Genomic DNA, 72089 nt, shown 5'->3' with positions numbered 1-72089 from the left:
CACAGTATACCCTTTAGTCCATACACCTTTGCCTATGTTCATTGCAGTGAGTCACTGGTCTGGTCTGTGGCCTCTAGCTTCTGCTACACCCTCAATACTGGGCCCTCACTGGGACTCCTCTTGGATCTCCTGCTGTTGCCTTGTGTCATGGAGATCCTGCAACTGTAGGTCTAGCCCCTTCACATGCTCCAGTAGTTCAAAGATGAGGTACATGTTGGGGTGCGCCAATCCATATCCCTGGGTTCTGGGCCTGGGTGATAGCTGCGTTGGTCAGCCTGCCAGTTTTTCTTTCCTCTTTGACACCACCAGGGCGAGCTCTCCAGCATTGCCAGGCTAACTCACCCACTGCAGCAGGCAGCAAAGAGCAGGGCCAGATCTGCTCTCCTGCCCTAGGGGCTGGCTCACCCACACCCACATGACCAGGGCCAGCTGCTCTACTGTTTTGCCCAGGCAAGATGCAGGGCCCATTCACTGCAGTCAATGAGGGGCAAGTCCAGATGTCTCACTCTCGTCCACCCACCACCGGCAGTGAGGGGTAGGGGATAGGGGAGGGCATCTCTCCCTTGCCCACTCCACCATATGACAAGCAATGGGGCCAGATCTCTCATGCACATTTGCAGGGCCAGATTACCTGAGCCCTCCCCTCCTCCCGGCTCTCCTCCACCCCAACCCCATCAACAGAGTAAGCTCTATTGTTCAAGGAGGCCTGCTGGTGAGGGGCAGGGTCAGCTCTCCCAGGACCAGCTTTCCTGCCTGCAATAGGTGGCGAAGGGTGAGGAGGGCATCTCTCCCTCATCCATGCCACCAAGTGACAGCAGTGGGGCTAGCTCTCTCATTACCAAGCTTTCAGGGCCAGCTCACCACATCCCTGCTGACAGAGTCAGCTCTACTGTGCTGCCCAGGCAAGGCATGAGCTCTCTCTCCCAAGTGCTGAAGTTGGTGGGGGGTGGGGAGAAAGCAGGGCCAGTTCTCTCTAGTGCTGCAGCCAGTGAGGGGCAGGGCCAACTCTGTGCGGCCCTATCCTCCCTGTCTCTGGTGGTAACAGGAGTCATGGACATCAACACAGACCGAGGCTGAGGCAGGACCAGGGACCTCGACACGGCCCTTGTCAATAGCCTGGATCCAGACAATGCCGCGGCCCCAGGTAGGTGGCAGTGTAAGCCACTCAGATCTGTATGGCCCTGGCAGTATCACAACCCTCAAAGACTAACATGGCCCTAGATAGTAGCCCAGACCTAGGTCATAAAAGTGGCCATTGGTGGCAACATGGGCCATGGATATCAACACATAGCCCAACTTCAGTTGGTCCATGGACCTAGACATGGTCCTTGTCAGCATCCCAGGCCAGGATGTTACCATGACCCTAGTCGGCAGTGCAGGTCACTTAGATCAGCATGGACCAGTGGCTATGTAGTCCTCGGATGCCAACATGGCCTCAGGTGGCAGCCCAGATCCCAGGCATCCTCACAGCCCTCAATGGCAACAGGAACCTCAGACATCATCATTGACCCTGGCTGGGGCTGAGCCACAGACCAGGCATGGCTCCAGTCACAGCTCAGCCCACATGACACCATGGCCCTGGTTAGCAGAGAATGTCACTCAGGTCTGTATGGCCCCAGCAGGAGCACAGCCCTAGGACACCAACCTTGCCAGAGATGGCACACCAGATCCTGGGCAGCCATGTGTCCTTTGGTGGCAACATGGGTCATAGACATCAACACAGACCCAGGCTGCAGTAGGACCATGGATCCAGACATGGTCCCTGGCAGCAGCCCAGGGCACCCAATGTCATCATGGCCCTAGCTGGAATCACAGGTCACCCAGATTGGCATGACCCCAAAACTTTTCTTTATAATGGTTGATTATCACTAGTGCTTGCTTGTTGTAGTGAGATGAAATTGATGAAGGAAGAATGGGTCAGGGTGTGGCTTCTAGAGCCTGGTTGGTTTGCATGGATGTTCTCCCAGCTGATCTTTTCACTGTCTCAAAAGACTGGGTGGTCCTGAGAGCGGAAACCTCTCAGATATCAGCTGTCAAGATACCAAACTACCATACAACTTGGAAAACTAAAAAATCACAGAATAAAGACACATAGAAGTACAGTGGGAAGCTTACCATTTGAGATGAAACTCTGTGGTTAAGAAATATTATATATTGTGGAGGTATCTTTGTGGATTTCTGGGGACCTCTCTAGCACTTTGCTTCTTCCTATTCCCATGGGGTCTTGATTTATCATGGTCTCTCTTTCCTTGTTCTCCTTCTCTGTTCTTGATCCAGCTGGGATCTCCCACTCCCCTAAGATCTCTTTCCCCCAACCCTTGCCCTTCATTAACCCCTCTCACGTCCAGTTTGCTCATGCAGATTTCATCCATTTCTCTGTCGTTGGGCGATCCCTGTGTCTTTCTTAGGGGAGTCCTTGCCCTGGAGGAGATGGGAATGGGGCATGGGTTGGGGGGAGGGTGGGCAGGAGGAAGGAGGACAGGGGAATCTGTGGCTGATATGTAAAATTAAATTAATTATAAAATTTTTAAAAAATAAAATATAATATAATAAATTTTAAAAAATTATATGATGCTGGGAAGCAGTAGCAAGCTTATCATGTGACAACTATTGCCATCTCAGTAAATATCTTCTTCCTAATTTTACTTAGATTATACATTATATTACATGGCATATATTATATGGTATTAATTATAAACTCAGAATATCAATCAACTCTGAAAACATAATGAAAATGTTCTGTATCCTACAATATCAAATATTCAGCCAAGATTGAATTCTTTATGTAAAAATAAGCAAGCACATCTACCTCCTTAGTGTGCAAATCCTCTTTGGTCTTTAATAAAGGATAAAATTATATGCATATTGTACTCTGAAAGATTGTTTTAAAATGCATATTTCCATGTTTTATTGTTAGCAAATGTGTGATTGGTATTCCTATTTTACATACCTGCATATTTAGGGTAGTGTGACTGCATCATATGAAAAAGTGGGTCATAAGCCAAGAATAAGTAAGAAGCCATCCTCTGTATTTATCATCCTTCTCTGAAGAATTACTGATCCACTAAGAAGTGTGTTTGAGTTTTACATTATGATGTGCTGGATATTAATATCTTGAACTCGACATTAAAAAACTGAAGTGAAATGCTAACACAATTATGTTTCAGACATTTAAGCCAAAGAGACACAGATGAACAAGGCAAAAGTTAAATTATGCAAATATACATTAAAAATGTATTTTATAACAGAAATTTGATTTTTTTTTATTAATACGTGAGGAGAGAGAGAGTTCAGGATATGCTAAGTGACCTAGGAGATCATGGTGGCCCTATAACTTTGAGTCATTTACTTAGTGGCCCTGAGCTAACCTCTCACTCTGCTCTAAGCAAGTGAGCAGATTCCTGCATAAGGAGCTAAGCAGGGAGCCTGCTATCCCTGAACACACTGGCGACTTCCAGGCAAACATTCTTGCGATTCAGGTTTAGGGCTGGTTCATTCACAATCCGAAATCTAGTGGAAATGATGAAGCCAAGAAAATATTGCATAGGACAAAATCAACCCCAATGCCCAGTAAACAAAATAAAAATGGCTGTAAATAAATGCGCGTCAAGAAACAAGTTAATGGCATTATTAGAGTTTCAAGTTGAGTCAAGAAGAGTGAGGTGAGCCAAGCTGCTCGAGTGTCCCTCAGAGGAGGGGGTAAGGACAGTGTGGTCACAGCAGCCAGGAGTTCTTTTTGCAAGACCGTCAAAATCTCTACTGAAAGTATTTAAATCCTGTTGTAATTAATAATTTCAGAATTATCTAACAGCTACCACTCTGATATCTAACACCTTTTGAGGTCAAGCCTTTGCTTTCAATTCTGCTTTCGGACACAGCTCCTTAGTCACTGGGAATGTTGTGACATGTCAACTTGGGTCGCAGGATCTGTAATTTCTGAGTTTTTCCTTTAAAGCACACTAAACAATGCAACACAAAAACACTTTCCCCGCATCAGATCATGAACTTCAAGGGTCATAAACTCCAATGGCTGCAGGGGACCCATGGGGAACATAAAGCGTGATTAGTCCGGCAGGTGCAGACCTGTGAGTGTAGCCGCACTTAGCTTTTCTGCACAGAGCCCATCAGTGATCTCCCAGGCAATTTGCCATTGCTGTTCTACAGCATCGCCTCGCTGCACAGAGACACAAGAAGGTTCCTGCCAACGAGCAATCCCTCAACTCTGAGCAGCTGGCTCCCTGGAACTGTCAGTTGTGAGGCTTCTCACATCCAGGATGTGACATGCCACATAAAGCAAGAGCGAGGGAATGTGTGAGGACGGTCACACGGATTTTACTTCAATGGTTTCTTCAGTCATATTTGATAAGAATCTTTAATTAGCCTTTTCTAACCTCTGTCTTCCCCAGCAGCAGGGAGTGAGCGAAAGGTCCTGCCCTCTCAGTAGATTTGCCTTTAAACAAGGAAAAGCAGGATTCAGCAGGGAAACTACTGAGGGAAGAGCTTTCATGAGTGAAGCTAGTGGGATCTTAAACATTTTGCAGCAATGGGAAGAAAGCATCACTATTCTCCAATAAGCAACCATGAATTCATCCAACCAATAGTGACTGTCTGCTATGCCAGATACTTGTAGGGTCTCAGAAATCAGAACTGAGTAAAACTTCACTGAGAAGCTCATTGAATGAGTCTATAAACTCAATTATTTGTATTTTATATCATAAATATTGGAATGCACACTTAAGAGGTCAAGTTATTTAAGTATTATAAAAGCAACTAACTGGCTTTTCCAGAGTCTCTCACAAACCATTTATGTAAGCTTGGGTCAGCCCACAACCTCTTTTCATTAGATTAGGGATATTTAAAGGCGACAACAGTCCCATCCTGGATGCTTTCTAAGTTTTGTTGTACAAACGATGTGAGGCAGTGAATTTTAAAAAATATATTTGGAAGCTTATAAATTAGCTTTCCTCATGGATTTTTCAAACATCCTCAGTGTTGGCAATTCCCTCTCCCACCCTTTTCTCTGTTCTACCATCCCATGACTTTTTCAAGAAGCTGAAGAAGTCTTGGAAAGTACCAGGAAAAATAAAATAGCAGTATTTAAGTTATACTTGCATGCCCAGACAGCACAGATTTTACCTTTCTTTCTCTGTTTTCTACTCTAGTATTCCTGGTCTGGTGGAACTCTGCCCAGTCAGTTTGTTGCTGCAATTTTCTCCCCTGAGTTTTGGGAATGTCTTAAGATAACTGGTTTTCTCTTTTAATTTAAAGAGTATTTTAATTTCCTATTATAGTGTGTAGGATGCTTGTGTGTGCGCGTGCACATATATCAGAGTGTGTGGAGGTCAGAGAACAACTTGCCGTTGTTTCTCTCCTTCCACCGTGAGCTCTGGAGACTGTCCAGAATGTACTTTCACCTTCTGAGCTGCTGTGGATATTGCTCTATATAAATATAACACTGATGGCCAGTGACCAGACAGGAAGTATAGGCAGGACAAGGAGAGAGGAAAATTGGGAAAACAAGAAGAAGGAGAGAGAGACACTGCAGCCACTGGAGGACAAGCAACATGTAAAGATGCTGGTAAGTCACCAACCACATGGCAAGGTATAGATTTATAGAAATGGGTTAATTTAAGATAAAAGAACAGTTAGCAAGAAGCCTGCCACGGCCATACACTTTATAAGTAATATAAGCATCTGAGTGATTATTTTATACGTGGATTGTGGGACTGCAGGGCTTGGTAGAACCTGGAGAGAAGCCCTCCAACAACATGAGCACCACTGAGATGCAATGTACACAGAGGCACCCATATCGAAGCATGCAGCTTAGTAAACTGTCACACCCATATAAACAGAATCTGGATCTGGAACCTTGTGTTTCAAATGCCATTAATCCCTTGTTCCATAGCTCAGTCACTATTCACACACAAATGCATACTTCACTCTAATGTCTAATGTTTATTTCTGATTATGAGCCTTTAATAAATTGGCTCATTTAATTTGTAGTCTTCTGAGTCTAACTTCTTTTTCTCAGTATTATAGTCACAGCATGCATCCCTGTGGTTGAATGTAGTAATAGTCTGATCAATTCTCTTCTCTATAGATTTACATTGTATTAATATATTACAACTTGTCTGAACTGCTGTTGATAGGCATTTGTGTCCAGTTTGGGGATACTAGAAGATAATATTATGATATGTTATGCATGTCTTTTGATGAACTATAATTAAATTATTAAAAAGATGTAGTATATTTAAATCATGTATTTGTATGTGGGTGTGTGCATGTTAGTGTATTTGGTTGTGGAGGCCTAGAGGCAAGTGCCACATTCCCTAGAAGTGGAGTTACAGGCTGTTGTGAGCCATCTGACATGGGTGTTGGAGATTGAACTTGGGTCTTCTGCAAGAGCAGTGCACATTCCTAACTGTTGAACCATCTCTCCAGCCATATGATTAAATTTACTGAACATCTATGAGGTAGTAGAAATATTACATACTGTGGGCCATTTTCCAAATTCATTCTTTATACAGTCATGTCAGAGAGTCCTGGTTGTTCAAAATTGTCATCTATCTTGATATTACTGTGTTAAATTTATAAGACAGGGTCTCACGGGTTAGGCTTGTTTTCTACATTTGTACTACTCCTACATTGCCTAGGATGGTCTTCAACTCTGTCAGACTTCAGTCTCCTAAGTGTTGGGATTACAAGTATGTGCCATCATACCCAGCTATTATTTAATTGTCAATCTGTTACTTTTATACCCACTCATTTTAGCAACCAAGCAAATACCCTGATAAATTTCAAAACTCCCTTTAGGGATGGTGCTGATTATGCTGAGCGTAGTAGTGTGACAGGGCAAAACAGTACAGAGGTTCCTCCATCTTGTATTCTTGCTGGGGCCATGTTAGGTTTGACTAGAATTTGATCTCTTTTACATAGCCTGAACTGGCCATCTCCTGTAACCATATTGGTGCCCAACCCAATCGTCATCAGAGAGACATCATTCAGCAGTAGATGGAAGCAGAGGCAGATCTACAACCAAACATTAGGCAGAGTTCAGGGGATCCTGCAGAAGAGGGGGAGAAAGGATTGTAGAAGCCCAGGACAGTTAATTCTGTGAATTTCTTTGTGATGTTCTTGACCCCTCACAGAATCAACTGACCTGGGTGTGATAGGGGCTCACAGAGACTGAACCAACAACCAGGGAGTGCATGCATGAGACTAACCTAGGCACTAAACATATATGTTACAGTTGTGTAGCTTGGTCCTCTTATGTGGACTCCTGACTGTGGGTGCAGGGGCTGTCTCCTACTCTTTTACTGACTTTTGGGACCCTACTCCTCATACTGGGTTGCTTTGCCCAGCCTTAATACATGGGAAAGTGTTTAGCCTTTACGGCAACTTGACACTCATGGGAGACCTGCCGTTTCCTAAACAGAAACGGAGGAGGAGTGGATAAGAGGATGGGAACAGAGTGGAGATGAGGGACTGGGAAGAAGAGGAAGGGAAACTGTGGTCAGGATGTAAGATAGATAGATAGATAGATAGATAGATAGATAGATAGATAGATAGATAGATATAGATAGGAGGTAGATAGGTAGATAGATAGATAGATAGATAGATAGATAGATAGATAGATAGATAGATACCCAAGGTCAAGATGCACCAGCCAGCTTATCCTAGCTTCTGTTAAAACATTTGCTTGTGCAAATTTCCCCCTCTAGATAACTGCTTAGCTTAGCTTCTGATAAAATATAGCTATTTTTTTTTTTTTTTTTTTTTTTTTTTTTTTTTTTTGCTTTTGTCATAAAACTCCCCTTACAGCTGCTGAGTGAGATTCCAGGATGTGACTTTTGCCTTTAAAAACCCCTTACTCTAAACTTGGCACTACAGTTGGATCTCAAATACCTGAGTATAGTCCAAGCCAGATGGAATAAAGACTTCCAGTGGCTATAAACTGTGTCTGAGTGGTCATCCCTGGTGGGCTCCCTGTAACATTAGGTCAACTGTGAATTTCCTTTAATAGAACATTAAATGTTTCTCTATTCAAAAATAAGGATTATCATATTTAGCATATCATAAGCCTTCTAACAGAATTTGATGATGAAATGAAAAAACTGGGACATGCCCATCACAAGAATCACAAATATAAGAAAGCGGCTCAAAGAATCAGACTCTTGCGTTTTGAAGATGGTAGGCTCTAAATCCAGCCTTGCATACTCGGTTCTGGAAGTTTAACTTGTTGTGGAGCCTTGAAAAAACACTTGTTCGCTGTTAGATTCCTTACCTCTGACATGGCTGTGGTGGTATTTCCCACTTCAAATAACTGCTTTGAAGGAGTTATAGACGTTACTTATGCCCTAATCCTTGTGTTATAGAGCTTGAGACTACTGAAAAAGAACAGATTTAATCTGAATTGTATTCAGTCTTATTTATTAAAAATTGCTAGCCGGGTGGCAGCCTTAAAGCCAAGGTGTGTCATTCAGAAGGGGCTATGAGGAGGGTCTGTAAAGGTGGAGACCACAATTGCTTCACTTCTGTGGAATGTTCAGCTGTGTGAGGAATGGCTTTTCTCCCCTCAGCTACGTGAGGCTCTGTGTCTCTCTCCCTGCACACAGTGAGAAAGGAGCTGTCTCACTCCCCGGTACACACACACACACACACACACACACACACACACACACACACACACACACGGCGACCAGTGGTTTATGGAAGCCAGGGCAAGCTGTAATCAGCTCACCCCAGGTGCACCATCCTGGTGACGTGAGAAAAATATATTTGCTAAATTCTGACCTGACCTCAGGCTAGAACAGGGCTCACCCTTGGGCCTGTAAGGTACTTACGGGAACTATTGCTGGCCTGCATTATTTTGCTCCTATAACCACAAGGCTTTCTGTTTTCTGATCAAAGAGAAACACCATGGTGACACAACTGTGCTCTCTTCTTATTAAAAGTTCATATTCCATCATCCTTGCTAACAGCCGTCACAGCTAAGTCAAGAGGAGGTACCGAACTTGGGGTTTTAATCGTTATAAACCCACGGCTCTTTGGGCTCGGGGCTGCCTCTAGACTTGTAGTCACAAAAGCACATGCCCTGGGATGGGTCTCTGTGTCTCAATAAAAGCTTCTAATTCGCAAAGAGCTCATCCGGATCTCCTTCTCTTGGATGAGAACATTTGGGAGCTCATCCAGGATCTATTATCTCCCTAAGAAGGATACCCTAATTCGGCCATCTGAGCCTTCTGTATTCTCTGGTCTTCTGAATTCTGGTGAGTGCACTCTTCTGGGTAACTTCTAGGTGATCAGACATGATAACTTCTGGGTGATCAACCCAAGATTACATGCCATCAGAGGACACCCTGTTGACATTCATGGGATGCCCTCAGCTGTTAGTCTGCCATGCTGAGTGAAGGAGAGCATGGTAGCCGGCCATTGTTTGTCTGATTATTATCACTATTGTAATAGTTTTTGTTGCAGTTCTGTCTCCAGCTTTCTCCTAGAGCCTGCTCAGTCTCTACCCCTCCAGCTGACTCCATGAAGCCTTCTGATTCAGCCCACAAAGTCTCTTATCTCTGAGTTTTCTTTGTCCTTAGTTTGCTCTGGTCGACTTGACTCAGCTTTGCAGGGATTTGGGTGTCTTTTGGGTCTGGCTTATAGTTTTATGCTGTTCTACTTTGTAAAAAGCTGGCTCTGGCGTTATGGCCCACCTCTCCAGACCCAAGTTTACTTATTTAAAAATTTCCTCAAATCTCTGCCCTAGGTCAAAAGCCTGTCTGACTTTGGATAGAGAGAGAGAAAAGCAGAACAGTCCAGGAAAAGACACTATGTGCCTTAAAACAGGGAAAAGGAGATGGTTCCCAACAGAAGTGACTGTTGTTCATTTCATACAACTTTCTTGGTTTTATTTAACTCTCTAAAACTTTTACTAAAATATAAACTTATCTCAAGATTAGATTTGTGAGACTATCATATAAACTTTCTGTGCCTTAAAATTTGTAAGTTTACTGGATGTGGCTAAAAATCTGTAAAAAAAAAAAAAAAGAAAAAAAAAAAAAAAAAAAAAAAAAAAAAAGAAAAAAAGAAAAGAAAGAAAAAAAGAAAAGAAAAAAAAAAAGAAAAGAAAAAGAAAAAAAGAAAAGAAAAGAAAGAAAAAGGAAAGAAAACAACTAAGAATAAAGAGGAATCCTATGCAGCAATGGGAAAACTGTTAAAACTATAAATTCCTAATCTTGTAAAAGCTGCAAACTTGCTATAAACTGGTAAAGATAATTAGGTCATGCAAGTTAATGTTCAGGCACCTTAAAAATTATCAAATCCTTTTTTATTTCTAGACAGATTTTCTCTGTGTAGCCCTGGCCATCCTGGAACTTGCTCTGTAGACCAGGCTGTCCTCAAACTTAGAGATCCACCTGCCTCTGTCCCCCAAGTGCTGGGATTAAAGATGTGCACCATCACCACCTGGCTGATCAAATTCTTTAATATGTTTAAAACTATGTTTGTAGTCATGGTAAGCACAAATGGAATTCATTTACAGGGACAAGCTTTATTTACTTTCTGTATTTGTTTAAGGCTAAGCATAAAACAAGTAAAGAAGTAACTAAAAATGTGTAAAGTTTGTTTAAAATCAGATATACTTAATAGATGCCCTCAAACTCTTCAGAGAGCTACTGAATATGACATTTAAAATCTTCAGTGGAAAAAAAGCTTTTCATGATAGACAACAATGTCAACTCCTAATAGCAGCCCTAAGATCTACTCAAAAACAAAAAACAAATTCCATCTTGGTAATGCTAACCAATGGTCAAAACTGCCCCATGCCTTGACTGCTGCTAGGCCCTCCCCAAATTGTTAAAAAGCAGGACACTTGTCATACATCTTTACCTTGCCAAGGTAGGCCTGTCTTTTTAAGTTCCTCACCCTTAGGAAAGTCTCTTGGATCTTCTGGATCTGGGAACTAAAGGTCAGTGCTGTCCTGGGTGGTAATCAAAGAGTTAATGCTGTCTTGTGAAATGGCCAAAGACTGAAGCTGCCTTGGCTGCTCTGACACAACCCTGGGAATTCTGCCCCCAACAAAACCATCAATATCTCCATGGAGAAACCTAGGGTCACTGTCCAGAAGGTGGGTAATTCTGTAATTTTAATAGCTATTGAGGCTGTTTATATTATACTTCCTGCTCTAACTGATCCTTCTCGGGTCTCTGATGATGCTGATGACTAACTACAGCTCTATCAATTTAGTAGCAGCTGCCCTGTCAGTCTATTTCACATGTGAAAAATCAGGCCTTGCTTTTTCTAGAACTACTAGGTCTCCAGGTAAGAAAGGCAATTCACAGACTGGTTGGCCTTGCTGACAGGTGTCACATTTAAAAAGACAATGCATGATATTAAGACTTCAAAGGTTCAGTGTTTAAACACAGTAATCAATGGAGTTCTAATAAGCTATTAAGCTAGCCTTGGTAAAACACTGGCTACTATTGTCATAGTCACAGGCTTGAAAATTTAAATTTCCTTTGGCTGTTTTTCAAATATAGATCCAGCCCTCTGAACAGAAGAAAGAGTGTTCCTGTTTTTAACCCAGAATCACTTTGGGGGTCCCCAAGCTTTTGCTGTGGCTCAAAGGCATGAATGAGTCTTTTCCAGCTGTTTGCCAACACTTGTCAACTGTTTTTCCTACAACGTAGATTTCAATGAAAATTACAGACTGCGATCGTGATAATATATGTAAAACTTTCATCCTTTTGTAAACTTTGGGAAATGCATGTAAAGGTCAGAAAGTCATGCCTTGGATCCACCTGTCACAGGTCAAAGGGACTTCCAGGTCAGCCCTCCTGTCATGTCAGTCAACACCTTAAGCTTCCCTGCCTACTGTCTGTCCCTGAAGGTAAACTTTTTTTCCTCCTGATCTTACCAGGACCACAGGCCTGAAGGTTTCAAATATAAAGCTTTTCCCTAAGCTCCTTAACTTTAACTTCTGTCCCAAGTTTATATCTGTCCCAGCAGATTTCTACTTGGCTAACAGACACTGTCCAGGAATCAGCTATGGATGACAAACTGCTTTAAAGTGATCTATACCACTCCAGTCCTAGGTGGTCCTCCAAAACTGGAGAGCCCAGAGACTTGATGAAAGCAGAGATAAAGCAGTCCCGCCAATGTGATTGTTCCTTGTCTCTTTAGGCCAGGCCAGCAAAACAGATGCTTCTGACTAAAGCCGCCCACCACCACCACCATTGCATGAATCCTCTCCTGGCCTTTGAGGAGCCTTCCTGGGCCCTGACAATGTCTTATTTTCAGCTAAGAAGCAGATACAGAAAAGAGTACATTGCCTCTTACTCTCACCAAAAGGCTGGAATGGTAGGTCCAAAGGAAACTAGTTCCTTTCTACCAAAATAAGTCGCTTTCCTTCTCTCTGGTGGGGTGACAAAAGACTACCCATGGCATCTACTGACATACCAGGGCCATATTGGCCTCCAGACTTCTTTAGTATCATAAGTACCTGTTACAAAAAGGAAAAAAAAATTAAAAGAGAGGGCTATTTAAGATAGAGACTGGGATCTGATTAAGTGCTTTACTTCATGGTTCCCAAATTTTACTTGGGGAAAGCAGGTGCTTATTTTTCTGTCTTGCTGTTTCATTCATCTTAATGCTCATTTATAAATGTCAGTATCTACCCCTTTGTAACCCTGATCCCACTGAGGCCAATCAAAAATATAAACAAACAAATAAATAAGTAATAAAATCCTAGTGATTCCTAGTGCCAAAGTAGAGAAAGACCTTAAAAATTTGGGATGTTCTGTTAGTACTCTCGAAGAGGAGTGTGACTGTAGCTGAGATAGCCCTCCAAAACAGAAGGAGGTTGGACCCACTCTTCTTCAGGCGTGGAGGGCTTTTTATGGCCTTGGGAGAAACATGCTCTTTTTACACTAGCAAATCTGGTGTAATTAGACAGTCTCTGGCAGAGAACAGGGACATCAGGCCAGCCTAGGGCTGGTTTGAATCCTGGCTGAATTGGTCCCCTTCCGTAACTACCCTTGTCTCCAGTCTCACTGGCCCTCTCCAAATTCTGCTTATACTACTAGTCCTAGTTGGACCTTGCCTCCTAAGTGCCCTCATCTGATTTATTAAATCGAGACTAGAATCTGTTAAACTCCTGGTCCTCAGGACCCAATATCAATACTTAAACCATTAAGAAACAGAAGACAAACACTAGTTCAGGTATGCTGGCATGCCCAAGACAAGGGGGAAATGAAGTGAGAAAAAACATATCTGCTAAATCCTGACATGACCTCAGGCTAAAACTGAGCCAGGCACACAAGGTACTTATTGGAATGTTTGCTACCCTGCATTGTTCTGCTTCTGTAACCACTAGGCTTTCTGCTCCACGATCAAACAGAAATATCAGAATAACACAACTGCACCCTATTCTTATTAAAACTTCATATCCTGTCATGCATACAACAGCTAATACAGCTAAGACAACGGGAGGTGCTAACTAAACTTGAGGTCTTTACCTTTATAATAAATCCCCTGCTCCCTCAGCTCAGAGATGCCTCTAGGCTTGTAGTTACAAGAGTGTGTGTCCCAGGCTGGGGCTGTGTGGCTTAATAAAAACATCAAATGCATAGAAAGCTCCATCTGATCTCCTACTCTTGGGTGAGAACATGGGGGTTACAACACCAAGGAGGGCGCAGGCTGCCGGAAGCTCATCTTTCAGGAATTTAGGGCCGAGGCCAATGGCTGCTAAGGAGAGCACCAGGTACAGGATGGAGTTTCCTTAGCCATCACATTTGTAGTGAAGAAAACACAGGCTTCTGGATTTAATCGTGTTTCAGCTACTTTGCTAAACTTCAATGTTATCTGCTTTCCTCTTGCAAAATAGAATGTTGATAAAATTTACCTCATATGTTTGTTGGAAGGATAAATATATCAATAAACATATATACATGGAAGATCCTAACATATTTGCAATGGATATTTTATGGCTACGTTAACATTTCTAACATGTTTCCATTAAATGAAGCACGCTTGCAGTATTTAGAAAGAAAATTCCATTACATAAGACCATTAGGTCCTGATTTTTATAACTAAAATGTCGTTTGGAAGACAGATAATTTAGAACTCTGTGACAGTCAAGTCGTGGTCTGCAAATAGTCATTTTCCTCTAGTTTTCTGTAGCATTTGAAAGGTGCTTGTAAGCATGATAACCATGGCCAGCACCCCAGGCCTTGAGAACACCTGAAGTCCATTGGACTCTTTGGTTTCCAGGGTTGTTAGCATTCCAATTGCAACACACAAGACTAAAAATTATACAGAAAATAAAAATGAAGTTATATATTAAAAAAGCAAAAGCTTCCCTTACCTGAAGGTTGATTTGCAAATTAAACAAAGCTCTTTTCCAGACTCCCTTTATTCACTTGTAACTAATCCCTCTCATTTGTTATTCTAACTTTCAGAGACATCCTTGCTTTGCCTATTAGTATGCTAATAAGAAAACTCCAGGGACCATAGGAGAAAGTCTCTGCCCTTCAAAGTGTTTCCACAAGAACAAAGAACTTTTGCAGGCATGGAAACCCACCCTCTACAAATAAAAAACCCTGAAAATGGGGGCTGGAGAGATGGCTCAGAGGTTAAGAGCACCGACTATTCTTCCAGAGGTCCTGAGTTCAATTCCCAGCACCCTCATGGTGGCTTACAACCATCTGTAATGAGTTCTGGCACCTAAAAACACAAAAAACCCTGAAAAACAACTCTTCCCCTTACAAGATGGGGGACCCCTTCTCTGTGAGATATGTAGTCTCAATCCAGTTTCCAAAAGCTAAACTTGAATAAAACTATCTCCTCTATCAAGTACTGTCTCTTGGTTGGTTCAGATGGAGGCAGCTGGCAGTTGGACCTTGAGCGAGGCATCAGTAAAAGACCTTCTTTTACTTTACTAAACATTGCATTTCCACATTCCCTAGCACTTCTGCCCACAAGATCAACTCCTCTCTGCAAGGTTTCTTGCCACTTTCAAACTATTGAAAGTTCTCAAGTGTGAGTTCAAAGACACTGGGCTGGATTGTTTGGAGTACTGAGTTCATTAGAGGAGTTATTAACATCGTGGGCAAATAGACTTAGAGACAAAAGCTTGGCATGGGAGATTAAGGAGTGTACAAGTCCCCAACCATAGACAGACAGAATGGTGGTGCTCTGAACAGAGGAAAATCAAGGCTTACAGGCAGAAAAAGGATTCTCTTATCCTTTTTTAGGTGAAAGTTGGTAGATTTATTGAGGCAGTATGAAGAGACAGAATGCAGAAAGAAGCCAGACTGCCCTTCACTAGATGGGTCTGTTTATTGGCGCACAATGTGGGACACTTCAGGAACCCGAAGGGCCTGCCAGGGAAAAAGCTGGCTGTGACCCTCTATCGAGGTGGAGTGAGGGGCTTCAGGAGGAGGAAATTGTTGCAGCTGTTGGCTCACTTAAAAGTGTTTGCCCAACGTGAGACAGCATCTTGGAAGGCCAGCTGGTTCACTATGCATTCCTTTCTATGCTGGCCCACAAGACTGAGCAAGGTTATCTGCAGTCTCATAGAAATCCTGCTTTTCAACTCTTTCAGGCATGGTTTTCCAGTGTGACCATCTAAGGTTCTTTTTAGGATTTGTTTTCTCTTCCAGTTAAAGAATTAAAAGGCAGGGAAAACCTTGAGCATGACAAGTAGCAATGGAGAAATCTCCCATACCTCAAACAGGAACACTCAGAATCAGCAGTTGAAGGAAGGCATTTACTTGGGATGAGGAAACACACACGTGTAGTAGACACAGAGAAAGACCCTCCATAAAGCAAAGGGGAGATTTGAGAAGCTGAAAAGCCATTTTCATTTCAAGGACTGGCTTTTGTAAGTCTCTGCAAGGTCTTCTTCCCATAATTTAGGCTTGGTCAACTTAAAGAAAGACAGGACAGCTCATTGGCCCACAAATGTTGTATAACATGTCTTGATCTGGCTTGAACTTGAGCCAGTCTATCATCAGAGGACCTGAAGGTAGAAAAAGGCCACAAAACCTTTGTTTTAACATGACAGGCTTTTGTCAATATCCTGTTTGATGTTTTCCAGGTCCCAGATAAGAGAGCCTAGTCCCTGAAAGACTGTTGGGTTATCAGACAATGTCTCAGTAGAGCACCTGGTAGTATCTGTGAGAGGGGAATCACTGAAGGTATTGTGGATTCTAACTCTACTCTCTCCCTGTTGTAACTTATAGTCAGGGGCAATCACAGTTAAGTCTGTGTTTTATGATCTCACTTAAGCAAAATACCTTACATAATTGATAAGGTAAATCCTGACGAATTTTGAGTTATTATACTACCTTTAGGAGTTGTGGTGGATTATTGAGGGGAGAAAAAGTAATAAAGAGTTAATGACCTAAGGGCCTCAGATAGGCTGAGAAACTGAACAGGAAAGTTGACTTGACTAAGTATACCAATGGGCTGTCAGAATCTAGGAAGCTCCTGAGAAAGGAGTCCAAAACTTTGTGTGACCTCTTAAACTAAGGAATCCCCCATACAGCCCTCAAAGCTAACATAACAAACCTCTGTGGGTATTTACCATCCGAGAGAGCAGACGAACTGACCAGCAGATGGAATCTCCCATCCTGAAAGGTTACTTCCACAAGGTCCCAAGATAGACATGGTTGTTTGTCACTTAAGATACTCGGGTTGTTACTGCTTTGTGTGTGTGTGTGGTTTTTTTTTTGGTTGTTGTGTGTGTTTGTTTGTTTGTTTGTTTGTTTGAGACAGGGTTTCTCTGGGTATCCCTGGCAGTCCTGGAGCTCACTTTGTAGACCAGGCTGGCCTCAAACTCAGAGAGATCCACCTGCCTCTGCCTCCAGAGCATTGGGATTAAAGGTGTTCCCCACCATATTGGGCTTGGTTTTGCTTTTTTAATTTGGTTTTTATCATGAAATCTGGGGCCAGGGTTTCACTGTAGTTTGTCAAGTGGTTACAAACAGGAACAGGGCTTGGGCTGTCTTCTAGAATTGACCTCTCATATTTCCTCTGCTCATGCCTATCTTCTATTTAGCAATGTGCATTAACCTTGCACCCTGACCCTGTGTTTGCGGCTGTTGTTGCTGTCGATGTTGTTGTGTGTGTGTGCTGGGGATGGAAGCCAAGGGCTTTCTGTGTGTCTCAGACGGCCACACCACCAGTCCTTGATTCTTTTCTAATAAGGATGATTTTCTATGCTTTTTCAAATACAGCATTGCTAAGTTTTGTTGGCCTTTAATGAGATGTAGTGTGGTCACACTGTTTACTTCTGCACTCATTTATGGCTCCCTGTGACACTAATTGGGTCTCTTCCAGAACACATTAGGCCATTTATGCTGTTGTCTTAAAACACGGCATTTTCCAAGTATCTCTTCAAATTTGCTTCAGAGTCTGCTTCTGTTTATACTCATTAAAGATACTTTAGCATTTTAATTTTTTCAGCAAATTAGAGGGTCTCTCTTTTGTTATAAAATTGGCCAACTGAAAGTGGCTTGATAAAATTTGTAAAAACCAAAAAAATTGAATGTAAGTGAACCTATAATTTCCTTTCTGGTAACAAGGGGAAACTCATATGGCTCTAGAGATGGCCATTCTGAGGATACAAATATGTGGTGGCAGCATGGAGGAACTGAAGTGGGAAAGAGTTTTAAACAGTTTTTCAGTATCTTGAAAATTGAATGGCGTGAGGACATACATGACCATTCCTAGGTTGAGGAGAAGGGTTTTATTGTAGATATGAGGGAGAGCTCAGCCAGAGACATCTGGAAGGGTCCAGACCGAACTGGGTCATGTGATTGGGGGAGGGGGTAAGCAAACCAAGAGAAAAACCAAGGACCAAGAGACCGAGAGAGAACACTTAGCGATTAGGGGAGGAGAGATGGATGGATAGAGCAGGTAGAGGGAAGGAGAGGCTGAAAGGGAGGACTCTAGAATTTGGGAATCAAATAAGAGGGTGGCTGAAGCCACCAGAAACAAACGATCCATACACACCTTAGGAGAGTCAAATCAGCAGCTTTGTTCAGTTAGGAGAGAGGCTGAGCTCCTTGGAAGGAGGCTCATACATGCCCCTCCTACAACCTGCTCCAAAACTGCCTGCAACGTGCCAGCCCCCGGTATTTCTCTGGGACTTGACATAAACACAGTGTTTTTCCTTGTTATTTTGATGCAATACACCAATTTTGAAGTGGCATCAGTATCTGAGTATTGAACTCACCTACCATTTGTGGTTGAATATTATTTTCACTGTGATATGTACATATGATAGAAACTCTGAACAAGGTGTGTTCTCTTCAGCATTTTGGCACATCGTTTCACACACAATCAGAAACCAATTTAAGTAATAGAATGCATTTTTAAAAAAACTATATATACAACATGTATTCTTAGAAACAGACTGAAATTTGTATTCTAATCTTCTATTATTTAAATAGATATCACTAGGTAAATAGGTGCATGCCATTGGTGATTTTGTCTTCATAGACAATCTTTAGTCATGCCCATTAACTCCATAGTCTTAGCTGTTAGAAGATACAACTCTTGGTCCCCAAATCTACATGTCAATACATGTCTCTTGGACACACTGTAAGGCATACAGCAGAAGAATATCGGATTGCTACCTACGGTCAGCATCAGAATTTTCACCTTTGTGAAAGAGCATTATAGGAGACCATCTAGGTACAGAACTGCAGGAAAGATGAAGTGTAGTTTCAATATTCACATGGGATCTCCTTACCTATTAATACTTTTCCTGAAGAACCTACCAGTTCTAAAGATTGACTGGATCTCCCCTTTGGTTCAGTGCCTACTCCTGGTTTCATCTACTTACCACAGTATTTCTTTAAAAAAGTGTGGTCATATGCTACAATCCACAGCCACAGAGAGGCTAAGTAACAAAGAGGGCTCAAGGGGGGATACATGGATCTCCCCGGAAAGGGGAATAGAAGAGACCTCCTGAGTGGACTGGGGGTATAAGGGGATGCAAACTTGAATCAGGTTGGGGGTTTGGTGGAGGGGAAGAGTACTGACAAAGATGACTGGAAGGGACCTGTTTCCAGGTCAGGTAGAAACTTGATGCTAGGGAAACTCCCACAATCTATAAGGATGACCTCAGCTAAGACTCCTAACAATAGTGAATAGGTAGCCTGAATTGGCCAGCTCTTGTGATCAGTGATCTGTCATCAGAGAGCCTTCATCCAGTAACTGATAGAAACAGATCAAAGAGACCCACAGCCAAACATTCGGCTGAGCTCAGTGAAACCTGAGGAAGAGGAGGATGGATTGTAGGAGTCAAAGGGGTTAAGGACATCACAAGAAAACCCACAGAAACAACTAACAGGGCTCATAGGAACTCACAGACTATGAACCAACAACCAGGGAGTCTGCATGGGACTGACCTAAGCCCTCTACATGTACATGACAGTTGTGTAGCTTGGTCTAGTTGTGGGGCTAGAAATAATAGTAGCAGGGGCTGTCCCTAATGCTTGGGCTGGCTCTTGGGAACCTATTCTTCATACTGGATTGCCTTGCTCAGCCTAAATATAAGAGGAGGTGCTTAGTCTTACTGCAACTTGACATGCCATGTGTTGTTGGAACCCATGGGAGGACTGCCCCTTTCTGAACTCAAATAGAGGAGGAGTAGATTGGGGAGGGTGAGCAGAGGGGAAGCAGGGACTGGAAGGATGGGAGGAGTAGAGGGAGGGGAAACTACAGTCGGGATGTAAAATAAATAAATAAATTTGAATAAAAGGAATGGTCATTGTGAGATGGAATACCTATTTTGCCATGGTGTTTACATTGTGATAAAGATTCGAGACAGCATTCCCCACTCCCTATAGAAATACAACGGACTGATAGATTCTAAAGGATTGCCACCCACGTGTTTAATTACCTTGGGATCACAGCCTTTGGTGTCGTATCTGACTCACAGAGGAGCCTCAACCTTTGGTTTTGTGTCTGGTGAACACAGGAGCTCAAGATTCGTTGGTAAGCTGCATAATACCTGATTGGAAACCTTGCATCCAAGTTAAATTCTATTTGACCATATCAAGAACTACTGGGATGAACTGATAAGTTTTTCCAACTCCGAAACTTTCTAGTACTAGGATAATGATTTTTCTTCTGGAACCTAACAGATATCTCAGTGTAATTCTATCGTAATAAGTTCCCTTCGAAATTATTAATAAGTCGATAGCAAAATGTGAAGTAAGAAGATAAAACCATAAGGACTGTAAATCGTATTAACAGGAATGTTAGAAAGATCAAAGAATACTGCTAATTAAAGCGGTTGAATCCAGCTCTCTAGCGTCCATCACCGCAAGCCGGTAGGTTGCTTAGCAACTCCTCAACACTTCCTCATCCACCCTGCCTCGAGTCCCGCCCCCAGTTCCGCCGCCACGTCCGGCTTCCTAACATCCCTTACTTCCGCCCTAACCAGCCAGTGGGGACCTAGAGGCTACTCTGTTTGACCTCCATTACATTGCCTGACTAAAAATTTGTTAATAAACAATCAAAAGTAGAAACATATTCTTTATCTATCATTTATACTTTATTATCATGGATATACACTCAGAACAAACTGTTGATTTTTGTCTAGGTGTCTTCTGAGGGCCTGTGTGTGACTGTGCGTTTTTCAGGCGAGCCGTGGACAGCCTCACCGGAGGGCGACGTGGGCCGCGAAGGCCCCCGCTGCCGGCCACCGAGGAAGCTGGGGCCGGCGACTAGGCGCGGTGTGTGTGCGCGGCGGCTCCATCATGTAAGTGTCCGTCCCTCCGCCGCGGCCCTGGCCCCGCTGCCGACCCGACCGTAACACCGTCTCGCTCTCTCCCGCAGGTCGAAGGTGTCCTTTAAAATCACGCTGACGTCGGACCCGCGGCTACCGTACAAAGTGTGAGTGACAGGCCGGGCTGCAGCCGGCGGGACCTGGCGGGACAGGAGCGTGCAGGGAGAGGGGGGCTGCATTTTTGCTGAGAAGCCAGCACCCCTCGGAATGCACTGGGCGGGCAGGTGCATCGGGAAGAACTTTGGACAAGGATGCAGCACGTTACTCCACCAGCCCCTTTTACTTGATTTAAAGGCCTTTAACCACTTGGACCAGCTGTTACCGGAAGTTAGGGAAGACTCCCTAAGTCTGGACTCCTTGACAGGTCCTGAACCTAACACCGCTAGCTTCAGGTTCTTTGTTTTGTAGTGAGTATGATTCAACAACTAGTTGTCTCAGTGATGAACCCCAAGTCACACACACTTGGATCTTAATTAAAAAAAAAAAAAGTGCTTAGCACGATTGGGGAATATGAGTGTGGGGCTGTGTATATACTTGTTGGGCCCTTTATGCTTGAGCAATTGAGTTGGTGGTTAACACAGGTTACCGATCTCAATTTTCTCATGATTTTTAAGTCTAGACCCCTTTGAGTAAGTACAGCTGGAAGGCCTATGCTAACTGGCAAATTTTCCGTAAGATTCTGTGCATGGTTTGTGTAGTGGCACCAAGCCTAGCTAACTGAGCTGATAGCAGCCGTCCTCGCTGTCTGTGCCTTCGCACCTGTGACTCATTCAGTTCTCGGCTTGTTGATCCCTTACCTTTGCATCTCTAAAATGGTCCCCCTACCCCTCCCTCATCGCTCCAGTAGTTGCTCCATCTCTAAACTGTTGTTTTTCAGGCACCCACATCCTCTCCCTCCAGATGATTTACTGCAGTATCTCTTTCACAATACTTCTTTGAATCATTTGTCCCTCTCCCATCCCCGGTGCCAGGCCCACTCATTTCTTACGAAGGTGGAAGTCTATGGTCTGCCCTTTTAGATCATGCTCTCGTAAGGATCCTTGAATCTCATGGCCACCTCTCTGTGATAAATTTTGCTTGGTGAAACACCAACTGCAAGTCCAGCCATTTCTGTTCTCTGTACTTGACTCTGTTCCTAGAGAAAATTACAATAGCATTGTCGAGTTTTATGAAAAAAAAAACTTATGACTGACATTCTCCTATGTTCCCAAGTTTGCTCGTTTTTCTATTTTCAGAAAGTATTTTTTGTTTTATTTCACTCATTTTTCTATTTTCAGAAAGTATTTTTGTTTTATTTCAAACTTTCCACAACTCCTTTCCTCCTTGATCAAAAGGAGCGGGAGCTCTCTCATTTTCGTGCAGTGCCCATAAACATCTCCCATACCTTTACCGAAAAGAACGTAGCTACTGCTATGAAATCCTCTCTACAGTTCACCTGTTTTGGTCTGCTCAGGATTGAGGCACGTTAAGTCAGAGCACCTTTCTCTGGTCTGTTTTTTCTCCCTCTGTACTCTCTTATGCTCAGCAGTGTGTCATTGTGCTCTGAAAAGAAGAATGAGGAGGAGGAGGGAAGGGTAAAGGACAGTCAGCTGGACAATGCCAGAATCAGCTGCTGGAGCGTGGGACCATTTCAGTTAATACATTGCAGCTGAATAACTTTGATTAACTATTCCAGGTTGTGTTTATTTAATGCACGTGTGGGTGTGTGTGCGCATTTGTAGTCTGCTGATGTTCTACATGAGTACTTGCAAAATGCTACTGAAATGTGTACTGTGAACCTCTCGTTCCTGATATATTAGAAGATTTTAAATGAGTGGCTGTCAGGACTGTTTGAATTTTCTTTTTATTCTGTGCCCCTCTATCCTCCAAATAGAAAATGAAAGAAAGGAAAAGAACGATACAAATTTTAATCATTGAATAACATTTGAAGGAAAAATGCCAGCACAGAAAAATCATTTGACAGTCAGTACTTTTATATTCAGAGATGGTGGAAGAGGGACCCAGGCTTAGACCTAAGAATATTCTCTGACAGTGGTTGATATTAAGACATTAATGGGATATGTGATGACAAATAGAAAAACTTAGAGAGAATGGTAGCTTTTTGGTTTTCTCTGCTTAAGAGGTGTCTGGTTTTTGTGCTTAATCAGTGCTTTTGGGTTTTTTTGTTTTGTTTTATTTTGTTTTTTCTTTTTGGAAACTTGGATGAGAGGCAGTAGACTGAGGACCAAGGAGAAGTTGACCTTGCTAATAGCTATCTCATCCTGGGCACACTGGCACAGCCTTTAATCCCAGTATTTGGAAGGCAGAGGCAAACAGAGCTCTCTGAGTTTGAGACCAGCTTGAGACGCTGCCTTTAAAAAAAAGAAAAAATAAATTATCGTATTATACGTCTGCCCATGTGCTACACTTACTTACATCGCCCTGAGTGGAGCCATGGCTCAGTGTTGGGCACTGGCGGCTTTTGCAGAGGACTCAGGTTCGATTCCTAGCACCTATGGGATGGCTCACATCTGACTGTAACTAGTTCCAGAGGATCCAGTGCCCTCATTTGGCCTCTGTGGGCACCTGTACATATATGTACATACATAAACCCAGGCACATGCACAAAATACAATGAACTTTAAACACACATAGATAAAAAGAAAGAGAGAAGGCAGAACTCTGTGCTTGTCCATTGTTGGCTTTCACACGGAGTGTTGGTTCCTTATCTGGACTCTTTCCGCACCAGTGCACATATTGCTGCCATGAAAACAGCCAACCTTAAAACTCCAAAGACAATTTCCCTCATTTACAATAAAATCAACGTTGAAGTTCTTTAACTTCATTTTTGTTTGTTGCAGTCTCAGTGTTCCTGAAAGTACGCCTTTCACAGCAGTGTTAAAGTTTGCAGCGGAAGAAGTAAGTGTGGGTTCCAGCAGTGTCCCTATGGATGCAGTCTGGTGTGGGTTCCAGCAGTGTCCCCATGGATGCAGTCTGGCTTGGTTCTGTTTTCTGTCTTGTGCGTATTTGCCTGCCCTGTGCCCCTCCCCACCCCATTTCCCTGTCATTATTGCTGGGCTCAGGCTATAGGAGTCACAAGTCCAGGTAAAGTTACTCTCTTCTCATTAGAAAACAGTGAGCTGAACAAATTGGCACATCTGTTTAATTCAGCAGATGAAAAGTGTGAGAATTGTATTGGTTGGTAGTGAATGTGCCAGAGATATGTAAGTTGTTTTTTGTTTTTTTTTTAAAGAGCTGACTTTATATCAACCTGTATGGGATGTACTTTCAGTAAAAATTAGTTGTTTTAAAAAGTGTTTTTTTAAAAAAACACATTGGCATATTTTGGTTTTAAGAGATTTTTCCACCTGCAGTTATCAGAATTGTTTAGAAAGCATCTCTGGGCACAGCACTTGGAAGTGTAGGTTGATCTTGGCCAGTTGGCACCAGAATGTGATTTGGGAGACTTCAGCTTTCTGTTTTGTGGTGGCATTGGTCAGCTGCATCACATAAACCAAATCTCTCTGTTCTCTTCTTGCCCTCCTGGTCCCCAGTACTGGGACTCAGTCCCTGGGCTGTGTGCATACCATCTAACCCAAGCTCTAACACTGCACTATATATTCAAGTAACTGCTTTTTTACTGTTGTTTCTTTCTCCAAAAGACTGTTGGATTTTAGAATTATAGAGTTGATAATAGAGCCTGCATCCTTATTCTGTCTTTATGGTTCCATGCAAATGGTATTGACTTGTTTTTTCTTTTCTTCCTTTTAGTTTAAAGTTCCTGCAGCAACAAGTGCGATTATTACTAATGGTAAGAATTCGCCTTAAACCATAAGTGCTAGAGACAGTGGGCCTTGAATCCCCAAAGCCCCTGTATGTGTTAACATAAACATTGCACTTATAGTAAACTCTGCATGGAGGCCACTGCATGTAATAACCTCTGCTTAGTTTCTTCTGCCTTAGGTGAGAGAAGCTTCACAGTGTCTCCTGTCCTCATCTCTTTCTCTAGATTATTACTGCAGGCAGCTTCCTTTCTGGCAAGGTTTATATATTCGTCAGGTTGTAGCAGAAAGTGCTTTAAGAGTGTAGAAAGTTAAACAGGAATCAGGAATGTGACTCCCCTATGCCTTATCTGTGCTAATAGGAAACTGGTTTACAGGCATGCAGTGTTTTTCAGTTTAGATATAGTCAGTTAAAAATCTGAATGCTTGGAGCACTGGTACACATTCCAGTGGAACTGGTCTTAGGAGATAAGAGTAAAGCAGTGAATGAGCTGTGAGCAGCACTTGTCCATCTGTGTAAATTACTGTGGGTGGGAAACGCCCATGCAGGTAGTTCTAATGTAGCAAAATAGGATTAAAAATACCATCGTGTATAGAATGTATGAGAAACATTGTCCTTAGGATGTTTTGTCTCATCCAACAGTGCTTATAAACACATGCCATGGGAGGTGTCCACAGATGGGTTGCTCATCGCAGAGATTGTTGGCTCTGTTCTGGGATTGAAGTTGCTCAGCCTTTGCCTGTGCCCATAGCAGCACTATTCTGGCAAATCTCTTGTTACTATTTAAATTGTTTTAGCTTTCAGAATAACTGACCTGATTTACAATTTATTTTCTAGATGGAATAGGAATAAATCCTGCACAGACTGCTGGTGAGTGTCTGCCTGTGTGTCCATTGAAGCTGAATATTTATTCATTTCAGTTAGATAGGATTTTACAGAAGACACAGCTGTGTAGAGCTTATGTGGCAGTCTATTGGTAATACAATGACAATTGGTTTCATTTATATATTAATTATTTCTGTGATTCTCACTACAAGTAAATGAAACCCTGATTAACAGTGGTTTAGAAATTAAAAGTATTTAGTTAATACTTTGATAACAAAGAAGTCTGAAGGTGAGATTGTGCTGCCAGGTTAGTGACTGATCCTCCTCTTAAAGTGATTGTGAGGTCATCAGTGAATTGCTTAAGGTCTGGGTCTTCCATGGCGCAGCCTTTCCACAGACTGACGTTCGAAAGGCTGAGCTCTCACTGACACTCCAACCGTGAACATAGCTTAGCATGGAACATTGACATCCTCGCCAGCAGGTAGGGCAAGTGTGTCTTGAACTTCAGTAAAGCACTCTTAAACTGTGAAAAAAGAGTCTGTATTTATTAAGATGTGTCCTTTGGCTGATATTCTAACTATAATGCTTTGAAGCTGTACTATTTAATATAATATAGTCTCATTCTTGAACAATACTTGGCTTTTAAACAATTGTATTTGGAAGATGTTGATTTATAAAAATTATGTTTGACCGCTTATGTCACTGGTGAACATCGCAAATCTAGAAAATGAGTGAATACACAGTTGGAGACTTTTGTTACCACAGTCAATGATCTTGAGTATATAGTTAAACTGAAGTGTTTGTTTATTGAGACTCCTGAGGCACTGTATTACATAAGTATCAAGTGATATGGGGGAAGATGGTTTTGTTACTTTTGCTTCTAGAAGTTTTTGTTAGCTTATATTCATTTGAATTCTTGCTTATTCTCACATGTTGCCCTTTATGTCACCTTTCAATTGAATCATGTGTGTCATGGAGCTTGATTATAATCTCACCAGGGGCTTGAACCCGAGTACCAGAGCATGTCAGTAGCCTCCTGACCTTGATGTACTGTTTTTTTGTCAGTGGCGCCATTGGTTGATGGTACTGCATTTGCTGGCATGACAGTGGCTGGTGTGTCTTCACATTTAGGCACTTGTTGATCTGTGGGGCTGGAGGAGGAATGGGCAGGGCTTTGGAAAGTAGGCACCAGCTCCGAGGGATGCAGGGCTTCCTCCCTCCCTCCTCCCTAATGCATCATCTCATGCTGTGTGCCTGTTGCTGGGATGCCAATATTGTCCCCTACAGACGCCTAACTCTGCATTTTTGTTTGTTTGTGTAGGAAATGTTTTTCTGAAGCATGGCTCAGAGCTGCGAATCATTCCTAGAGACCGAGTTGGAAGCTGCTAATGTCTGCTTCTTGGAATACCCAGCTTTTCAGAATAAATACTGGTATTTGTTGTTGCTGTACTATTGAAATCAGGCATTCACAATACAATGAAAGCACCAAGAATCAATGAAACAGGAAAAATGACTCTTGTCCCTTCTTGTTCGTTTTGTTCATGGGAAGAGAGAATGCCTTTGAGTGGAGGGTACCAACCACAGGTCACACAGTGGGTGACTGCTGCCTCACCAGAAGAAGAGGGTACTTCTGTGACCAATGGACTGTGCTTTAAAAAAACAAACAAAGCCAACAACCAAACCAGAGGATGAGTCTGATCAGCCCTTTCAGGAACATTTGGAAAATCAAAATTTACAGTATCAGATGTAGTTTCTGACTTGAGAATTTAAAGGATAATGATCGTAGAAGCATTCGGCTCAAGAGCATCTCACCTGCAGGCCCATGTTTAGATTTTCAAATTATTTTGGTTGTGATGAGTTGTACAAAACCGAAATTAAATCATGGGATTTAACCATTATGTGTATAAAGTTGCTATCTTACACAAATAGCTTTGACATAGTGATCTTGTGAAATCAAATGTGTCCTGGTGGAATTGACTACCGCAGAAGAAGCACCCTTAGCTAAATTATGCATTCCTTGATAATGTCTTAATACAGTGTTCAGACATAAGTCCTTACACCCTTCGTTTTGAGGATTCTGTAGCATCCAGGAAATATTGTTTCAGAGAAGATCTGACTTTTAGAACAAAGCTTAGAGAAGCAGCACCTATGCTGGTGGGGTATCCCTACTGATCAGGGAGCTTAAGGAAGCTGTTAGCATTAGTGATAAGTAGATAAGAAGCCAGGGCAGCCAAGATGGCCAGGCTCTTGCTGGAAGAGCAGAGGAAGTGATGAGGAACCGAAGGCTGGCAGTGTCACAGGAGACATCAGAGAAGCTGCAGTAGGGTTGGAGAAGTATGAAAGGGAGAAGAGTACCAGGCATAGCATCAGTGATGAGGAGCAGGAGGCTGGCGGTGTTGCAGGAGAAGTATGAAAGGGAGAAGAGTACCGGGCATAGCATCAGAAGGCACCTCCATATACATTTCAGAACACCCCCAGCCATCTACAGAAAGATGTCAGGGCCTGGGACCTGGGGAGGTGGCTCAGCCAGGCAAAGCTTTGTAAGCCAAAACCCATGTGAAAAGAGAGAACAACTCCACAGTCATCCTCTGACCGTACACGGACGCCCTGATGTGAGCCAATGCCCCCTCCCACAATGATGCATTCTTTTAAAGATCATCATTGCTCCTACAGAGGAAATCCATGTCTTTATCATCTTGCAGGATGAATTAAATGCTGACAGTGACTAAGTGAGAGCTGGCCTGTTCTTGATTTAGCGGGTGAGCTTTTTGGAGGTGAGCGTCTGTGTGTCACATGCTCCTTAGAGCTAGAGATACAGGTTCTCAATAAATACTTACTGAATTCATGAATAATGTCTTCAGGACCAATTTTTATCTTGTGTCTTGTGTATTCCCTATTACAGGCTCTTGGTTCACTCGGGGATATTTGTAAGAATATTAAGGGTCAGCATCTGAAGAGTTACGTTAGTAGATGGAAGAATTGTCCTTGTTCACAGGTTTTCAGAGTGCATGCTGGAGTTCTGAATTGTGTAGCAATATGGAGTTCTTGTCTGCTGGGATTTTATTTTTATAAAAGTCTCGTGCCTGGAGACCCTATTCCTTATAGCATTAAGCCTGTGCTAGCCAGAAATGTTTAAATACTTGGTACCTAATTTTTTGTTATTAAGTTTCTTCCATTCTGCCTTAATTCTGCATGCTTTCTATAATGTTTATACAGTCCTGCAGTCTAAAATGATTTACCTAACATATCTGTTCTTTGATTTGAAAATATAGTCTTCAAAATATTTTACTCAAAAACTACATGATTTGTTATTAAGTAAATGTGATCTGTAAGTTCTTTATGCAGAATGTTTTAGGTATTATATTTAAATGCCCATAATTAGTAGTGTAGGAAAATACATTTTGTTATGTTGTAAACCATGGCTATCATTACTTTACTGTCAGACTTAATAACCAGCAAACTATTGAGCCAGTTTATTAGTTGTAAGTCATTAAAAAAAAAGAAAAGGAAATTTCTAAATGTCAATCCATATACGGAAGAAGAACACTTCAGGAGGTCCCAGCTCTGGTAGTGAGCAGAGTAAACTAGGAAATTAGAAACCATCCTTCAGGTTCTGAGTCTAACTCATAAGCATGAGAACCTCTGTAAGGAGGTCTGATGGCTTCATATGCTGCTTGAGGATTAGCTCCAGGACAGCCTTTCCACCCTAGAGAGTAGAATTGCAAGCTATGGTCAAAGGACCCCGGAATCTTGGGTGGTCCTTTAAGCCACTTGACTCTGTAATAACCCAACAGTGCGAAGATGCTGACCGTTGTCCCTGCTGGGAAAACTGGCTTACAGTTCGTCAGTGGGCTTGTAGTGCCTTATGTCTTAGCTGTAGATTTTATTTGAAAAAGAAGTCAATTGAAAAGATTTCAAGGGGGTTGGCTCAGCCAAAACAGGTGCTTGCTTATAATAACCCGAGTTCATCCCTGAGACCTTCATGGTAGAAGGAAAGAACTGACCTCCACATCCAGGCTGTGACACATGGACATTTATATGCACTCAAATGTAAAACATTTTAAATTGCCATTATGTCTTTGCCCAAGAGGCTCCAAACATTTGTAAATTGGAAGCATTGATATACTATAAAAGAGCAATTCTAGGTTATTACTGTTCCCAAGGCTATTTACAAAGCTAGGTAAAATTATGTGCATAGTTGGTTTATCATTAAAATGTGTTTAACTAGGGCTGGACAGATGCTCAGTGGTTAAAAGCACCTACTGCTCTTGCAGAGGATCAAGGTTTTGTTCCCCACAGTGTCTCAACCATCTGTAACTCCAGTTCCATGGGATTCAGTGTCCTCTTCTGGCCTCTGTGGACACCGCAAACAACACTTCTGTACATCTAGAAAAAAAATGATAAAAGTCTGTTGAACTTCAATTGTGAAGACTAGTTTAATGTATGACTTGTTGAAACAGTGCTCAGTGAGTCCCACCTCCTGGAAGGACTGGGAAGATTACACCTTGAGCCAGGCTTTGTCTGGGATTCCATATAACTTTTGAGAAAATTTCAGAATCCATTTTCTGCAAAATACTCATTTGTGTTGAGTTACACATTTTCAAAGACAAACATAACTTCCATGGCATGCTGAAAATGTATAGTAATGAGTGTCATACTTTGAATAGATGCTGTAGTAATGATGGAAAAACTACAGAGTCCAGACACTTATGGCACACTTGTGCAATCCCAGCAGTAGGGCTGCAAGATCAAGGGCAGCCTGGGCTGCACAGCAGGACGGCCTCAGGACACAAATACACACACAGACAGCCATGGTGACTGGCATGTGGTTTTACTAGCCCAAGCTGTCCATCAGAATTACAGTCTGTATGAGAGGCCTTCCTGCCATCACAGGCCTTTCTGGACTGTTCTTTGTCCATAGGCACCGGTTCCTGCTGTCTTCATGGTTTACTTCTGTAGCTGTACCACACTTCAGAGGCTGTTTAGTCATGTGGTGTGCCATGTTCTTAGGCTTGTTGCCTTTACTTCCCCATCTGTGACACCAGGAAACCTATGGCTAGAGAAGCTCTCAGCCTTATTTCTCTGCTTCCCAGCCAAATTAGGATTTAGCCACTGCATCTTCTTTTTTGCTATAGCAATTATTAAGCACAGAATTATTTGTCCCAAACTATAAATTTTATAAGTCCAATATCATGGTTTGAATAAGAATGGCCCCCATAGGCTCCTGAGTTTGAATGATTAGTCACCAGGGAGTGGTGAAATTTAAGGATGAGGTATGGCCTTTGGAAGGAAATGTGGCACTAGAGTTAGGCTTTGGGATTTCTAAAGCTCATGGCAGTCTCAGTCTCTCTCGCTCACTCACATTCTCTCACTTGTCACTCTCTTGCCTGTGGATCGTGAGGTAGTTCTCAGCTACTTCTCCAGCACTCTGCCTCCTGCCCACCACCCTGCTCTCTACCGTGATGATAATGGACTAAACCTCTGAACCTGTAAGCAGGCCCTAATTTTGCTTGGTCACGGTGTCTCTTCACAGCAGTAGAACAGTAACCAAGACAAATATGGCCAAAAATGGGCTTCAAAACTAACTTGCCAATAATAAATACTTAGTAAAGCAAAGAAAGGAGTGAGAACTTTGAAAATTGCAATTCTTTGGGCTTCATCCTCAGTATTTGATTATCATGTCCATATCCCCCAGTTTGGTACAGCAGGAATTAACTATCTCAGAAATAAACAGCCGAATTGGGAAGTGCCAGATGTCTCAAAGAGAATGCCTAGCAAATGAACAACAGTATTAGCTACAAACTGGATGTTCAATACTGGACACAATGAGTATTAAAATACAGTTAAGGCCTGTTTCCTCTTCTTGTGCTTCCTAAGATGTATACATTTCCAAAACATCAAAACTATGCTGTGAGGTGTCAGTGAATGTCTGTGCTTGGCCTCAGCTGACTCACAGTCTTGGTGTGTATTTCTTCACTTTGCTGTCGAGGAAGCTGAGACTCCTCCAGCTCATGTGGCCGAGGTGACAGGGAGATTGACAAGGTCTATACAACCAGCTCTGTACTATGAATTGTGCCTACCTTTCCCCCTTAGAATTAAAATATTTCTGCAGAACAATATAGCACATCCAGAATGGGTTCATAAACGGTTATCAACCATTTCTGTGGTCACACTTGGCTTGGAAATGTTGCCGTTTGCAATCTCACTCCCCTCCAGTGAGAATAGTCATTTATATAACATTCATCATTTGAAAAGGTTTGTGGCTCTATTGTCTGATTTTTTTTTTCTTTTTTTGCATAGAGTTGTGATTTTGTTGCCGGATGCAAAATACCAGCCAAGGTTGGCAGACAAATGGAGAGCCAGTTTTGGACATAAATCTCTGGTTCTCTGGCAAAACTCATTCGAAATGTAAAAGCTGTTATTGAGAGCATATTGTGATGATACATCATGTCAATATTTGTTTGGCTGCCTAGCAGGTTTAATAAATCAGTTCTTAAGCATACAGTTTCCAGTTGATGGGTTGTTTTAGAAACGAGCTATGGCATGTTTGTTGTCAGGACCACACACATTTTGACAAGTATCGACATGCTGGAGTCTCTGGATTTTTTTATTTTGGTTTTCTAAGATAAATATACGGACAGATTAAGGCTTTTTCAGTCTTTACATGTCCACATTGTGGAAGGATGGAACAAGGAGTTGGAGGTAAATTACTCAAGTGGTAGCAGGGATGTCGTCTCAGGTCTGTGCTTAGCTACATCCATCCAAACAGACGTAGTTTCTCAGGACATTGGAAAAAGAAGGTTTGGGGGCTGGGGAATTGTGCACAAGTGGCAGCCAAACCTTCAGAAAGATTTAGTGGTCTTGAACTTCCCCAACCCTACTGTTTGAATTGCAGTACGGCGTAAGTGAGGAGAGAGGGTGAGAGCTCGTCGTCGTCGTCGTCGTCGTCGGAGGGTTGAAGACTGAGCTTTGAGTGTGTCTCAGTCTGGAAAGAATATGCCCCATGATCTTGATGTAATTTTTAAGTGGAGCCAGCTTTTACCTGTGAGAGTGAGTACAGGGCCTGTGTTTCCGAGTGGTATTCATTCCTAGTGGGACTCTCTAAAATGTAATCTATCTCGTTTTTCTTTGGTTATAATTTTTTAAATCTTTATTTTTAAAACAATATATCCCTAATATTTTAATAAAGTAAGCAGGATTTGAAAACATGGCACCCTTGCTATAAACAAAGAAAAAATTGTAAAATATAAACTTCTGACCAGCTCCTGTGTCTTCTGCTTCCTACCCTCCCTCCCAGCCCAATGACATGAAAGAAGCCTCTTGCTGTAGGAAGCTGCTGAGGACTTTCCCAGAGTGCACTTGGTTTGTCCCTTCTGGTGGTGCATTTTGCAGTCAGCTGTATCAGCATTGGGCTTCACAGCCTCAACAGGCTGTCCGAACAGCCTTGGAGTTTCTATCTTTGTCAGATGAATCTTTAAAAAAAATTTTAACGTGTGTTATATCTTCCTGCATGCATGTATGTATACCATATGCCTGCATGGTGCCACTGGAGGCCAGGAAAATGCATCAGATCCCCTGGAACTGGAGTTACAGATGGTTGTGAGCTATCATGTGTGTTCTGAGGCTCGAACCCAGGTCCCCTGGAAAAGTAGCCAGTGCTCTTCACCATTGAGCCATCTCTCTAGTCCCTGCCTAGTATCTTTTTAAACCCTAACTCTAATGCCTGTCCTCACACACTGTTGTTTTCCCTGGCTACCATCTTGTATGGAAGATTCAAATTGACCTGTGCAACCACAGGGATTGAAGAGCATCCTTGACTTAAGTGCATCTATACCCAGAAGATCCTTCTGGAGCCTCGGCATGTGGAGACCACTTGCCAGAATCTCAAGAGGCAACAAAATGTGCAGGACCTTCTGTCAGGGTAATGAGTACCCCCATGCTCAGATAACTCACATCTTGGTGAAATGGATTAACATTCATTTTTGTAGGACCATGCAGTCATAGTCAAGTCAGGGTGACAGAGTGTTTGTCCCAGGGATTGAAGGACCACTGAGGGTAGTGGGAATGGTTTGGGAAGGAGCTTGAAAAGGCGTGTAGAAAAGCATTCATATGTGGTAATGATACCGCTGCATTCTTATGTATGTACACTGTCTGCTAGCATTGCAGTGGCATGAATGTGCCCCTGCCTTTTCAGGGTTTGTGGGGTAGAGAGAGAACAGTGAGGAACAGTATAATGTCAAATGCTGTGGTTTTGAAGAGTTAGGGTGTATCTTTTATTTTATATGAGAGATTTTTAATATAGATGAGAAACACACCTGTCTATAGATAATAAGTGCCCTCCTCTCACTGTGGGTGACTGTGGTGTTTCAGAAATGCAAAGGAGATACAAGCTACTTTACAGGAAAACTTCTTTTGGTATGACCAGGTATGTGTATAAACTGTCTTCCGGCACGGCAGTGTGGCTTGACTGTCCATAACAATATAGAGTGAATTCAGAGGATGTAAAGGGGCCAGTGGAAGTGGAAGGCAGTTGGTGAGTTAAGTCTGGGTCTGTAAGAACAAAGGTGGCTGGTGGGACTAGTTAAAGGGGTTATGTTAACAAGAGACAATAATGAACTAGCCCAGGGTGTAAGTACAGCCAGCACTGCAGGACCACAGGGTCTGTGTCCCTGAACTTAACCAACCACAGATCACATTGCAATTACATGAACAGACTCTCCCCTGTACTCCCCAAACAGAGATGCGTAACTGCTGTTATAGAGCATTTATATTCTGTTAATGCCAGGAATCTGGACATGACTTAGAAAGTATACCAAGCAATGGGATTGGGATATCTACAAATACTTTCTACTTTTATATAAGGTATCTAACTGTTGGAGTCATCTAGAGCTGAACTATAGAAAAAGCAGCCAGCCAGCTAACAGAGAATTTAGGACATGGTTCGTAATATAATAAGTGACATTGTGACTATGGGGTCTCACTGTAGTTTGAGTTGAATGTCCTCTAGAAACTTATGTGACTGAACACTCCATCCCTAGACACTTAGACTGTATTGGAAGGGTGTGCAGGCTTTGGGACACAGGATCTAGCTGGTATACTGGATCATATACTAGGGGTGAGCATTTGAAGATTAAACCTGTTTCTGCTTCTAGCATGCATGTCCTGCTTCCTAGTCTAACTACCCTAGGATGACTCTGCCAGCACAGGTGGAACTTGCTGAAATCACCCTCCTGAACCATCAGCTGGAATACCTCCCCCCATTAAATGGCTTCTGTCCAGCACCTAGTCACAGCAGAGGAGACAGTAACTCAGACAGATCTCGAGAACTATTTGTATTTAAAGTGATGTATGAACACACTCACTCCTTAGTTGTTAACGGAGTTGGGACTTCTGGCAGACCTTAGTGAGGATTGGTGGATCACAGAATTGCCTTCTCACATGGATAGAGCTGATCAGTGGGAGAGTCACAGTGGATCACTGAAGGGAAGAGGCCGAAGTAGCTTTTATCATTTCTTCTTAGACGGGCAGGAGAAAGGATCACGGTATCATCTTTGCAGGTAAAGACATCCACATCCTAATAGATATCACCATCCGTGAAAACAAAGACAGAACACAGAAGACTTCAGTATCAGAAGTGAATTTAGATGCAAAAACTCCTTAGCAAAATTTGTCAAAGCATATCCATCAATGTATTTTTAAAAATCTATACTGTGACTAAGCAGATTTTACCCTGTGTGCAAGAATGACTCGATATTAAAAGTCAGTTTATATAATGCATAACAACAGGCTGACCAGAAGAAAATCTGTGGTCCTAGAAACTGACACTTAAAACACACTTTAAAATCATGATAACACTTATTCAAGATAATTAAAAAAAAAAAAAAAAACCTCTTAGGAAAGTTGGAATAGAGGGCCATTTCCTAAACCTGGTAAAAAGTAACTATAAAACCTTACAGTTGATATTAAACCACATAGATTATAGATGCTTTTTGCAAAATGTTTGCTCTTTGATACCTATTTAACTGACTACTGTAAATTCTGTCCAGTGAAACAAGGAAAGATGAAAAATAAAGCCGTTCGGTCTGGGAAGGAGAAAGCCAGTCCAGGATTCTGGGGTGATGGCAGGGGCTCCAGTTCCACCTCCTCTGTCACCTCCACCCTCTAGGATGCTGAAGGCAACCTTGGAATGAGCAGAGAGGGGATATAGAGCCAAAATGGGGGGAAGCATTTTAATGCTACTTACTGAGGACTCTTAAAACTGCCCACAGTGGGAAATCTTGCCGTTTTATAGATTGTCTCAGGGCTCTCTAACCTCTCCTGGGAAGATGTATTTGTTCTAGAAGGTTTTGCTTGTGAGCCTAGGCTTTAACAGCTGAGTCGTCTCTCCAGCCGGGTTCTAGAATGTTTTGACCAATATTCTAAGGTTTAGCCTAGTGATGGAAGGTGGCTAAAACTAGTTGCTGGTCTTCAGTGGTAAAGGAGCCCACATGCGGATGCAGGAATGGTAGTCGTCATAATCTCTCCTCTAGCCACTTGTTACATCAAAGAAAGACTGTTTATTCCCGGAGTGGCAGGACAGGTGTTGTTACTTAAATAATCTTTATTTCTTCTAATTTTTTTTATTGAGGATGAACCTGATATTCTGAGCCTTAAATATGAAGTCTCATCAAAATGACAGTCCCAGTATGTTTCTTCCTGAGAGAAGTACTACACTTGAGTACTAATACTTAATAGGCTTTTTACAATGTGCCAGGCTCTGTGCTGTTTTTTTCATCCATGTTTAATCTTCAGAACAATCTCTGAGTTCTATAATGTCTTTGCCAGTGCTACCCAGCTGCTCAGCAGCAAAGACATGACTCAGAGCTTGCCTAGATGAGCGCCGCCACGTTGCACTCTTGCTGATCCTTGGCCAGCTTCTCTGGTTGAGACCCCTCGGAAGTTAGCTTACTTGAGAATGCAGAAAGCTGCCGCCGCCCTCTTTGTCAGCCTCTCCCATGTATGTCTCCATTTCTCACTTCCTGACCTTCTCCTACTCTGTGACACTGCCATTCATCTGAAGCCCACGGGCAGAGGGGGGCAGTGAGAGAGACTGTGGTCACTCAAAGGCGGTGTTTTTGAGATGTCTCAGCTTTGTAGTTTTTACTATATGTAGCTGTAGCATTCAAGTGAGAAGTTGTTTGCCTTTCTGTCTTTCCAGTCTCTGGGCTGTTTTTTACAGGTAGAGCACTTAACAAGACACAAAGAGCTCTACCCAGCTTGTAAGAGCCTCTTCATTACCAAACACCATGAGCACCCAAAATTGTAAGCAGGAAGAGTCTTCTAAGGTAGTAGATAGAGCCTCCATAGTAAACAGGAAAGTGAAATAGCAGAGTCGATTTTAGGTTCAGCTTTGCTTGTTAAAGACATCTTAAAATAGCAGTCTTAACAAAAAAATCTGCCTCTAAAAGCTTTCTTTTGAGAAAATCTGGGCGGAAAAAAAAATCCTGTGGTAGGCCATTTATGAAAAGAACATCCAGCCTGCCTATCCAAATAATCACCATCTTCCTGTCCTGAGGTTCCCGGCCAAAGGTAACTGCATCTCAGCGCTGTGTTGGTAGCAGTCATCTGAATAAGCCGCTCTCAGAAGCCCCCTTGAGAGCAGTCCCCCAGGAATCCTCCAGTGAACCTCACAACTGTGATTTGTTCCAGACACTCTGAGCAAATTACATTCTTTCCTGAGCTCTAAACTTGATAATTAGATGAGTTCAGTTAAAGTTAAAAATACAGTGAAGTAGAACATGTCCATGTGCCAGTGGTTGACAGAGCGAGGGAATTTCAAAGACCGGACTCAGGTTTTGGATCTCTCTCTCTCTCTCTCTCTCTCTCTCTCTCTCTCTCTCTCTCTCTCTCTCTCTCTCTCTCTCTCTCTGTGTGTGTGTGTGTGTGTGTGTGTGTGTGTTTATGTTTACAAAGAGGCATCTTCCTTCTCTAGTATAATCTGTTGGTATATTACTTTGTGGATCTTTAAAAAGGAAAAATGAAGTACACATCAAGAAACCGGTAGAAGTGGGATTTAACCTCATGTTTATTTGACACGATACTTATATTATTTCCCCTCAATCACAGAGGGGAAGGCACAGAGATGCTTGCCATGTGACAAAAGAATTTTTTAATTTATCCTTAGGTGTAACAGTCAGGGTAGGTTAGTATAATAAAACACTATATAAAGTGGATGCCTTAGTACATTTTATTGCATTTATTTATTTATGTGTATGCACCATGATGATGGTGATGTATGCGTGTGAGCACTCACATACATGTTACATGATGTATATGTGTGTGGAGTTGGTTCAGTCCATTCACCATTTTGTGAGTTATAGGTATCAAATTCAGGTCACCAGGCTTGTGTCTCTACCCACCGAGCTATTGCTCAGGCCCAGCAACAAATAGTCCTCAGTATTCTGTTGGCTGGTAAGTCCACAATCCATTCAGATTCTAGGCCATTCGATTCTGGAACGGTTCTTGGTTTGATGGGACTGTCCATCCATGGCAGAAAGCTGAGGGGTTGAAAGTCAGACCTCTGTTTCCTCTTAGAAGAGCACCAATCCCCTTCTGGATTACACTGGTTCTAGAATCTACATCTTCTAGCATCAGATTGAGGGGTAGGATGCCAGCCTAGGAATACAGTGGGTGGAAGAAACACATTCATCCATTTCATAAGGTCTTGCCATGTGTCCCAGTTTGGACTTGAGCTTACAATCTTTATGGCCTATCCCCCTACATGCTGGGATCACAGGCCTACACCACTGTGCTCCGCTGTGGAGCCTGGCTTACCAAGGCTAACTTCATGTGCTAGATTTCTGCTCTAGTCACTTGATCACTCCCCCAAAGGCATTGTTTAAACACTAGCACATTGGGAATTAAGTTCCAAACAGAAAATCTGGAAGAGGCACTAACATTCAAACTGGAACCCTAGTGGTTATGGTGATAAAGCCCAAAATAGGCCATCAGCATCCCTAGCCTGGCCTGTTATGGAATGTCCTCTGTGGTCCACACTGCTCATCTCGTAACGGGCAAACACCCACCATCCAGCTCACTAGTGAGTGAGTGGGTCGCCAGGCAAGCCCATCCTCTGCGTTCTCAAACAGTATGGGACCATCCCCCGCAGATAAGGCCTGGGTGAAAGATGCAGCTGCTTTGGTTATTCCTGTCACTTAACCTCTGAATACTTGGTCCGTAGGAAAAGGGACCTGGGAGGGCAGAAAATGTCAGAAAAGGAGCATCTTTGTTTCCCTCTAGCATACGTGTTGTTTGGCTTCCGAACACTGAATGAACGTTTTATCTTTAGCTCTTTGTTCTTATTTTTAAAGAAGAGACTTCCAGTCCACATTTTGCCTGCAACAAACCATTTGCTTTTGTTGTTTCTCATCTGCACTCTAGCCTGGCTCTCTCCTTGCTTCCCTTCCTTGGACGGTCCATGGAAGTCATTGGCATGTGGGATGGTTAGCCAAGAGCCGAGCCTGGCCTGGGTGTCTGTGTGTGAGCCTGGCAAAGTGCTACACTGCAGGAACCCAATCACACGGATTTCAGAGGCTTTGTCTGAGGGATGCCACAGCTCCAGCAAGCCAGCACACTCCTCTGCTCCCACCTTCTGCCAAGCAGCCTCTTTTGGAGACAGTTGGGAGAAAGACATCTGCAATCAAGAACACCAGAAAAGAGGGCATGTGTGCAGTGTGCATGTGTGCTCTGTGGGTTCAGAGTATGCAGAAGTGAACACGGAACTCAGTGATGTCATGGCTCTCCTCACCTCAGGGGAGCCACACAACAGGGAAATGTGTCATGCTCAGCACAGGTGTACTGGTTAGCTGTTGATTTGCCTGCTCCTCTCAGTGCATTGTGTGTGGTCAGAGCATGTGGTCTACATGTTCTGCATATAGTGTCATGCTTGCTCAGGAACAGGCACTGTATGTTGAACTGTGTGGATTCAGATCAATCCCAAACTTTTAAAGATTTGTTGTTGTGTTGTGTGTGTGTGTGTGTGTGTGTGTGTGTTTGTCTGCACTAATGTGGTTGCACCATGTATATGCAGTGTCCATAGAGGCCAAAAGGAGGTGTGAAATTCCCTGGACTGGAGTCACAGATGGTTGTGAACCTCTGTGTAGGTGCTGGGAAAAGGTCTGGGTCCTCTACAAGAACAGCCAGTGCTCTTAACCACTGAGCCATCTCTCCAATCCCTCAATACCAATTTTTAACATTAATTTTGAGGTATTACTCTCATCTTATTTTGCTGTTCCAGGACTTTTCCTCAAATGAGGTGAAAATGATTTTAACGTGGATAGTAGTTATAGTGCTAACAACAGCCTTGCATTTTGATGAGAAAAGGAGGCCACTTTGTTGATGAATATTCGTATCAAAGGAATTTGGATGGCTTGTATGTTTATTCAAACATGTTGAAACTCAAAAGAAATGGAAAGAAGAGAAAGGCTAGAATCCCAAACACACTAGAAACTAATTCAGTGAGGTACCGTATCCTCCATCCCAAGGCCAGTGATGAAGATTAGATTAGAATGCTGAGGGTTGACGAAGATGCATGTGTGATCCCCCTCACCCAGGGCAGAGGTGCGTGCGTGCCTACAGTGACACACTGTGTCAGCATGGCTGCTAAGCAGTGTTAGGTAAAATCAAATATTTTTCCACCCATCAGCTGCAGTTTGGGGTCCATGCCCACTAGAAGTGGTCAGAGACATCCAAACAGCTAGTTATCTTGGTGTTATTTGCAAAACCAAAAGAAAATCAATGTGGGTAACATAAATGTTCAACAGGAGAAATTCAGTTGTTTAAGTAGAGTATAGAAAAGATAACCACCCAAAAAATATCCATAAAATGGTATTGAATTAAGTTAAAATGGAATATAAGACAGCATATGTAATACTTAGCTTATTTCGCTAATATATATGTTTTAAATTTTTTACTAACTGGGTGAGTTTTATTTTTTATATTCAAGTTAAAAATGAGTATAACCCATCTGTGTGTGTTTGACCTTTAGTTTTAAAAGAGTTTCTCATATCAAATATTCAAACTAAGAAGAAGAAAAAAGGTCATGGGGAATATATTAAGATTTCAGAGACAGTAAATGTTTAATGCATTACTTCTAAATATTTATCCAGGAAGAAAAGGCCACATCCTCTCTTTTTTCCTTCAATTTCCAGAACAGATTCTAGCAATTCAAGTTTTTGTCAGCTCTCACATCATCTAGGAGTTAGGTTATGAGTCTTTTACAGCAACCTCCCCACCCCCACCTCCCCCTCAACCGGCTCCTCTGAGATCAGTTTTCTGTATGAGTCGCTTTTGTGTGTTGTCACCAAAGTCAAGGTTCGCCCAAGTGAGGGAGATTTTAGATTCAACAGGAGATGTGTTGGTGTTATAGTTACCAACTACAGTTTAAAAAAAGCAAAAACAAAAACAAACAAACAAACAAAAAACCTAAGGAGCAGAAGGCATGCAAGTGTTTAATAGTTTGCTACAGTTGCCCAGTGAGTCCTGGTCACCTCCAAGGAAGCGATACCAGAATTTATGTTCAGCGGCACCTGTCCTGTGCCTGTGCTGGGCTGGTTTTGTTTTGTCTCTTTAGTTTCTGGTCCAGAGATCCTGCCAGAGAGAAAATGGAATGCTTAGCTGCTGGAGTAATGCCTTGCCACCCAGCTTCATTGGGTGAGGTCCACTAGTGCCCATTCTTTCATGGCACATTGGAGTGGAAACAACCTGGTAGGCTGTCGATGCCACAATTCTACTCACACCTGTCACTGTGGCCACAGAGATGATGCTCTCCTGAATAATTTATAAGGAAAATATTTCTTTCAATAGTCACTCAGAGAATGGCGACAGTGTGAAAAATAACGCTTGCTTGATTCTGGGCTAAGGTTGAAAAAATACACTGTTGGGAAGACTCATCACATTCAACCCTATATCCTGGGACTAACCAGTTATTAAGGAAAACACTGGGAATGAGTAGCAAACCAAGTTCACTCTTCCAAGTATTGAACTGTAGTGAATGGAGAGAATGTCCACCCAAGTGCAGCCCTTGACTAAGGCGTTTTTATTAAGTTGTGCACAAAAGTAGTTACATTCTGACAATGGTGGGTTGCAAGCTTTGTCATTGGACTTTCTTGGACCACCAGCCCACATATAATGACATGGACTTCTTATTAATTGTGAAAGCTTGCCTTCAGCTTAGGCTTGTCCCCAACTAGCTCTTATAACTTAAATTAACCTGCTTCTATCAATCTACATCTGCCATGTGGCTTAGCTACCTCTCCTCTGTACTGCATGTACATCTGACTTCTGTGTGTCTCACTGGTGTATCCTCATCTTTCTTCTTCCCAGAGTTCTCTCTCTCCCTGATACCCCTGCCTAGCCTCTTCTTGCTTAGCTACTGGCCATTCAGCTCTTTATTAAGCCAATCAGAAGGCACCTTGGCAAAGACAACTTCACAGTGTAAACAAATATTCTGAATCAATAGCATAAAGCTTTAATTCCTCGTTCAAGTCCTATTGAGAGATCGAGACAGAATTAACTCAGAGAACCTACTGGACTCGAGTGGCTGTGGATTTCTTTTCCTTGTCTCCCCAGTGTTTTCACATAGAACTTCATAGGTCATAAAAATCAAATTTCTTTTGTAAAGATTAGTTTTGCTTCAGGGAATCTAATGTCCTCTTCTGACCTCTGTGGAACCCTAGACAGGTATGATGCACATAAACTCAGGCAAACACACACACACACACACACACACACACACACACACACACACACACTAAATTTAAAGTATTTTTTTTATAAAAGAATGCTAACAAGTGAACCAAAGGTGGAATTAGGTGCATTCTGAAATACTTTTGGCTAAATTATCCAGGAAATAAGTGTTAATGTTCAGAACCTTCTTACTTTGGGTCACCACAGAGTTGCCGTTTCATTTTTAGCTGCCCCCTTCCACGGCATTCTCTTCCTCTGTAATTAATGATTAACAAAAACTGCCCATTGAAGTGCTGGAAATCATAATCACTTGGTAGGTTTAATGCATTAGTGATTAACTCAGAGTCACCAATAATGTGCTGGTGTCACATTAAAGAACAAAATCAAAGCACTTTCTCTCGGTGTCTTTAATGAATACTGAGCCCAGATTTGGATTCTCTGTTCATTCTCACCGCTGTATCCTCCGTCTGTCTGTTGTGTGAATCTGAATCTGTGCCTGTCTAAAGGTTGTCTTGTGAATCTGTCCCTGTGTCTGCCTGTCCCTAACAAAGGGCTTTGCTCTCTCCTTTACTAAACAATACAGAAAGCATCACATGGAGAAGGAATTGAGCACATTACAGAAATCTTTAACATTTTACAAGGGATGAAGTCACTGACTCTAACTGACCCAGAAAACAAACAAACATTGTTTATCAAACAATATGTATATGTTGCCTTCAACATTTATGGTGCATAATCATTTATACTGTGCACCAGCCTATTTGCTGTTTCCAGAAAATAATTATCACAACACACATGCATTACTCTGGGTCAGGGCATGGATAGTACATAATTTAAGATTACTGTGATGCATTAGCTTAGACTGTAAAAATTGATTACATGGGTAATCCAAGGCAAGTAAGGTTAATTGTTACACTGTTTCCTCAAAGGCAGGTTAAAAAGACAGTCTGAGTACACAGTAGGACAGCAGTCTTAAATCTTAAGTAAGGTCAAGGAATATTATTAACATGACTGTGAGGTCCAGCGAAAGTTCTAGTTTCTTAGAATGTTAAGGATTTTTTTTTATCATATTGCATTGCCACAATTACTTATGAAGAATACAAATCTAATGTAGTTTATGGTAAATCATCTGAACAACAATTGAGCAAGAATCTTCTTAAATATGTTTGTACTAAGGGATGAAAACGTCAATAGATATTTTTTCTTAAATCAATCCCTCTGACATTTTTACTACAGTCCAATTGCTGCTATGAATTGCTGCATAATTTTTGTTGATGACTGACTTGGCTGCTGCTTCTGAATACTTCTACATATATTAAACCAATACCAAATAATGACGAGATAAACAACCTATTTGCATTTTTCGAGTACTGAAGCCTGCTCAGAGGCAGAGGGATTCAATTCTGTGGATACTTTTATTAGTCAGGATTTTAACTGACTGGAAAATAAATTGGAAACACTTTGAGTTAAACAAGATAACAGTTACTTCCTGCTGAAGTCTTATGTTTCTTTCTTTCTCAAATTCCTGGCTGTTGTATCATTTCACTAGTAGTCCATGACTTTACTGCTCCTACAGCATTTGCAAATCACTTCTTAATCGAAAGTGGCCAGCAAAGTTCCAGAAATTACCATCTGATTAGTGATAGAAAGAAAACGGAAGAACCTTGTTTGGGGCGCCCACTACTTGTTTTCTGACAAGATCGCTTAGACAGAAGGCCACAGCTGGAAGAAAATCAGATTTGAAAAGGTCCTGTGTTGGAGAGCCATATGCATAACTTAAAAGGGGGAATCCCGGGACTATGAAAGTGAGTGAGCCAGGCATGGGGGTGGCGAATGCCTTTCATCTCAGTACTTTAGAGGCAGAGGCAAATGGATCTCTGTGTGTTCAAGGCCTCCAAGTTCAACTTGGTCTGCATATCAAGTTGCAGGACAGCCAGGGCTCCATGGCTAGACCCTGTCTCAAAACACCGAAATCTGAAAGCAATTAAAAAAAATGAACAAGATTGAGTCCATGTAAAGGACCCACTTCCAGTATCTAGAATTAGCATGTGATGTCTTGAGAATGATGGCGCTGGCTGGACTCCAGGCCTTATGGTATAATTGCAGTATGCCTCCAGATGAGTACAGGGAAAAGAGTCTGTGTACAGCCTTCATGCTCACCATGTAGACCAAGTTCCTTCCCACTTGCTGTCATTTTGTCAGAATTTCTTAGCTGTAATCTTTAGAGAAATATCACTCACAGTTCCATCCTGAAAGAGTGGCCTGTGCCAAAATTTTCTCCATGCAGCTAAACTCCAAAATTATTTCCCTTAGTGTCTTCAAGTCTGATAGTTAACTGTCTTCTTTGTAAGAAGGAACTACAAACATTAGAGATTATCTATGAAATAATGTATCTTCTTCCACCCAGTGGAAGGTTTATGGTCGAGAGACTTGGGTATTTTTTAAGGAATAATATATCTACAAAACAACTCCTGCACCTAAGCTTAGTTCAGAGACCATTACAGAAAAGGGGGGTGTGTGGATTGTTAGAGTTGGAGGACCAAGGAGGTTTCTGTGAAATTGTGTCTCCTAGAAATGTCAGAGTCCATAAAGTCTCACCAAAATGAATGCCTATACATAGAGCTGAGCAAGGACAACATTAGACATTCTAGAGTGAGTGGGGGCGAAAAGTCACAGGACTTCAACCCTGCACAAAGAACTCTGGGCAATGAAGGAATGCTAGGAGTGGGAGAAACAGTCTTCCCCAGGGGATACCAAATGGCCAGCTTGGATAACATGCATGCAAGAACATTATACAGACTGGGCAGGTTGTACTTAGGAATATATATGTATACACAATGTGAAACAATATATTGTTTTATATATATATATATGTATATATATATTACATTAATATATTCATGTAATATGTAACAACAATTAATTTTTTAAAAGAGTACATGAACTTGAAAGAGAGAAATAAGAGAGGGTTTGGAGAGGGAAGGGGAGGAGGAAATGATGTTATTACATTGTAATCTTGTGGTGGTATTGTATTCTCCAAAATACTGTGCACCCTAATAAACTTATCTGGGGTCAGAGAACAGAATAGCCACTAGCTATAGAGGCCAGAAAACAGTGGCACACACACCTTTAATCCTAGCATTCCAAAGACAGAAATCCACCTGGATCTCTGTGAGTTCAAGGCCACACTGGAAACAGCTAGGCATGGTGACTCACGCCTTTAATCCCAGGAAGTGATGGCAGAAAGCAGAAAGGTATTTAAGGAGTGAGGATGAGGAACTAGATGCTGGGTAAGGTTTTAGGCTTCTAGCAGCAGTTCAACTGAGAGGCATCCAGTCTGAGGAAACAGGATCAGCCGAGGAATTGGCAAGGTGAGGAAGCTGTGGCTTGTTCTGCTTCTCTGATCTTTCAGCGTTCACCCGGATACCTGGTTTGCTTTTATCAATAAGACCTTTTAAGATTCGTGCTACATAATCTCAAAAATAAAATGTATAAAAATGAAAAAGGAATAAATGTCATTTATAGGGGAAACTAACCCCAAAGCCATGAAAGAGTTTCATCCTGGATCTGCCATCGTCATCTTTTAGATCCACCTCAGGAATCAAGACTAAGGTAGCCAAGACTAGGGTTTGTAGTTCAGTAGAACTCTTTCTCTAAGAGAGGGACGACTTCCTGGTCATTTTAATATTAAGATGTATAAAATATTGATTCTGAGCTTGGAATAGTTTCCTCTGTGGAAGACTGAAAGCAGAAATCTGTCTGCAGGATTTAGTAGAGTCACGTGGAAATGATTGCACATCTCCATTGATGCTTTCAGGCTGGGGGGCCCAGAAATCAAACAGCAAATATTGAAGGAATTAAAAGGCTTGATTGATGGGGTGGGGTGTGCTTTATTTCCATGCAGTTGGCAGAGCATAGAGAATTGAAATGGGGAAATACCTAAATGCCTGTTTCTGGACATGCAGAGACAATAAGGAAATAAAGTATGTCTCTTGGCTCAGAGTTATAGGTGCCATGAATCTGAAGAGGAGAAACAGATTGCAAAGTGCAGCGCTTTATATGAACCCCACAGCCCCCACAGCTTAGGAAGCATGAGAAGCACACAGAGGGCTTGTTGAAACATAGACACACGGCCACATACCAGTGTGTCTGTCTCACCACACCTGGCAGAGGTTTAAAGCTGGCTTTTTCCATAAGCCTGTGGGTGATGTTGATGGGGACAGTCTGGGACTGCATGTTCAAACCACTATAGTACAGAGCTTTCATTTAAACCAAAGTTCTTCCCATCCAAGCAGTGCTGTGACTCTGTTACATCCTTAGAAAGGATGTGTGACCTTTAGAGGCTGCCCACATCTCTGACATGATGGGCTGACAGCAGTGTCCAGTTCATCCAAGTACTTAATCTGTAGCTATCCATACAGCCAAATTCTGGAAAGTCTGAAGAGTCAATAAATTAACATTTGGATTGATTTTGATTGACTTAGCATTCTGTTTCAATCCAATCTCATCTCATCTCGTAGACGCAGTCTTACTTTCTGGTAACAATTTTCAAATTGAGAAGGCACCTCCTCCTACTTGAAATGATAGAAGGTAGGTGACGCTATTACTTTAGGGGATACCACCGCCGTGTCCTACTGGTTCCCACTGCATTTGGGTGTTTCTGATCTGTGTCATTAACTGTTTATCACTTGACATGTCACCCACATCTCTCTTGTTGATCACCTCTGTGATTTTCAGCCAAGGAGTTTAACGTGTTACACATCCAATCACTCCAGATTGGACAGAGCTAGAGTGACTCTATACTTCTAACTTATCATGATTGATTTAAATAGCCAGAGTTCAGGTGACGTTTCAATTTCCCAAACCATGGTAGGGAAAGTTAATAAAATAAGAAGAAATGCTGTAAATAAGGGGAGCTGGAGAGATGACTCAGCATATGTTGCTCTTGCAGAGGACCTGGCTTCAGTTCCCAGCTCCTACATAGCAGCCCCTGTAACTCTAGTTGTAGGGAATCTGGTGGCCCCTTCTGTCCCTCTGAGCACCAGGCATGCATGTGGTCCACATATGTGCACATAGGCTAACACTCATATAAGTAAAGTAGAATTAATAAATCTTACAAAATAAACAGTTGTGTATAGTTAGATCAGTGTTATGAGTCTCTCAGGCCCCTTATATGATGGGAAAGAAAATAGCAAAAGTCTAGAAAATAGAAAAAGTCTGGTCTTGCAGAATGTGCCACATGTTTTCCAAGTAGTCTTAGAAACAACAGAAATTGAGTACAAGAAATGGATTTGTTGCACCTCAGTAATTCATAAAGTTTGAGATATGGTTTAATTAAAATCAAAATCATTAAGTGGGAAGAAAGGGAGGGGGAGAGAGAGAGGGAGAGAGAGAGAGAGATATTCTGTTTTTATACAAGCTTTTCTTTGCATTAGCTACTTCACATCAAATTATTACAGACTAAAGACTCAATTATTTCTCATTTAAAAGGCTTATATTTTTGTGCCTCAAGACAAACAGTGTCTCAGGTGTTGCTACTGATGTGCAGAACCATTAGCCTCAAAAGCATCTTTGAGATAAAAGCATGATACTGTATTATGCATGATGAAAAGGAAAATGAAAATTTCAAAGGGAACAGGGTTGAAATCCGACTCTAAAACTGACTTTACTTCACACACACACACACAAATCACTCTTAAAAAACAGGAAGGCAGGCACAATTCTCTGTGCCAGATTCCAATTATGTGCCAGTGTGCTCAAATAAACACTGAATTTTGGAAATTTGATGATGTAAGGTGGAGAGTTGGAGGTGACTCCAGTGTGCTGTGGCTCTGTTAATATCTAAGGTAATTGTTCAGGACGGCCAGTAGATGACAAATGTAGTAGTGATAATATTCATTAGTAATAATTCACCAAATCCCAAGGTACTGAAACCCAGGGTTGTGACTAGTAAAATCCCTTTCATTCCCTGATGTATTGTAACGAGTACAAATCCCAGCCCACAACTCACCCAGGCCTTGCTGAGCGTTTGTCTATAGGTTTGAAGATGTGAAACTGGCCGGTGTGGTTGACACAGCACAAGGGGCAGGCAAGTAGTCACAAATGTGACAAGAAGTACCACCCCCTCCGCCACCACCGCCTCCCTGAGATTGAGAAGGCGCCTCCTCCTACCCTAAATGGCAGACAGGTGAAGTATTGCTTCAGGGGATGCCGCTGTCATATCCTGCTGGACCCACTGCGTATGGGTGGTTCTGACGTGTGTCACCATTGCTTATCACTTATGTGTCATTTCTCTTACTTAAAATAAAGTTTGTTTTAAATTTTAGGACAACTTTTTTGAATTAACCAAATGATGGAGAAGACAGATTTTAGGGTCCTTGTGTACCCACCATTTAACAGATTCCTTTCTGGTACATGTGCCAATGTTAATGGAGTGATACTGACACAATGTTATTAACTAAAGTACGTACTTTAGTTGGATTTCCTTAATTTCCCCAGATGTCCTCCACCTATCCCCAGAATCCCACTGAGGACCCCACATAAGATTTATGTATCCTGTCCTCCCAGGCTCCTATGGGGCTGTGACAGTTTTCTACTTTGTCCTTGACAGTTTTGAGGAACACTGATCTAATATTTTGTGTTACTTTCCCAAGTAGATAAAATTTATCACTATTAAATGAAGACTAAGGGTTTCTTTGGGGGAGGTCACCGAGGTAACAGGCTATTTCTACACTATCATGGGCAGGGCACACTGTCAGCATGACTTCCCGGGGTTAATGTTGACTTAGATCAGTCATTGAGACTCTGTCTGTCAGCTTTGTCACTATGAAGTTGTTTCCCTCACATCTCCTTTCCACACTCTTTGGTGAGAAATCATGATTAACAAATAACTAACAAATGGTTAATAAGTAAACTAAGTGTGTTAACCTACTCTTAACAAATATAACAACTTGTGAATGTTGATTGAAATGGTTGTCTTTTTCATGACTTACAGAGGAAGGTAGAATTTAACTCTTTCCACAAATGATAATTTGTAAGTCTGAACTAGGACCTTGTGGTGAAGTTGTGGCCGCCTGCTTGTGGGACATGGAACCTTTAAGATGTGGGCTTGGTGGTAAAGAGTTAGGTTATCTGGGGCAGTGGACTTGAAGAGAGTGTTAGACTTAGTCCCTTCCTCTGTACCCCTACTTCTCTCTTATCTCACTTCCTGGCTGCCGTGAGGTGAGCAGCCTTCCTCCTTCCTGCCTTCCTGCCATGACACACTGAGCTGTTACAGTCTCAAGAGACAGAGTCAGGTGGCCACAGACTGAAACTCCTGAAGTCATGAGTCCCAATATCCCCTCAGATCTTTTGTCACAGTGAGGGGAAGCTGACTGTGATTTCCCAATGATTTGGGGGCAATGATTTCCATTCATGAAACCGAATCTTAGTGCAGCTGCATAGAGAGGTGGTCATTGTTTCCAGGCATCCAGTTCTTTGTAATACACACAAAAATAAAACAGACAACTGTGGTGGTAATCTAATTATACTGAAATGTGATTTTGATTGTATGTTAATAAATAAAGTTGCCCGGCTAGCTCAGTCGGTAGAGCATGAGACTCTTAATCTCAGGGTCGTGGGTTCGTGCCCCACGTTGGGCGCCAGATATAGATGTAACCAACTGTTTTATTAAATAAGAAACACAGAAACAATGCGAAAGAGAAAGCCGAGAGGTCAGAGCTCAGAGCCAAAATCTCACCCTTCCGCCTGCGGTGTCCCAGCCTCCCGAATGAGAGCCCTATTTTCTGTCTGTTCGTCTATTTAAAGAGACAGAACAAGCCACAGCTATCTCACCTCACCAGTTCCTCAGCTGGTCCTGTTTCCTCAGACTGGAAGCTTCTGTGTCCTCATCCCAATAGCTCTCAGCTGAACTGTGTTGCTCCAAAGCCTGAAAGCTTAACCAGCCAAATGCTTCTAGTTTCTGGTCCTCACGACTTATATATCTTTTTGCTTTCTACCACCACTCCCTGGGATTAAAGGCTGGCTTTCTGGGATTAAAGGAGTGTGTCACCACCGCCACACTCTTGCTATGGCTCTAATAGCTCTGACCCCTGGGCAACTTTATTTATTAACATACAATCAAAATCACATTTCAGTATAATTAGATTACCACCACAGACAACCACAAAAACAGAGCTGATACATCAGAGACCATAAGAAAAAATACTCACCCTTTTTAAAAATTTTATGAACTTTATTATAAAAAACTTACAATAAAAAAATCACAAACCAAAATTAACCAGAACCAAAAATTATGCAACTCAGTGCACTGCTGTTCAATTACAGTAGCCATTCAGATTGGAAGCTGTGGAACTTCACATTGGATTTACAAATTCACTACAGAATGTATTTTATGCACTTATCCTCCACCAAAAATCTATAACAGAGTGAGAACTAGAAGAATAATTTGCTTTCTATTCTCTTTTCATAACTCATGTCCATCACCTTCATTTAGTCCTTCCTCATCCCCTAATATTTAGCTTTTCTTGTTCTATTTTCTACATGTTATTCTGTACCCACATGCACATTTATTTACACATATACACATTATTGGCTAGATTCTGGATGTGAGAGAAAACCTGAATTTTCTGAGATTGTGTGACTTCACTTAATATTATACATTCTAAATCCATCTACTTCCCTGAAATTTTTAAATTATTTTTCTTTAGAGTTCAATATATATATATTGATTATACACACACACACACACACACACACACACACACACACACACACACATCAGGATTTCTATTTCTGTGAAGAGACACCATGATCATAGCAAGTCTTATAAGGAAAACATTTAATTGGGGCTAGCTTACAGTTCAGAGGTTAGTCCATTGTCATTATGGCAGGGAGCATGGTGGCATGAAGCAGGAAGAGAGAGCCCCTATGCCTGTCTTGAGCATTTGAAATCTCAAAGTTCACCCCAGTGACACACTTCCTCCAACAAGGCCACACCCACTCCAACAAGGCCTCACCTTCAAGAGTGCCACTTCCTATGAGCTTATGAGGGCCAATTTCATTCAAACAATCACATACATACATACATACATACATACATACATACATACATCTAGGGCAACTAGGCTGATTTCATTCTTTTAAAGAAAGTCTCTCATCCTTTCCCTGAAAAAAGAATGATGAAAAATCCTACCACTCTCAGCACCCTCATGGAGTAATACTTTCCCGTTAAATTTTGTTAGTTGCCTTGGTACTCGCTAGAGTAAAGATCAGATTGTCACATCAGTCATGACAATGCACCTGAAATAAGGTAGTGTGGAGGTGAGGAGAGGAAAAAGATCAGTAACATATGCAAATATATGCACAATGAGGAACTATACATGCAGGTTAAATCTACGTCTTCCTGACAGGCTGCAAGGCAGTGATTTTCATTGATATCTTTATTCCTTTTGCCTTTTAACCTTGGCCATCCCCTCGGTGGATCCGAATTCAATCAGCTTGAGCTCAGATTTATTATTGAAGTAGCTAGGTCATTAAAGATAATCAATGCCATTTTGGGGGTGTTACATGGTCTCCTGCTTCCTATTGGACACTAAAGTACCGTGACACTTCCATCACACTCCTGGCTTCCTCTCTCCTGTAAGAGCAAACCCATTTTCTACTGATATTTGAGATTAATCAATGCTGAACCCTGTATAGAATGTTAAAGTATCCATGTGAAATGAGAAGAGTCTGGATGCCTGCACAGAGATTTCTGAAACCATGTATTCTGAATGTGAGATAAACAGCAGCAGCATATGTTGGTTGCTGGTTTAAGCACACAGACGCTGTAATGATGTGCATCATTTGGACAACTAAAGCTTACAACCAGCCCTTTGGCCCGGGTAGCACATCAGATGACTCTCAATGATGAGACCCATGACAAGGATGAAGAGTTCCAGGGAAGTTAGGTTGGCTCCCTCTATGGTATTAAAAAAAGTAGTTATTTTGTTTAAAGTAATGCTATGTGAGACAGAGTGAAAGGGAATTAATTAGCTAACATAAGTAAGAGTACTGGAAGCCTGATTGTACAGAGAATCCCAAGTGTTTAATGCAGTGGACATCATCTCTCACCCCCAGACAGAGGGATGTACCCCACTGCTGAGCTGGACACCCATGTGTGTGAGGGCCTAGTGTCCTGTCTATAACCATAGTGAACTCAGTCTTGGTAAAGGTAAGACATCTTGGATCTTCTAGTTCCTGGGACCCAGTGGCTGAACAATTAACTCTAGAACCTGCACCTGTGACAGAGCTGTCTCTTATTTTGTCATGTGCTCAGACACAGAAACCATCCAGTGGGTAAACAAGTCAATGGGGTCACATCCACAGCTTCTTTCCAGGCTTCAGTGAGGCTGGTCAAGCATTATACCATGTACTTGGTGGCTGGTTGTACAGGCGTGATGACTTGATTTCTACTCGAAAGAATTATGCCTTCGACCACCTGGACTGAGCCAAAGGCTCAAAACCGAGGGCCCTTAGGAATGCCATGGAGGCGGTAGCTGTAATGTCTTATGCAGAACAAGTCCCTGCCTTTGTCATACACACAGCTTGTCAAGTCACTGAGGGTATTCCGCTGCTGTCCTTCTCTCCAGTCTAATAGCCGTGCTAGCAGTGACGAGCAGAGCATCATACTGTGTGACAGGAAGTAAATACAAATGATCCCCGTGGGTTAGATTATGGCAGAGAGATAGGCCCCGGGTTGAAGCAACCGAAGTGTACTGAAGTGTCCCTCGGATGAAAACAGCATACTTCTGATGCAGTTTTCCTAATTCATAGAGGAGATTAATTTGTCAAAAAGCGGTAGTTATGCAACAGAGAGCAGGAGCAGGGCGGATTCACGCCAGTGAAGAAAGTGATTCGGTGCTCTTGGAGGCGCCACCTTAGTGCACAGCTGTCTCCTGTCATTACCTCAGACCCATTTGTCTTTACACAGGCCAAACGGGCAAGCTAAATGAGGATCTGTGGAAAAATCAGCACTCTAGAATCCTCCATACTTAATGGTTCACACAGGGACACTTTTGATTTACAGTTTATGGAGGCACATTATTCCCCAAGGCTTCTTTTTCTACAAAATAGCTCTAGCTTTTTGTTTTGAGAAATCACTTGGAGATTCAGTAATAATGACTGGACATATCCCAATGGTATGTTTAGAGTTATACTCTGAACATAAGATCCAGCAGACCTACTGTGAGGAAGACAGACTAAAGCTCCAGCTGACCATACACTGTCTCCAGCTGATGAATCGCTGTGGCCTTTGAGGCTCTTAGGAATTAAAGAACCAGTCTAGAGTCAGTATAAGGTCTGCATATTCCCCTAGGAGGCTGCAGAAGGAGGGTCCTCTTCCATAGCATATTGTGTAGTCTAAATGTTTTTCCTCAATGAAGCCACGCTGTCTTTCCATCTCCACGCAGGGTTCAGTTCTGGACCTGTACAATGCATCAACTGATGAGCATTTCAAACCTGAGACTTTGAACTGTAGTTGTCTCAAGTTAAATCTGTTAACTTAAGGGGCTTGCCTGGTCTCTTTAGCATAACAAATAAATCATTCCAGAACTATGCTGGAGCTGCTGTTCATGCTGACAACCACATCCACATTTCCTCGTGAGGTGAACCCTTACTCTCCAGCTTCTGCCGCTTTGGTAAGTCACCAGCACCACTGAAATCAAAAGATTCCTTTCTCTGAAGGCGTCTCCCACCACCTCTCCATCAGGGACAATTACAATGGTTACATTGGTGTGTTCTCAGGGCTTCTATGGAGGTAGACTCCTACCTAGCCTTAGTAAAACGTTAAGTAGTCAGTTCCCAGATCTCTGTATTTCTCAATCTTAAAAACCCCTTTCTATTGGTATCTCAAGTTCATTTTATAGTTCAGACCAAATCACAATCATGCCTGGTTCCTTGAACTAATATGCTGGATTTAGACTCTCTAGTTTGTTTGCCAAAGTCAAGGAAACTTGCCATATAATAGGCCTTCCTTCTTGGTTTGTTACAATCCATTTTCCCTGTAAAACACCCAGGTATCTGCAACTCTAACACCACACGCTTTCTGGGACAATACTGGAGGTGCTATGTCTGAGCAAGAAACGTGGGCAGCTGTTAGCACCAGCACTGAGCCCCCGTCACCTGCAGCAGCTGACTGTATGTCTCCTTGAGTAATACCGAGAAAAAGAATGGCTTCTGTGATTTTTGCTCCCTCACATACGAGGCTATTGTACTTGCGAAATGACATAAACAATAGCTTTTGAAAATGATTCAAAGATGCTTGAAAAGAAAAATCCATTCACCATGGGATGCAGGGTTGAAGTATTTGGCTTTGGGTAATGCATTATCCCAATTCTGTTTTTCTTTTGTTATTGCTTATTTCCCTGTCAGGGGCTGAAATAGCTGCATTGAAGTTTCTCACAGGGGTGGCTTCTGCTGATTTCCCTATGCAACAACTACTTCCTTTCTTTTTATTTCTGTTACATGTCTGTGGCCATGTTATTAGAGCACCATGCTATATTGTACACCTATCAACGTACAATGGCTCCCTTTGCCCCAACTTCCTGCTTTGATTTTTTTGTTTTGTTTCATATAATTCTTCCTATATCTTTTTGTTTTGCTTGTAGCTTATGATTCTTCCCATTTATTTTTTGTTTTGCATTTCAGTGCAGCTATATGGAAGAAGTTCAGAGTTGAATTCGATTTTTAAATACTCTATGATAGTATTGGCCTCTAAAGAAGGAAGCGTTGTCTGTTTCTATTTATTATCCTGGTTTATTTAAATAGATGCTTCTATCTTACTTAATTTGAAGAAGTAAATTATATAATATACTAAAATTATTCAAAAGAGAAATGAAAAATCTGTTATAGCAATCACATTACATTGTAATTTTGAGTGAGGGCAATTGCAATGCCTAAACAACATTAGGGGAAACAGAAAGCAAGAAATAGAGAATAAACGATCAATGCTTCTCCCTTCAAGCATTAGCACTGTTCAGATGGAGGGATACCCTCTGCCTTTCTCCGTCATGTTTGTCTGGCAGCGCTGAGCTCAGATACCCACAGTGTTTTACGCCATTTCATCATCATTATACCATGTAAGTGTTTCTCCGCAGCATTAACTCTCCACTGGGAATAGCCAGGTCAAACCCAAGGCCTCGTGTATATCAGACACGTGCCTTCCATCTGAGCTACACCCAGCCCTATAAACAGTAGCTTGCTCATTTATTTATTTATTTATTTATTTATTTATTTATTTATTTATTTATTTTTACTAACTTGTAGCTGATGACGATGTGAGTACTTTCCTGTCATTTATTATTGGAAATACAGTTTTCAAGGTATTTCAGTGATTTTTTTTTTTTTTTACTCCAGAAACAGCATTGTTCTTTCTAAAGCAGAAAAAGGGTTTTGTGTGTGGTTCCAAGAGTGCACCTAGGGTCTCATGCTTTCTATGCCTGGCCACGGGAAGTTCTGGGAAAGAGTGTTTGACATATCACGCATGGCTCTTTTTCAAGACTGCAAGCCAATTCATATTCCTAACATGGTGAACCTAAGGTCAAATATTAAACTCAGTTCTAAATGGAACAAAACTTCAGGCCCTCGTCCACTCTTTTGTCTCAATGCCCAGCCAGTATCTTGTACTCATACAAAGAAGCCCGTGGAAAAAAATACTAAGCAGGTTATTGAATTATCCCTACGGAAGTAACAGTGATGATATAGAGATATTAGAATTATTTTGCATTCAAGAGAACATCTTTCTTATTAAGGAATTTTTTATTCATTCCTCATACCAACCACGGATTCCTCCCTCATTCCTCCTCCTGCTTCCTCCACCCCACCCCATCCCCCATCCCCTCCTCTGATAATGTAAGGCCTCCCATGGGGAGTCAGCAGAGCTGGACACATTCCGCTGGGGCAGGTCCGAGCCCCTCCCCTATGCATCAAGGCTGTGCAAGGTGTCCCACCATAGACAATGGGCAGCCAAAAGCCAGCGCATGCACCAGGGATAGATCCTGATCCCATTGTCAGAGACCCCTCAAACAGACCAAGCTACACAACTGTCTTGCCCATGCAGAGGGCCCAGTCCAGAGGCTCCACAGCTGTCAATCCCAAGTTCATGAGTTCCCATTAGCGTGCTTCAGTTATACCTGTAGGTTTCCCCATTAGGGTCTTGATGCCCCTTGCTCATAGAATCCCTCTTCCCTCTCTTTGGCTGGACTTTCGGAGCTCAGCCTGGTGCTTGGCCTTGGCTCATAAGAGGACATCTTCATTCAAACAATGAATTCATTCCTCCAGAATCATATTTTTGAAGGATACTGAAATGAAGCAACATGCCAAGTAAAAGCTGCATGTTGTTTCTGTAAGACCGAAGACAACCTCAATATTGGCTCCCCCCCCCAAGTTCATTATCTGTTATCAGTCAAAAATAACAGAAAATGTGAAATATATGCTTTTAGTTCAACTTAGGTCAAGTTCACCATGCTTGTCAAATTCATCACGCATCTCTAATATACATGAGAATCATGCTAGCCAGCTATCGACCACAGAATAAATTAAGAACTGACAACATGGCAATTAATATCTATATTTGTTAAAGTTAAAATATCTAAATAAACATATGATAGTTTTGAGGTGGATGATATCGTCCCCAGACATCCTCTCCAAACTTGATGCATGGAGAAAACAGAATTTGGGCAAACAGTTGATACAATTTGTGATCAAAGTTTCTGAAAATTAAGAAAACTCCTACGGAGAATTAGCACAAGGAGGCAGTCCTCAAACATTAACATAAACCACTTCTAAAACTTAATGCATCCCAGAACTGTGCTTATATTACTGATATTTAAAGAACCCTGCTTGTGGGAAAGAGAAAACAAAGACTTTTTTTGTTGTTGTTGTTGTTTTGTTTTTCAAGACAGGGTTTCTCTGTGTATCTTTGCGCCTTTCCTGGAACTCACTTGGTAGCCCAGGCTGGCCTGGAATTCACAGAGATCTGCCTGTCTCTGCCTCCCGAGTGCTGGGATTAAAGGCATGCGCCACTACCTCCCAGCTAAGACATTTTTTGCTGGCAGGAATTTCAGCTTTGACCTGATAGCCATTGTGGGAGACAGAGAGTTTGGATTCAAGATTTTCCAAATCACACTGTTTGTAAGCACACCGGAATTCTTTTTTTTTTTTTTTTTTCAACCGCCACTGCTAGTGCCCAAGTGAGAAGGAGGCGTCCTCTGTCCATAGGGCGGCAGGGGCCAAGGAGAGGCTCGGGGTGAGGGTCTGCTCCTGTGGTGCGGGGGCGGGGGGAGCGCCTCCAAAGGGAAATGGTGGAGGGGGGAAGGAGAAAAAAGAAAAGAAAAGGAAGGCGAAAGGGGGAGAATATAAGAAAAAGGAATTCTTTAAATGAATAGATACATAGATAGATAGGTACATAGATAGATAGATAGATAGATAGATAGATAGATAGATAGATAGATAGATAGATAGATAGACAGATCTGTTTCTTAGAAGGCAGATTAGATCCAGCACACAAGCTGTTCACCTTGGACAAAAGCAACTTAAAGCAGATAATCTTGACAACAAATTATCATTTTACGTACTTTGACTCTAAGGCTCCCCGCTGATGTCAAAAGACTTGTCAAAAACCATCACACAGGCAAGTCCACTGTAGGTGTTTTCACAACCAACCCAAACTGGAAGCTGTTGTGGGGAGTTCATCAGAGCAGACTGCTCAAACAAAGGCTTAAGCCCGTAGAAAGTCTGTATCAGCCATCAGCCAACCACACTGGGTGTTTGGACCCCTGTGCAGCACCAAGCCTTTCTCAGGGTGGACTTTAAACCCAAAAACCATACTCTGGGTTCACACACTTCGGTTAACAAGAACAGTTAGACAAAACAGGAACTAAAGAAGCCAAAAAGTAAGGTTTGTACATTTAGAGACTTTTCCATAACTATGGACTTCGATGGATTAGGTCTTAGCTTTAGTTTTGGCAGGTGATGCTGTCTAAGTGCTGTGTTTTACAGCCTGAATGGCACTTCCATCATGGAGTCAGTTGTGTTAAGGTCTAGGGGCCTACTTAGGTTTGAGGCACCATTACAGAAACAATCAGAATCTCCAACAATCAAACTATTGGCCAATGAAAACGTTTGGTATATCCATACAAATGATTTCGATAGCAGTAAAGGCGGATGCAACATCACTGATTCTCAAGAGCAGCGATGGGAATGGGAGAAGTCAGCCTGAAAGAGCACATAGGGCCTGATGGTGTTGATGTGAAGTTGCAGGCAGGCAAAGTGAAGGAGGAGGAGGAGGAGGAGGAAGAGGAGGAGGAGGAGGAGGAGGAGGAGGAGGAGGAGGAGATGGTTCAGTGGGGAAAATTCTCACAAGTCTTCTGACCTTAGTTCTGTTTCTAAAACCCACAGTGGAAAGAGAGAACCAACTCCTGAAAGTTGTCCTTTGACCCCCACACAGGCACACAGCAGTCCTTCTACACACAGGCCTGCAATAATGCTAAGTAAAATTAAAGTTAAAATACATAAATAAAAAATACATAATGGTTTTGATTATATATAGTAACAGCACCTACTGGACATAGACCTTTACATTTAAAACAGTTGCTCTAACTATATTTAAATTATACTTCAACTAAATACTATATGCTAAGAACACTTCAGTTATTATTAGCAGCCAGGCATTCATCACTAACATGGACTCTGTGTGATGGGGTTCAGTCTCATTTATGTAGCACACCACCTCCTGGAAATACGTTCAGTGATGCTGGAAGGCATTTCCTTCTCTCTACCTTGCAGAGACAGCACACAGAAATCACACTTACAGAGGGTCTAACTCAGCCAACGGCAGCTGTCGTGCCACACAATTGGACAACAGCCCCAGGACTGAATGAGCAGTGTTGGGCATCATGCAGGGGTGTGTGCCTCTGCCAGCCTGGGTACATGATGGCTATGTGACCATAGCACCACCTGGGAGATGGAAGGCTTTTTATGATCCCCCTTCTTTACCATTTATGGAATCTGACATCTTTCCCCTAAGGAAAGTTGGAAGCTATGTGCTTTTCTGTCTCTTATTCTATTCTTGAGTTTTATGCAGGAGTCAGAGCACAGGACAACAACTCAGAGAGATTCAGAACTATGGCTCTCATTTGCTCTCACTGGAGACTTGAAAGGCAGGATTTGGGGCATGCACTGTGCAGTTTGCTCAGCTAAGACTGTGTGCTGCTAAAGGGTTTAGCTCTATCTTTTAGTAGTCACTGTGTGGTCCTAGTAGCAAAAATAGTTATGCAGTCTTTCATTTATCTGTAGCATGAAGGTTATGAAGAGGTATGGAAAACAGCCATTTGCTGCTTTCCAGTGTTAACAATCAGATCCTCTGACATTCATGTTTCAAAAGACATGATAATTTACCCAAAGACAGAGCTTTCAGGAGCCATCACCCACATGTAAGGGATTTTCAGTTGAGTTATTGTTTTGTTGTTTCCTTGAGATTCAGTAGTTCTTCCCAAGACCAGCACCGGGCCGGAATACACAGCGCCTGGTGTATTTTACTAAGGAAAATGAAGAAAGGATTTAGTGATCTTCAAGGGTCTAGGATAATACCCCTGATCCTAGTAAATTTATTTAAATTGAATATAACCCGAGCCATCTATTCTTTTTCAAAAGAATGTTTTCAGTTTGTCCCCACAGAAACAGGAGTTTATATCTTACCAGAGAAATCCCAGTGAGCTGTGTTCACTGACTTCATTTTGCATTCCGGAGTGAAGGCAGCCCAGCAATCCATCAGCTGAAATTCCAGATCAGCATCAGAACACCTCCGCGACAAAGTTTCCCCTTTGCCAAGGGGACGGCATCTGGTAATTCTTGTGTTTCACACCCAACACCTGGTAATAATGCGTCTGCCGGGACCCATGCCGGCAGCCACTGCCATTTTCCTTCTGTTTACAGCTAACTCTATGATCCTCACCTTCCAGATTGAATATGACCCCTGAAGTTTGTGCTCTTCAAACTTTAATATTTCATCAGAGCTTTGATTTTAGTTGCATGAGTGTCCTGGCCTCCAAATAATGCTGACGGCATCGTTTTGTTTGTTTGTTTACCCCATTCGGTGTTTACTGGGAAGGCTGTTCAGTGACTATTGTTGGCTTATGGTGAGAACTGAAAGAGGCAATGTGGAGAAAACACTTAGCGCAGAGGTGAGTGTGCTGTAAAGAGCAATGCACAGAGCTGCTGTGTGTGACGATGTTGCCCAGGGGACGATCTTTGCTTTTGAACTGTACATATAATAATGAGAACCAGTATATGTCACCACTGTCTAAATGCATTTGGCACAATTCCATAGGAATAATTTCAACTATGAACACATTTGAACACATTTTCCTTTCTCAGAGAGGTGGCTCAGCAGTTAACTGCACTTGCTGCTTTTGTAGAGGACCTGGGTTTGATTCCCAGCACCCATGGCAGTAGCTCACAACCACCCCTAACTCCAGCTCCAGGAGATCAAATGGCCTCTTCTAGTGTCTGAGGGCACCTGCATTTACAGGCACATATGTGCAGGTAAACATTCATATACTTAAAATGAAAATTATTCTTACAGCTCTAAAGTTTTATGTCATTTTTTAAAGGAAATCTTCTACCTAGTCTCAACTTGATTAGTAATTTCTTTTCTTTATAAAAAAAAAGGTACAGAATTGCTAAAACTTATAGGAGAAATCTTTTAATAGAATGTATACAGTCCTGTTTTGAATCCCACATTACATCAGACCCTAGTTCAGTTCCCAGTACCTACATGACTGCCCACAACTTCCTTTACTTGAGTTCAAAAGGGCCAATGCCCTCTTCTGGCCTGTGAGGGATTGCACATGCATGTGGTTCACAAATATTCAGGCAACACATAAATATAAAATAAATTCTTTAAACAAAAGCATGGAAACAAGTGTATCCTGTACAAGTAGGCAAATTCGTACAGCCATTTTATTTAAAAAAAAAATATATACCTTGAGGTTTCATGTATTAGTCCATTAAATGACTTATTTATAAAGGTCAATGTGCATACAAGTGTGAATAATAACATTTTCACACCTAGGGTCTAACAGTCTAGCTGGGAGAGAGACAGACAAAGGAAGACCCAAAGCAATGCAGAAATCACTAATGTGCTGGTCTACAGGGTGCCGTGGAAGCAGAGAGAAGAGAACCCAACTCCAGATACTTCTAGGGGTACCTAGACAAGCTGCTCCTGGCACTGAATGTGGACACATCGTATCATATTCTCTTGAGAGGGGAGAGGACTGGGTAAGGAGTTGCTGACCATCAGAAAGATGCTGACCAGACAGGAAGGGTGGGGGGCAAACTCAACAGACGGTAAGAAACTCACAAGCTGAAGGTACTGTGTGGAAAATCCAGATGCGGTGAGGGCCAAGATCAAGCCTGTGAATGTGAGGTCAGAGGAGGCTGTATTCCTACATGAGATGAAGAGGTATATTTTTGGCCTAAAAGCAAGCCTAACAGTGCTGTTAGTTCCCCAGAATGTTTCAGTACATTCTAATAAAGAAAATGCTTCTTGCATTTGTTTGGATTAAGTTTTTTTTCCTGACAGGTCAGGCACATTGCTACCACCTACTCAGGAACAGATTGTGCCAATACCTAATAACGATCCACCCACACGGACTTTGAAAATCAGTGTGATTATGAGACATTGTAGCTTGTTCATGTTTGTAATGAATCTGGTCCTCTCTGTTTTTATCAACTGATAAATGAGGAACTAATTGCAGATTGTCTAGAAATATACCCAAATTTTAAATAGAGTTTTTAAAACAAAAATGCTTTGAAAATTCTATTTTGTTTTGAGTCAGATTGGGGCTGTTTTTATAAAACATCAAGTGTTGTACACCTGCATTTTTCTATTTGGTAGGTGCCACAAGCTGAAGAGATTTTTTTTTTCACATCCAGTCTAACCATAGTGCTAGATGTTGGTGGACTGACACATTTAATAGGTTCTGTGGTGAATGTTCAGTGGTACACTCTTCTTGGACCCAGACTGGAAATTCAGCACCAGGTAGACTTTTATGACTCAAAGTCAGTTGAACATACACATAAACAAACAACGAAGTGTTCCAGTTGGATATATTCACTAATTCACAAGCAGAAGAGGGGGTCTTCCCCTGCCTACATCTAATCTCTTATAAAACTGTAGGTGTTAAAATTGTTCTAAATTCTAGCACAGGAATTCAGGCTCAAATGACATTCCACAAAGGTATAGACAAGGTGTCTCCATGAAAATTAGCAGAAGCACAGAGATTGCTTGTGTGTGTGTGTGTGTGTGTGTGTGTGTGTGTGTGTGTGTGTGTACACCTCAGCTAACTCTTCCATGCCCTCTACAAACCATCAGCCTAAGATGTCTCTCATACACTTTTAAAGAGTCTCACAGATGGTTAAGACAGCAGAGTTGAGGATATTTTGATAGTTATGCTAGGAGAATCTTGGAGAAAAGGCAAGCAAACTTCTTGGACTTAACGGGGCTTTAGATAAAAGCACACACTGTCCATAGAACACAAGACAAGCTCTTTAATGTGCACCTCGCTTCTGACTTTTCTCTGTAACTATGTATGCTGTAAGATCATTTCACTTGGCTGTAAATTTCTTTTCAAGAAAGACCAAGGACATATAGCTCCACAGAAAACTGCAAAGCCAGCTGTGGTGGAACACATCTGTATTCCCAGCACTTAGGAGACAGTAGGGTCTTGTAACTTTGAAACTGTCCAGGGATATTTGAATGGACCCTGTCTGTCTCCAGAGACAAAGCAAGGAGCTGGCTCCATGGGTAAAGTGTTGCTATGAAAGCATGAGACCCAAATTCAGACCCGAATACCAATATATCTTAATTAGGGTTTCTATTGCTGTAAAGAGACACCATGACCATAGCAACTCTTATAAAGGAAAATATTTCATTGAGGTGGCTGCTTCCAGTTCAGAGGGTCAGTCCATTATTATCATGGAGGGGAGTATGATGGTGTGCAGAGAGACGTGGTACTGGCTACATCTTGATCAGAAGACTACAGGAAGCCAACTGTCACACTGGAGGTAGCTTGAACATAGGAGAACTCAAAGCCCGTCCCAACAGTGGCACACTTCCTCTAGCAAGGCTATAAGTGCTCCAACAAAGTCACACCTCCTAATAGTGCCACTCCCTTTGGGGGCCATTTTCTTTCAAACCTTCACACCATGGAAAAGCCTTGTGTGGCAGTGTGTGACTGTAATGTAATCCTAACACTGAGTGAGGATCGATAGCAGGAGGATTGGTAGGGCTCCCACACCAGCCAGTCTAGCCTACATAATGAGCTCCAAGTTCAGTGAGGGACCATGTATCAAAAAAATAAAGTACAATTTCAGGCATGTTGGCATGCCTCTTGCATCCCAGCATTCACAAAGCAGAAGCAGGCAATTCTGTGATTATGAGGCATACCATACCATTGTGAGTTCCAGGACAGTCAGGGTAATAGAGTGAGACCCTGTCTCAAAAGAAATAATAATAGAAAAGTAGAGAAGCAGCTGAGGAAAGACATTCTAGCCTCAACTTCTGACCTCTATGCTCACCTGCATCAGTAAGTACACACACACACACACACACACACACACACACACACACACACACACAATCAAATGCATGTGGAAAGCATCCATGAAATACACATCAGAAAATAATGAATTTCTCTAAAGCATTACTGTCAGATTCTAACATAGTACTGTATGCATGTCTTAGGATGGTCTGCTATAACAGAAGATCTTAGGATGGATAATTTACAATCAATACAAAATTTCTGCTCCAGTTTCTGGAGACTGGCAAGTCCAAGTTCAAAGCAGCATCATGTGGTACAGGCCTTCTTACTTACTTATGATCTTGTTTTTCCCTGTCTTGATCTGGCAGAAGGGTCAACCCAACTCCCTTGGGCTCTTTTCATGAGGCATTCAGTCTATTCAGGGGTGTCTTAGTTGGGGTTCTATTGCTGTGAAGAAACACTATGGTTATGGCAACTCTTATAAAGGAAAACATTTAATTGGGGCTGGCTTACAATTTCAGAGTTTTAGTCCATTATTTTCATGGTGGGACATGGCAGCAGGCAGGCAGACATGGTGCTGGAGAAGGAACTGAGAGTTCTACATCTGGATTCACAGGTAGCAGAAGGAATACTGAGACACAGTGGCCAGACTTGAGCCATCTCCACAGTGGCACACTTCCTTCAACAAAACCACGCCTACACCAACAAGGCCACACTTCCTAATAGTGCCAGTTCCTATGGACCAAACATTCAAACACATAAGTCTGTGGGAGCCATTACTATTCAATCCACCACAATGAGGATGGAGCTTCATGACCTAATCATCTTCCAAAAACCCCACTGCCTAAAACCACCACCTTAGGGTTCAATGTAGAGATTTTAGCAGGACGCAAACATTTACCCACAGTGGTCCTAAAGGACTAAAGGTTTGTCAAATTTTCTGTTAAATTCCTACCACCTAGAATTAGCCCCAGCATACATTAGTATCCAAGATAATTCACTGTGCATATAAACAGCATGTAAAATTTATACAACAAGTTTTATGTCCCATTTGACTCTGTTGTTCACCCAACGGTGTGCAGATCCCACACGGAGGGCAAATGTTAAGAGGACTGAAGCTACGTTTAGGAAAGAATCAGGATTCACTTATACAAGTCAACACTGGAAGGTGTCTGCTCATTTTTGTTTTTTATAAAAACTTTGTTCTGCATTCAGATGTGTGAAATGGTCTTATTTCTGTCCTGATCCACTGTAGTCACAGAGACACCATTTCTGAGGCTAGGGTTTTAGAAATTATTTATGTGGGAGAACATGATAGAGCCAACCCAGCCAGCTTCATGTAACACCAGAGCATAGGGGACAGGAGTGGACAATTTCCTTTCTCTATAGAAACCACCAGAAATCTACCCTCGCTCTAAATGCTCAGTGATAGACAATGTTCAACCCAAAGCAAAGCATGTCTCTCAGAATCCCCCAGAGTCACCCCAGAGAACCCTAATCCTATGTTTGGATCTCTTCTCTTCGTTAGCTGTTCCAGGATGCACCCTATTACCCCTTGGTGTTTTTGGTGTTCTGATGTCTGGTGGTCTTTGGCCTTCTGCCTTTCTCAAAATGCATCTACCATGTAGTATTTCTGTTTTTCTTTATGTCCTTAAAGTTTAATTTTCACTGGTGAGCTAATGCAGTCATTTTGATTTTCATGCCAATTCAAAGCACGTTTTAAAGATAATTGATTAAAATTTTGAAATGAGAAACCCCTTTGAAAGAACAAACACCAGAATGTGAAGTGGTCCCCACAGGAAACAAGGCAGCAGAGTAGAACTATAAGACGTTATCTGTCTCCTTGTTATTGTTCTATTTTCTAAATAAAAATAGTCTTAAAGTATATAAAATGTTAACAAGATATTAATTATTCAAAGTACTCAGCATTTGGTTTTTATTTTGAATAATTTTGTGACGTGATTAGCAAGTGAGAGTTTTCATTTTTTTAGAGCATCAGATGTAAGGCGGCTGAAATAAATGAGGATCTCTTTCCAATCTCCCTAGTCACTGTGGCTGACAAAGGGAGAGGCCGTGCAGATGAATGACTTCAGCACTAATGGCCGCGGACTGTTCAGTGGGCACGGCACCTTTTGATGGAATAGGGAGAAGAAAATCCTGAGATTTATAACTCCTAATTGAAGTCCCTCAGGCTTTCTTCAGGTTTCTGCGGGCTTCTGTTTCAAATTGTGTTTGCAAGGGTTATGTTCCAAACCCATTCTTTATTAGAGCCATTAAACATGGCAACTGGCGTGATTTACAAGAGCCCGAGTTTGCTCTCAAATGTGGGACTAAGAAAAGCAAGGCAGTGGGAGAGAGAGGAGCGGAGCCGTGAACCTCAAGTGGATATTCATCAGTTTCTACTTCGGTTTCTGATTAGTAGGGTGAACTTGCCAAACGTCTGGCTCTATTTTGTCTGTCAGTGGGAGCCCTCAAAACTACAAACTATGAGCCCATGAAAAACAATATAGAATCAAAAAATAAGGCAAAAATGAACAATTTCAGGTAAATCTAGAAGTTTCATGTAGGTTGTTGTGGGATATTTGATCACACTGTGAACCTGAGGTTGTGTTATTTAAGAAAAATCAACCACAGTTCAAGAGGAGGAGCAAGCAACCACTTGACTTGAAGTAACTGTAGAGAGTGAGGGCAAGTTGGGAGGGCAGAGAGAAAGGCACAGGAAGTAGATCCAGTTGGAGGAGGTTTTGTTTCAGATTGCGTAGGAAAGGGCCCTTTTTCTGAGATGACAGCAGAGGAAGAAGGTCAGCTGGGTGCTTTCTCAGCCTCTCTGAGCTAGCAGGTTTTTACCCCAGCATCTGGCTCATGTCTTTACTGGTAAAATTTAGAGAGGGGGGGGGAGGGAGGGAGGGAGGGAGGGAGAGAGAGAGGGGGGAGGGAGAGAGAGAGGGGAGAGAGAGAGAGAGAGAGAGAGAGAGAGAGAGAGAGAGAGAGAGAGAGAGAGAGAGAACATTTTCCTCCCTACATGGAGGTGGCTGAGGCAGCCACAGATGCTGCGGTGGAGGGAGGAAGCCCCCCCCTCCGCCCACCACCACAGCCTCAGCAGCAGAAGCACAGTTAGCAACTGGAGCAGCAATAGGATCAGGTTCAGGTTCAGCCACTGTGCCACAGACAGAGCGGCAGTAGAGGGCATGAGTTCACAGACAGCATTAGAAATACCGGAATTGTTAAACGTGCAGGCTTTTTTCTTCAGCAGAAGAAACTGACATCGAGAAGACTGGGAATGGATATGCCATACCTAGTAAAGCCAGCTCTCATTGAATCCTCCAGAATCCTGAGCACTGTTTCTCGGCCACTAGAACTCATCCTCATGAAAGAGGTCCCATGTACTTCGCAAAAGAGTTTGCTGTTCTGCTGGTTACAAACCCTTCCTCCCTAGGCCCAGACTCCTGAGCATTGTTTTTCAGTCAATAGAACTCATCACTTACTTTCCTCTCTAGGCCCTTATCCTGAGCACTGGTTCTTTGTGGGAAAGGTCACAGGTGCTCTGCCATCTCTCTGTTTTGCAAAGGAGTTTCAGTGTATCCATGCCTAAAGCTTTGTAGTGATAATTGTCACGTGAAAACGTCTTTCCAAAGTTTGACTGTCTTCAGATATGTAAAAAATAAACCACTTGGTGCCAGACTCCAGAAGTTTTGCCCCAGTACTGGCTAACGAAAGTTGAGCTGAACTTGAGTTTTGTTCTTATGTCACCCGGATCGTTTCCCTACCAGCTGTGATGCTTACAGCGACCACCAAAGTTCCTCATTCATTTGTTGGTTAAACATTTTCAACTCTCTTAGGTAAATGCCAAGGTGTACAGTTGTTGGACCATAAAGTAACAGGATACATAGTTTTCCAGTTGTCTTCTAACAGGGTGTTCTCTCTACCTTCCCACCACCGGTCTTGAACAAGAATGCTCTTCACACTTCCGTTAGCACCTGCTGTCCACATTCTAGATTTTCAGACTTCTACCAGGCAGGCAGTACCGTCTCTTTTGCATTCTGCTGCCTTTCCAGGGCACCTTGCCATGGGTAGTATACTTTCTTTGGCTTCTCATCTTTATGGCTATTATGATGAGGATTCTATTGAAGTCTTTGTCTCAGGAATTAATTGCATTGTTTATGTTCCTCTTGCTGGATTTTGAGGGTTGTTTGAGTATTTTGGAAAACAGCTGGTTTCTTGGCATGTCTTTGCAGGTATTTTCTCCTACTCTGTGAGACATCTTTTCAGCTTTCTACAGGAGTCCTTTGGAGAGCAGACTTTTTTTTTTTTAATTTTAATGATGTTCAGTTTATCACATCTTTCTTTCATTGACTATGGCTTTGCTGCTATATTCAAAAAGTTGTTACCAAAATCCAGAACACCTAAATTTCACCATACATTATCCTCTGGTTTTGTGGTATTTCGCACTCAACTCTACAATCAATTTTGAGCTACCTTTGTAGGCCCATGACTAAACTGAAAATAATAATAACTTATTATTTATGATGTGATGTTGGGGGCTGTGCCACAGTGCACATGTGGAGTTCAGAAGACAACACGGCATAGTTGGTCCCCTGCTTCCACCTTTACATGGTTCTGAGGGTGGGACTCAGGTCACCAGGTTGGCACTGCAAACACCTTTATTGCCAGGCTTTCTTTTGACAAGTGGTTATCCAGTTTTTCTCAGCATTTGCTGAGATGATGAAGTGTGCTCTGCCAATGCTGCCTTGGCTCTTACACGTACCGTCAGCTCCCTGGGTTCATGAGTCTGCTCTTTGGACCCTCTGCTCTGTACCGTTGGCTCGTGGTGATTGACCATGCTTCTTTAAACACCAACTTGAGCATGCCACCCGAGATTCCCAGTGAGGAGGTGACACCCCCAGAGGACTTGTGGCATCATTCCACTCTATCTAACAGCAGATATTCTGAGCTGTCACTTGGCAAGATCAATGACTACCTCAGAACCATGTACAGGAACCGAAATCCATTCGTGAACCTGGCAACTACTGTTTACAACCATGATATTCTTACGTTTTTTTTTTTTAAACTTAACATTCTGATTTTAACTTTCTTTTAAATATGAATTCCTTTCAGTTAAGAGCAAAATTCTCCCTTTTGACACTACAACATCCGTGACTAATTAACACATTCTGGTAACATAGCATTATTAATATATCTTACTTGATAACCAATTAAAATGATGTCATTTCTTATTATCTTGTTCTTCAAGCTTTAAAAATAACATAGTCGCTTAGAGAAATTAATTAGATTTAATCATTTAAACTTCATAAATGTAAGAGGATAGAATGGTGTTTTTACTATAAATTATAGTAGAAACACTTTTCAAAGATTATTTTCTGAAGCAGTTATTAAAATTATGTACTTTAAGTTTATATGATAGAAAATTTTAACTACTTTAAAGTATTCCCACACATTGGATCAACCCTCCAGTGCTTTATAAAAGCATATAAATATTTGAAAAATAAATTCTGTGAGATAAAAGTGCTGTCAGGGTGGATATATTAACCATTAATGTGTTTATTTGATTTTGTATCAAACATTTTAAAAGCCTTGGAAGTTTCAAGCTTGAAAATAAACTCAATCTTGAAACCATCCTTTCCCCTTTGAATTTCAAATATACAGTCATGAAGGATTTACAGTCAACTCTCCCCAAAGTGTCCTTAACGGCTTTATTGAAATGTCATTCATATACCATCCAATTTACATGTTTGAGCTATAGTTTGGTGGTTTCTAGTGTATTTACACAATTTTGCTGCTATCACCACAGTCAGTTTTAGAAGACCTTCCTCACCTCCTTCAAATAAACAAGCAACAGGAACAAAAACCCTACTCACAGCCACCATTCCCACTTGCCCCCACACCTTCAAGCATCCACAGCCATTATGGTCTTTCTCTACAGATCTTCACGTTGTGAGCATTTCATATAGAGCATCCTGGACATACGGCATGGAGTCTTTTCTGGAGAACTTCTTTTCATATATGCGATACTTTATCTCATGTGTATTAAGTACCAGAAGAATGGTTGGGTCATGAGCTAGCTCTACTGAACTCTTTTCCAATGTGGCTAATGCATTCTGGATCCACATGAGCATTTCATCAGAGCTCAGTTTTCTCACTCACTGTCAACACTTGTTATTGTCAGTATTCTTTTTATATAGCCAATTCTGCAGGTAAGCAGCTACATCCTACCACTATTTTGAGTATGTTCTCTGGTGACTGGTAATGTTGGGCTTCTTTCATGAACTTGTTGGTTATCTGTTTTTTCGAAAAAATAACTCCCAGAGCTTTACCCAACTTATAATTGGCTTGTTTCACTACACAGATGTAAGGGTTCTTCCCATTTCCCAGATTCAATTTAGGTACAAGTCTGCTACCCAATTTGCCAACCTTAACAGCTATCAACCTGTCCACTGATATTTTACTTTCTTGATAGTATTTTTTGATGCATTAAAATTCTTCAATATTTTGAAGCCCAATTTATCTATTACTTTTTTTCTTGTTTGTTCTTTTGGCTTAATAACTAGGAGTATTTTTATCTAATCCAAGATACCCATTTACCACAATAATTTATTTTTGCACTTCATAATTTTAGCTTCTACATTTATGTGTCTAACCATTTTGAGTTCATTTCTGTTTGCAGCAGGGAAGACCAGCTACCTTCTTTGGTCTGTCTCTCAACTGCTTAGTAAAAAGGCTATTCTTTCACCTATTGGATTAGTCTGCTGGTTTCCCAGGTAGGGGGCTGCACAGTGGGATTCTGTGGCACTTTGTCCTCCATGGATCTGCAGTCTCTCCTGTTGTCAGTCACTGTCAGTTCTGTAGCTGAACAATAATTCACAGATCCAAAAAGGTGAGCTCTACAGAACTCCTCAGAATTATTTCAGCTATCTCAAGTGTCTTCTCTTTCCCTGTGGTTTAAAGTAATTTAAATTTGTTTCATACAAAACAGATGCAACACTTGGATATCTGTTATTCCGAGAAAGGGCTATGGATGCCCTCAAGTTTTATCTGAAGAGTGCTTGGACTGCTGTTACCTCCAACGGAGAGCAATGAGTGTCATTTTTGTCCTGCTGGGATTCACATCTCAGCGTGTAAGGAATCAGGATCGATTTTTCAAACAATTGATCTGGCTAATTTTACTTATATTAACTCCACTTGAGTCTCCTAGTTCCTGTTAAACTTTCTTTATAAAACTGTATTGTGCTTTCCAGACGTGTTTGTGTGTGTGCACACACGTGTGTGCGTGCACATCTGAGAGTACGTACACCATGGTCATGCAGGTGTCTGCAGAAGCCAGAAGAAGGCACTGGGTTCTCTGGCCCTGATGCTACGGAAGTGCTTTTGTGCCACCTGATGTGGATGGACACTGGGACCTCAACCCAGGTTCTCTGCAAGGACAGGACATGCTCTTGAGCACTGGGTCATTTCTCCAGCCCTGACCCCTCATGTGTATTGGTGACTAAATTCTCTCTCAAGATATTCCAAACCAGTACCTATAAAATAGTTTCTGATTTTTCTAAAGTTTGTGTACAACTAGTCAGTGACTTTTCTCAATCTATCTTATATCCTAAACATATCTGACACCACACAATTCTTTTTCTCTACTTCTCATATTGGATAACTGCAAAAATTATCAAATTTCAAAGGTATATCTGTTAGTTTTAAAATTGCTCCTTGAGGCAATGGAAATGCAGTTGAGCTTGAGAGACTGCAGGTCAAGATCCTTTTTCTTCTTTGATCAGCATGGTAAAGGTTCATTCACCACCTCTACATAGTTAAAAAAATTGCTGATGTAGCTAAAGTCATCATTTTCCTTGTGCTGTGCAAACACTGAGATTCATGATTATGGATATCTAAGAAAATAAGGAATAGGACATGTGGGTTTTGTTTTATGTTGTTCCAACCAATAGGACACAATATTATCTCTTTTAAACAGCTCCTCTAATAATAAAGCAACTATTTTTAAATAACCTGTTCCTTTTCAATACATCAATACGAAAGATGGAGGAGCTGTCCCCGGGCAGCAAAGGAAGTCCTTGTTGGAAATGCCTAAAGAAAGATTTACCCCGAACTTCCTCTTTTTTAAACACTGTGCTGAAGGCTGTCTTGTTTTGCTGTTTGTAGATCATCAGAGGGTTGGTTGTTTATGGCTGGTCTAGAGCAGGGCCTCCTATCAGAAGCCCAATCATCTTATTAAGTGCGGGCTCTTATGCAATAGCCCGTGGCAGCACTCACCAGTGCCTTTTTAACAAGCCAGGGATGATGTGATTGGCCTCCCAGGTGACGGGACACAGCACAGTCAGCCCCAAGAATTTGCCTTCCTTGTGAAAAGTACACATGTTTGGGATATAATGCAC

The 72089-nt window shown here is 42.0% G+C and overlaps 1 protein-coding gene and 1 non-coding gene across 2 annotated transcripts; both read left to right on the top strand.

Moving 5' to 3' along the window:
- The first annotated feature begins 20664 nt into the window (after positions 1-20664).
- Ufm1 (ubiquitin fold modifier 1) lies at positions 20665-28236 on the top strand. Its single transcript, XM_028873356.2, has 6 exons — positions 20665-20770; positions 20848-20904; positions 23638-23695; positions 24548-24587; positions 25397-25429; positions 26706-28236. Coding segments are annotated over exons 1-6 (258 nt in total). The 5' UTR covers positions 20665-20768; the 3' UTR covers positions 26774-28236.
- A 21440-nt stretch (positions 28237-49676) lies between these two features.
- Positions 49677-49749, top strand: Trnak-cuu. Its single transcript has one exon. It is a non-coding gene; the product is annotated as a tRNA-Lys (tRNA).
- The last annotated feature ends 22340 nt before the right edge of the window (positions 49750-72089 follow it).

This window comes from Peromyscus leucopus, chromosome 6 (assembly GCF_004664715.2).
Source record: "Peromyscus leucopus breed LL Stock chromosome 6, UCI_PerLeu_2.1, whole genome shotgun sequence".
Taxonomy (NCBI): domain Eukaryota; kingdom Metazoa; phylum Chordata; class Mammalia; order Rodentia; family Cricetidae; genus Peromyscus; species Peromyscus leucopus.
This window is presented reverse-complemented; position numbering and strand designations above follow the sequence as displayed.

What these genes read in the sequence shown, in the direction of transcription:
- Ufm1 (XM_028873356.2), top strand. An exon ending in TAAAGTTTGCAGCGGAAGAA is followed by an intron (nt 23,696 to 24,547) that starts GTAAGTGTGGGT and finishes TCTTCCTTTTAG; the next exon opens with TTTAAAGTTCCTGCAGCAAC. An exon ending in AAGTGCGATTATTACTAATG is followed by an intron (nt 24,588 to 25,396) that starts GTAAGAATTCGC and finishes TTTATTTTCTAG; the next exon opens with ATGGAATAGGAATAAATCCT.